The following is a 70431-nucleotide window of genomic DNA, read 5'->3' as shown; positions in this document are numbered from 1 at the left end:
ATTTACTACTTCCCGGCAGCTGCACACCCCACCTCTCTCCTCCCTTCCTGTCTGTTATTTACTACTTCCCTGCAGCTGCACACCCCACCTCTCTCCTCCCTACCTGTCTGTTATTTACTACTTCCCTGCAGCTGCACACCCCACCTCTCTCCTCCCTACCTGTCTATTATTTACTACTTCCCAGCAGCAGCACACCCCACTTCTCTCTTTCCTACCTGTCTGTTATTTACTACTTCCCTGCAGCTGCACACCCCACCTCTCTCCTCCCTACCTGTCTGTTATTTACTACTTCCCGGCAGCTGCACACCCCACCTCTCTCCTCCCTACCTGTCTGTTATTTACTACTTCCCGGCAGCTGCACACCCCACCTCTCTCCTCCCTACCTGTCTGTTATTTACTACTTCCCGGCAGCTGCACACCCCACCTCTCTCCTCCCTTCCTGTCTGTTATTTACTACTTCCCGGCAGCTGCACACCCCTCCTCTCTCCTCCCTACCTGTCTGTTATTTACTACTTCCCGGCAGCTGCACACCCCACTTCTCTCCTCCCTACCTGTCTGTTATTTACTACTTCCCGGCAGCTGCACACCCCACCTCTCTCCTCCCTTCCTGTCTGTTATTTACTACTTCCCGGCAGCTGCACACCCCTCCTCTCTCCTCCCTACCTGTCTGTTATTTACTACTTCCCGGCAGCTGCACACCCCTCCTCTCTCCTCCCTACCTGTCTGTTATTTACTACTTCCCTGCAGCTGCACACCCCACTTCTCTCTTTCCTACCTGTCTGTTATTTACTACTTCCCTGCAGCTGCACACCCCACCTCTCTCCTCCCTACCTGTCTGTTATTTACTACTTCCTGGCAGCTGCACACCCCACCTCTCTCCTCCCTACCTGTCTGTTATTTACTACTTCCCGGCAGCTGCACACCCCACCTCTCTCCTCCCTAACTGTCTGTTATTTACTACTTCCCGGCAGCTGCACACCCCACCTCTCTCCTCCCTACCTGTCTGTTATTTACTACTTCCCGGCAGCTGCACACCCCACCTCTCTCCTCCCTACCTGTCTGTTATTTACTACTTCCCGGCAGCTGCACACCCCACCTCTCTCCTCCCTACCTATCTGCTATTTACCTCTTCCCTGCAGCTTCATACCCCACCTCTCCTCTTCCTCCTTCTTTGCTATTTTCACATTACAATATGTTTAATATTGATTTTTTTTAACTTTTACAGGGAAGAACTACAATATTTTGCACAATGTCATAAATTTGCAAAATAAATTGCAGCATCAACTGATAAATCATTTACTGACCTTTCTTACTCATTGCTTCGAAGTTGATCTGGAATGAATAAACAAGCAGAAATGGATAAGATGTAGCTTTATATAATTCTGATTATTTACAGATAGTACCAATATATACAGTGTATACATGGTGGAGACACCTTCTTAAAGGGTTGTTCGAAAAAAAAACCAAATTGATAGGGGATAACTTGCTGATTCTTGGGGGTCTGACAAATGGTACCCTCTATGATCCCAAAATTGGGGCTCTGGAACTTTGCAGCCCCATCCAGAATAGACAGAGGTGCACATACTCAGCCTCCACTCCATTCATTGTCTTTGTGATGGCCAGAACAAGCCAAGTGCTACGCTTTGCAGTCCCATAGACAATGAGTGGAGCATGCACAGGATGGAGCGGCACTGTCCCGTTCTCAGGGTTCCTGAGCTCTGATCTTGGTTTCGCTGTGGCTCCATGTTATTCCCTATCCGTAACTTGTTTATTTGGGAATGATCCTTTAAAGGGACGTCGTACCTGAACATTTCTGCTTTTTAAATGCAGCCGCCCTGAAGATCATCTGATCGCTATAGCATTATATAGGGGTGACACAAATGAATATGCTGCAATGTTATATATAGTTGTGCCAACTTCCAGGAGAACTTTCAGCTCCGGCTAATAGAGGGGATCTTCAGTGGTGGACTCTCCCCTATGAAATCTATATGGTCTAAGTATATGGACAGATAGAACAATCCCTTAAAGAAGGACATATATGTATCAAAGCCTCTGGTTCAATGGAGTCTTGTAGTCTTCTTACCTGCAGTGGCCATCCGGAGGATGCCTGGACCATGCAAGCCAGGAGAATGAAAGATATCCTTCTGTTCGTTCTTTTGGGGACCATCCTGCAGGGACTGTGATGACTTCTCTGTACTTCATGCAATATTTCAGTATTGCTCTAAACCTATTTTCCAGCCTCCAGACATAACCTTTATAGTCCCATCCTGAGATGTCACCGACCAATCAGTTATCAGGATGAGGATGACATGATGCAAAGTTTAATGGCCCCTGGCTCTCAGTGAGTAGCTTCACTGGATAAAGACGCTGAGATGATGGGTGAGGTAGTAATTATATCTGAATCCATTCATTTCCCGACTGCTGAACAAATTGCAATTTTGCAAAGTGTTGATAATGGTAACCTAGAGGCGAGGCTCAGGCACGGGTTTTATTATTGATCTGCATTGGGCAGCAACACGCATGAAAAATAAACTGAATTACATCTGGATTTACAGATTCGCGGCATAGCCCTTATAGAAATCTGAGGGTGCTGAATTACAGCTCAGAGGTTGCATGAGGAGTTATAATAGATTCATATGCCTAATGCTCAATGCCCGCATACTGCATCTTACTCCAATATAGGTCCACATGGAGGAATCAAAGCATATTTGCACCAGTTTTGTTACTGTTACTCCCCTGTCCCGCACCAGACCCTGCTCCCTTCTTCTATGGCCACCTCCCTTTGCTGTTGTCCACGCCAGGTTTCTCAGCTAACCCAGCAAACTCCACTGACTCCATCACCCTAGGCCTTTTATAGCAGAGCTAAGGTGTTTAGGTATTAAGTAGTATTGTCCACAGTTGTCCTAAGTTGATCAGAGGATTTCATCTACCTCACTTGCTGAGCTCCAGTCAGGTATCAGTCATCATCTCAGCTTCTCCAGACCACCTTGCTTTATCCAGCGTTATATTAGCAAGCTAAGTCCAACTTACTAGGTGTTGCCTACATCTACCTCTCAGCACGCAAGTTACAAACTCCTTTCAATAGTTCTCAGTCCTGTTCACACCTGGCTTCTGCAATCTAGAGAATACATCTCTTCAAGCAGGTCTCTAAACTGCATTTACTACTCTGATACATCACCACTATTAACTATTGCCCTGCTGGAAGAAAACATTTTGCATTGCTTCTCTGTCACACTGCTGCTGTTATCCATTGCCCTGCTGGAAGATACCAGATTGCATTTATATTTCATTGCTGTTTAACCATTGCACTGCTGGAAGATACCAAACTGCATTTATACTTCTATTACATTTCTGCTGTTAACCATTGCGCTGCTGGTAGATACCACACTGCATCTATAGTTCTACTACATTTCTGCTGTTAACCATTGCCCTACTGGTAGATACCACACTGCATTTATACTTCTATTACATTAGTGCTGTTAACCATTGCCCTGTCAGAAGATACTAGACTGCATTCCTGGGATTAACTACTTTCCTGCCTGAAAATACCAGTTTCCGGTATCCACAGAGCTGGCTGTTTAATCAATGTTACCTGCTCGACTTGTTTGTCTATCGTCCTGCATACCCTGCTGACCAAGTCCGCAATGATCCTTGCGTTCTACGTCAAGATTGGCTCCACTGCACCGACGCTTACAGTCCGTGCTGTTCACCCAAGCCTACGACTTATAGAATCCACCTCATGAGGTGAGCCTATAGTAATTTTCTTTTGCTGCACATTTTTCTTCTTTTTTTTTTAAGATTTCACATGCCACATATTGTTGCATTTTACATAGGAAAAGGCTCCTTAGTGGTTTAGGTTTATGCCTTGCAAATTTTTCAAGGGAAAAAGGAAATTAATATGACAAAAAAGTAATAGATAATAGACAGATAATAGATAGATAGCATGAGAGAGGGAGAGAAAAGATAAATATATATATAAAGAGGGAGAAAAATGAGGAAGAGAAAGAGATATATAGATATGAGATAGAAAATAGATAAATAGATAATAGATAGATAATAGAAAGATATATAGATAATAGATAGATAATAGATAGATAGATGATAGATAATAGATAGATAATATATAGATGATAGATAATAAATAGATAATAGATAGATGATAGATAATAGATAACTAATAGATCGATAATAGATAGATAATAGATAGATGATAGATAATAGATAGATAATAGATGATAGATACATAATAGATAGATAATAGATAGATAGATAGATAATAGATAGATAATAGATAGATAATAGATAGATAATAGATGATAGATACATAATAGATAGATAATAGATAGATGATAGATAGATAATAGATAGATAGATAATAGATAGATAATAGATAGATAGATGATAGATGATAGATAGATAATAGATAGATAGATAATAGATAGATAATAGATAGATAATAGATAGATAGTATAGATGAGTGAATCAATTTGACGCAAATAGAAATCATGTGGAAATTTTGAAAATTTGCAGGACCAAGCGAATTTGTTACAATTTGTCCTTTGATACATGCAAATCACCAAAACAACCTGGTGCCATTTTGAACCGTGTAGAAGATTGCAAATACCAAGGAAGACTCATGTGACCTCAGTTGTGGCCGGTCGGGCTTCCCCATAATACCTTGCAGCTTTCACATCACATGGTATAGGACAGCCATTCAGGATGGACTATCATAGTCCGTATAAAAACAGAGGCAGGGAATGCAGCAGCCATACTGGGTTGACTCTGGACAGTGAGATGACGTTAGAGCTCATAGCTCAGAAATAGAGATTGGGAGAGAAAGCCATAAAACACTGAAGAAACGGCTCAGATAGTGTGTGACAGCACAGCAGAGGAGAACAGCGACCATCCGTTTACCCATAGCTATGTATGTGGCCATCACTTTGACATTACTAAGGCTGTATTTGCATTAAAAGATTATGGCAGGTGGAACAAATCCTATTATGGGGTTACTTATCACATTAGTTATGGAGCTGTGCAGGGAGGCGACAATTACCAGGGCAGCAGCAGGTGCAGCACTCCTCACCTATGAGGCTGGACTGCACTATGGAGCCTTTTCCAATGTAAAATGGAATAATATGAGGCATGTGACCAAATCTTAAGAAAAGAAGAAAAATGTGCAGCAACTCAAATCATTCAACTATTAGAAAATCTGGAATAGTGAACTGATTGGATCATGCCAACCATGATCAAGGTATTGAAGCAGTATATACAATACTAAGGGTGCTTTCACATTGCGTTCTGTGTCCCCATCGGGGCATACGTCCTAAAAGTCCCCGCAAACTGGGGTCCGAACGTATGCATTGACGGGGGCAATAGACCGCAATGGTGACGGCAGAGCAAATGCGTACTCTACCGTGCACTTTTTTGGGGAGTGTACGCCCACAGGAGGCAGACACTCAGACATAAGCTGTTGTGTCTGAGTGTCCGCCTCCTGTTGGAGGCACGGCAGAGCGCGCGTTCGCTCTGCCGTCACCATTGCGGTCTATTGCCCCCGTCATTGCATACGTCCGGAACCCATTTTGCGGGGAATTTTAGGACGTATGCCCCGACGGAGACACAGAACGCAATGTGAAAGCACCCTTAATCTAGCAATTTACTAAAGGATCAAATTCAGTTTATTATTGATGCCATCAGATTCATATTAAGTCACAATTATCTTTACTTTTATGATGATTTTTTTTAATTCAAAGGGAAGGTACCGTAATGGGCACCACGTTTGCCCCCAGTTACACTAACTTATTTATGACCCACTAGGAAAATGATATCATCCAGCTGGACCTGGTGCTCTGGCGCAGATATATCGATGACAACATTTTGATTTGGGATAGATCTGAAATGGACCCGATTAACTGGACCTGATTGATAATGTATTGTAATCACTGGCATTTGCATGTTATATTTTAATTGACTTTCACCTTTACTTGATGCACAGCCAAAAATGGAACAAAAAAATACTTGCTGTTTTGTTGGTTTCCGATGCGGTTGTGTTTTTTTTCTGTGATTATTAGAACGACTGTAACAGAAGTATCAATCACTACATCCGCAACAGCTCAAATTATTAAATGATTCCATTACACAAGCTTGTACAGCGAATCCCAGAATGTCAGCAATGCTGCTTGTGCTTGTATCGCCTCCTTCAAAAAAAAAATAAAAAATGAAAATTTGGTCAAAAACTTTTTATCTATCCCAAAATGAAATCCACAAAAACAACTGCTCGTCCCACAAAAAAAAAAACAATCCCTCATGCGCTTCAGGAAATGTTATAGCTGTTTGAATGCAGAAGCTCTAATATTTTTCTTTTCAAAAGATTTTTTTTTTTTTTACTTTGGAAAAGTCACGTCATATATAATGCTGGAAAAACATTGCAAGTATTTCAGTTTTTTTTTTTTTATCCAGTTCACACCCAAAAAATTAAAGTCTTCATAGAGCTCCGTAAAAAGAGAAATAAAAATATGGCGACACAAAAACAAATGATTTTTTTTAAATAAATTGTGTTTTTATAGGGCAAGTACAGCAAAGCATAAAGAATACATACATTTGATATCTCCACAATGGTACTGATCAACAGAATAAAGTTATCATCCAAGGTGACTGCTGAAAAATATATAATGCAAAAAAGAAGGGAAGAATTGAATTGTTTTTTATCCCACCCCCCCTTATACAGGCCTGGCCAGTAAGAGGTTAAACACCTAGTCCTGTAATGCTCATGTAACCAGACTAATGATAGGTTTAGGCAAGGGTTAAACAGACTTTAGACTGGGGGCGACACGGAGACTTTGACTGCGTCACAGGTGATGCGGCCACAGATTGCTGTCTGTCTGCAGCTGCGACCTCAACACGTAAAGCAGGTGGACGGGGTCGTGTTGCAACCGACAAGGTGCAGCGACTGCAACTAGCAAGTCATAAAAAGTGTAAGAAAAACATTGCAAAATTGTTTATATTATGATGTATATATATATATATACAGGGTGGTCCAAAAGTAGGTGGCCATAAAAGAATAACATTTATTTTGATTTATATATAAAATTATATTTACTAACACAAGCATAACATTGACAATTAAATGTTATTCTGAACAATAATACTAAAGCCCTTAAATTTTATCAGCGCAGGAGCTCAAACTGTTTTCCATTACAATTTGCACAGCTTTGAAGTCGCCTCTTTCGCTTCGACAAACTTTTTTGCACAAGTCTCTTTGGGTAATAATTTCTTGAAATGCATCTCTTATGTAATTTTTCAAATCACTGACACTTTTTGTTTTTCGACTATAAACTTTGTCCTTGAGTGCTCCCCAAAAGAAAAAATCCACTGGGGTCAAGTCTGGTGAACGTGCCGGCCAATCAAGTGGGCCTCTTCAGCCAATCCATTTATTAGGAAATGTTTCATCAAGATACTCGGGGACCACTCTTGAATAATGTGGAGGGGCCCCATCTTGTTGGAAATAAAGGTCATTTGAATTAGGCTGTTGCTGTAACTGGGGAACAACTTCTTAAGAATTTCGAGATACTTATCTCCTGTGACTGTTCCATCAAAAAATATTGGTCCTAAAACACCAAAACTTGAAATACCCCCCCAAAAACATTGACACCGGGCTCATTTAGTTGTTGCTCTAATGTTAACCGCATGTTCTCATTATACCAGTAACTACAATTATGTCTGTTAATATGGCCGGAGAATGGGAAAGAAGCTTCATCACGCCACATAATGTTACCGAAAATTACTGGATTTTCTTCCATTTCGTTAAGCATAATCTCACTAAATTGCAGCCGCCTGTCTGGATCATCCTCCAATAAACCATGAATTAGACGTGGACGATAAGCTTTCCACCCAATAGATTTCAGGATTCGCATGATAGAAGCTCGTGAAATCCCCAATTCCACAGAGGCTCTTCTTCTGGGGACTTTTTTGGACTCTGAACAAATGTTTCAGCAAGAAGTTGTTTCTTATCTTCTGTACAGACTGTTTTGGGTCGAGCAGTTTTTGGAGCATTAAGGATTGAGCCAGTGGCATTGAATTTGTCACGAATGTGGTAAATGGTTTGTCTCTTTGGGGCTTGAGTACCAAATGTTTCAACCCAATTTGCTCTAACGGTTTCAGCATTTTGAGATTTCCAATACTCTGTTAAAATCCATTTTCTTTGATCTGTATTTAAATTATTTGCCATTATGTGTTATCTGAATTATCTGAAAAGAAAACACATTTGGGGGAGATCTATCTGTGAAAACTAGATCTGTGAAACTGGCTCAGTTGCCCTTAGCAACCAATCAGATTCCACCTTTCATTTTCCAAAGAGTCTGTGAGGAATGAAATGTGGAATCTGATTGGTTGCTAAGGGCAACTGAGCCAGTTTCACTTTACACCATGTTTGATAAATCTCCCCCTTCATAACCTTATTACACTTTCTGTCCACCTACTTTTGGACAACCCTGTATATAACAAAAAAACAGGAAACAGCACGAAAAGGAGATGTTTAGGTGCAAAAAGCCCCCCAGGTACATACCAGTCCTTTAAATATCCAGCAAAATTATGGAGGCAGCCCACAACAGCTGCAGCCCTCAATTTGGTCGCCTCCCTCACACATACCAAAGCTCGCACATTCAACAGCCAACCAAGGCATACCAGCCTAGCCAAAGAACTGCGAAGGGCCTCCAGGGTTGCTGAGCGTAGATGGAAAAGGTCCCACTCCAATGAGCACTTCATCGCATTCAAACAATCCCTCACTACTTTCAAGTCCACACTTACTGCAGCAAAACAGACACACTTCTCATCTCTCATATCCTCACTGTCACACAACCCTAAACAGCTATTCAACACTTTCAATTCTCTCCTCCATTCCCCAGCGCCTCCTCCCTCTCCTCTCATCTCAGCCAAAGACTTTGCCTCATTCTTCAAGCAGAAGATAGACACCATCAGACAAAGCTTTTGCCTAAAGTCTCTGTGGCGCCCTGCTGCGCAGTGGTGCCACAGAACCCAGAAGGGTTCATGGATGGACTTCTCCACAAGAGGCCCTCACACATTCACACACCTCCACCCTACCACCTCAGACCAGCAGAGGGAGCCTGTTAGGGATATATAAAGGGAGGGTGGAGCAAGGCAGCTCAGTCTAGTTTTTCAGCTTAGTGTTCAGAGAGAGAAGAACACAGCTCAGAGGTGAGCAGAGAGTGTGCTGACGCTCAGAGATCAGTGAAGAAAGCAGCAAGCTGGCTGCGGTGCTTAGGCGAGCCAAGGCCTACAGCACGTGTGGAAGCCTAGTGAGGGCCTTGAGTGGGCCGAAGGCGAGAGGAAAAGGAAGAAGTAATGAGGGGGCAGAGGAGCATACAAGGCTCACCCCAAAATATATACACCGGGTCCGTGCCTACAGGGACTCTTTACACCCAGTAGGAACCACCGGAACCCCTGGAGGACTTCAGGTCCCAGGTTCACCAAACACTGACTAAAGTACCAGGGCTAGGAGTCACAGAGGTCCCAGCATCCAGGGAGAGTGATCTCCAAAGAGAAGGCCCTACCACCAGGTCAGCAGGTGCAGAGAGAGACAGTAACCAAGCTAGGCCAAGCTCCAGGCAGGCCAGAAGCTTAGAGAATAAAGCAACGGATCAGGAGGCCCTACACCCGCTCACTGGGGAGAGTCCAGAAGTGCGCCCTTCACCTGGAGTACCCTGGACCGTGCCTGCAGCATCACCAGTAAAGGTACTGAAGCTTACCCCTGTGTGAGTGTCCGTCTTTCCTCCGGGACCGTTCTGCCGTCTCTCCCCTGCACCACCATCCAGTACATCCCCCACACTGCCCTGAGGCCCGCTCCACCTGTGGAGAGCCGTCTGATCACAAGCTGCCCTAACATCTGCCTCAGAGGACTGTAGCAGCGCTGGTGATCATCACCAGGTACCACAGGTGGCGTCACGAATAATTCCAAAAACCCCAAATAATAGAAGTTTCCCCATTTCACTGACCGCCCTGGGTCACGGACCGGGCCAGCCACCGTGATACCCCCGGCAACCAGAGGCCCGGCTGCTGAGTACCCCACGGCCCTGGGGGCGCATCATCTCCCCAGCCCCTCCTCACATCTACTCAATCCCCCTCCATCCTCTCTGACTAGCTATCGCCCCATATCACTCCTCCCCTACTCCTCAAAACTTCTGGAACAACATGTCCACTTTGAACTGTTCTCCCACCTCTCCCCCTGCTCTCTCTTTGACCGCCTCCAATCTGGCTTCTGACTGCACCATTCTACTGAAACTGCCCTGACTAAAGTCACCAACGAATTACTAACCGCCAAATCCAAGCGACTCTACTCTGTCCTCCTCCTGGACCTGTCATCTGCCTTCGACACAGTGGACCATTCGCTCTTACTACAGATTCTCTCATCTATCGGCATCACAGACTTGGCTCTATCCTGGATCTCCTCATACCTAACAGACAGGACATTCAGCGTCTCCCACTCACGCACCACCTCCTCATCTCGCCCCCTATCTGTCGGTGTCTCCCAAGGCTTAGTCCTAGGACCCCTGCTCTTCTCCATCTACACCTTTGGCTTTGGACAGCTCATAGTCTCACAGCTTTCAGTATCATCTCTATGCTGATGACACACAGATCTACCTCTATAGACCCGATATCTCCTCCTTACTAACCAGAATCCCACAATGTCTGTCCGCTATTTCATCCTTCTTCTCTGCCAGATTTCTAAAACTTAACATGGATAAAACAGAATTCATCATCTTTCCAACATCTCATTAACCCCCCTCACCTGACCTATCTATCAACGTCATTGGCTGTTCACTCTCCCTAGTCCCTCAATCTCTCTCCTTCAAACCACATATCCAAGCCCTTTCCATTTCCTGCCGACTCCAACTCAAAAATATCTCCCGGATACATTCCTTAAACATGAATCTGGAAAAACACTAGTGCACGCCCTCATCATCTCCCGCCTCGACTACTGCAACCTCCTGCTCTGTGGCCCCTCTAACACTCTCGCACCCCTCCAATCCATCCTAAACTCTGCAGCCGACTAATCCACCTGTCCCCCCGCTATTCCCCAGCATCTCCTCTCTGTCAATCTCTTCACTGGCTCCCCATTGCTCAGAGACTCCAGTTCAAAACCCTAACCATGACATACAAAGCCATTCACAACCTGTCTCCTCCATATATCTGTGACCTAGTCTCCCGGTACATACCTGCACGCAGCCTCCGATCCTCACAAGATCTCCTGCTCTACTCCCCTCTTATCTCCTCTTCCCACACTCACATACAAGATTTCTCCCGTGCATCTCCTCTACTCTGGAACTCTCTTCCTCACCACATCAGACTCTCGCCTATCGTGGAAACCTTCAAAAGGAACCTGAAGACCTACGTCTCCCGACAAGCCTACAACCTGCAGTAACCACCGCTCCACCATACCGCTGCACAACCAGCTCTACCCTCACCTACTGTATCCTCACCCATCCCTTGTAGATTGTGAGCCCTCGCGGGCAGGGTCCTCGCTCCTCCTGTACATTTTGTTAAAGATCATTGTAATTGTTTATGTATGTATACCCCTTTTTTCACATGTAAAGCGCCATGGAATAAATGGGGCTATAATAATAAATAATAATAAAGTGATAAAGGTCCACAATTTTGGACTGAAATGTTGCCATAGCCACATGAGTTATTAAAATTTATCACTTTACTCCATTTTGTGTGCTGCCTCCATATTGCTGTATATACAGTACAGACCAAAAGTTTGGACACACCTTATCATTTAAAGATTTTTCTGTATTTTCATGACTATGAAAATTGTACATTCACACTGAAGGCATCAAAACTATGAATGAACACATGTGGAATTATATACTTAACAAAAAAGTGTGAAACAACTGAAAATATGTCTTATATTCTAGGGTCTTCAAAGTAGCCACCTTTTGCTTTGATGACTGCTTTGCACACTCTTGGCATTCTCTTGATGAGCTTCAAGAGGTAGTCACCGGATATGGTCTTCCAACAATCTTGAAGGAGTTCCCAGAGATGCTTAGCACTTGTTGGCCCTTTTGCCTTCACTCTGCGGTCCAGCTCACCCCAAACCATCTCGATTGGGTTCAGGTCTGGTGACTGTGGAGGCCAGATCATCTGGCGTAGCACCCCATCACTCTCCTTCTTGGTCAAATAGCCCTTACACAGCCTGGAGGTGTGTTTGGCATCATTGTCCTGTTGAAAAATAAATGATGGTCCAACTAAACGCAAACCGGATGGAATAGCAAGCCGCTGCAAGATGCTGTGGTAGCCATGCTGGTTCAGTATGCTTTCAATTTTGAATAAATCCCCAACAGTGTCACCAGCAAAGCACCCCCACACCATCACACCTCCTCCTCCATGCTTCACGGTGGGAGCCAGGCATGTAGAGTCCATCCGTTCACCTTTTCTGAATCGCACAAAGACACGGTGGTTTGAGCCAAAGATCTGAAATTTGGACTCATCAGACCAAAGCACAGATTTCCACTGGTCTAATGTCCATTCCTTGTGTTCTTTAGCCCAAACAAGTCTCTTCTGCTTGTTGCCTGTCCTTAGCAGTGGTTTCCTAGCAGCTATTTTACCATGAAGGCCTGCTGCACAAAGTTTCCTCTTAACAGTTGTTGTAGAGATGTGTCTGCTGCTAGAACTCTGTGTGGCATTGACCTGGTCTCTAATCTGAGCTGCTGTTAACCTGCGATTTCTGAGGCTGGTGACTCGGATAAACTTATCCTCAGAAGCAGAGGTGACTCTTGGTCTTCCTTTCCTGGGGCGGTCCTCATGTGAGCCAGTTTCTTTGTAGCGCTTGATGGTTTTCGCAACTGCACAAAAGTTTTCCCAATTTTTTGCACTGACTGACCTTCATTTCTTAAAGTAATGATGGTCACTCGTTTTTCTTTACTTAGCTGCTTTTTTCTTGCCATAATACAAATTCTAACAGTCTATTCAGTAGGACTATCAGCTGTGTATCCACCTGACTTCTGCACAACACAACTGATGGTCCCACCCCCATTTATAAGGCAAAAAATCCCACTTCTTAAACCTGACAGGGCACACCTGTGAAGTGAAAACCATTCCCGGTGACTACCTCTTGAAGCTCATCAAGAGAATGCCAAGAGTGTGCAAAGCAGTCATCAAAGCAAAAGGTGGCTACTTTGAAGAACCTAGAATATAAGACATATTTTCAGTTGTTTCACACTTTTTTGTTAAGTATATAATTCCACATGTGGTAATTCATAGTTTTGATGCCTTCAGTGTGAATGTACAATTTTCATAGTCATGAAAATACAGAAAAATCTTTAAATGATAAGGTGTGTCCAAACTTTTGGTCTGTACTGTATATACATCATAATATAAAAATGAGTCACCACCTCCTCTTTTCCCCAAATTTAAAGAGCAAAAAAATATAAAAATAACATAATTGGTGTTGCCACGTACATAATTGCCCAAACAAATAAAATATATAACTATCTATCCCATACAGCGAAAACTGAAACGAGAAAAAAATCTAAATGTAAGGATTGACATTTTTTTTTAAATTGCAACAATTTCACCAAATATATGCAATAAAAAGCGATCAAAATGTTATATCTGTCCCAAAATGGTATCAATAAAACTAATCTTTGATGTGCAAATAACAAGCCGCCATACAGCTCCATCCATGGAAAAATATCAAAATTACAGATCTCAGAAAATGGAGACACAAACCAAATTTTTATTTGTACAAAGTTATGACATTTTTATAAATTGCAAAAAAAAAAATAAGTATACGTTTGGTATTGCCATCAATCATACTTTTTTCTATTTTTCAGCACTTTATATGGGAAAGTGAAAAGTGTCATTCTAAACGAACAAAAACAAGCCCTCCAAAAAAAAAAAAAAAGTTATGTAAAAGGGGAGGAAACTGCAAACGTGCAGTAAAAAAGTCGCTGAGCAGCTCTGATCTCATACCCCCAATATGCGCTTCACTGACTAATGTGGAATGACTGCTTGGTATGCTGGGAGTTGTAGTTCCACTCAGGCTGGAAAGCCACAGATTGAGATCCCTTAGCTGTGTGAGGCAGGAAGTGATGTGCAGCTGCAGGGAGGTGTCAGGCTCAGGAGGAAGTGCTGCTGCTGGAGCTGTCACTCAGAAGGCACAGCCTGGCACAGCCCTGCACTGTCCTGCACAGCCTGGCACAGCCCTGCACTGTCCTGCACAGCCCTGCACTGTCCTGCACAGCCTGGCACAGCCCTGCACTGTCCTGCACAGCCCTGCACTGTCCTGCACTGTCCTGCACAGCCTGGCACAGCCCTGCACTGTCCTGCACAGCCTGGCACTGCCCTGCACTGTCCTGCACAGCCTGGCACTGCCCTGCACTGTCCTGCACAGCCTGGCACTGCCCTGCACTGTCCTGCACAGCCTGGCACTGTCCTGCACAGCCTGGCACTGCCCTCACTGCTGCTGAACATGGGCAGGAAGGTCACACTGGCCACCTGCTCCCTAAACCAATGGGCTCTGGACTTTGAAGGGAATCTCCATAGGATTTTACAGAGTAAGTGACTGTCAGAACCAGAGGCCAGCACTGCCTGCCTGTCTGCCTGTGTGTGATACAATTGTCTGTATCTATACTATAGTAAATATTTGTTACATTGTGTTACTTTATACGAAAGTTTATCAGTAAACTTTTTATTATAGAAGGAAAATGATACAAGAAAAAAAAACAGAAAGTTTATTAGAAAACTTGTTATTATCAAAGGTACATGATACAAAAAAATCCAGACAGTTTATTAGAAAATCTTTTTATTATAGAAAGAAAATGATACATGAAAAAAAAAAACAGAAAGGTTATTAGAAAACTTTTATAGAAGGAAAATGATACAAAAAAAAAACAACTGCAAAATTGTATTTATTTATAAATATATATACAATTGCAGTAGCTTAGGTATCCATGGTTGCGACCACTGGAAACTAACTGTCACTATATGAGTGGTCGTTACCATGGATACCTAAGCTACTGCAATGGCCTGTGCATGAGGAAATAGACATAGCGAATCAGAAGAACTAATTGGAGGTATTTGCTAATATTATTATTATTACACCTACTGCATATTGGGATAGGATCTTGGAGATGGGAGTAACCCTTTATTTTTTTTAATGGGTAGGAGAAACTTGGAAATAATTATTTTTTTTTTGCAAGAAAAATTGGTTCTACACTGATGCCAAAAAATGAACACACGGACCAAAAATGGATGAAAATCGGGTCCAGCACACTGATGAAAAGCTCCATTTTTTATTTTTTTTTTGCAAAGGTTTTAGGATTATGCTACGGATTTAGGCCCCAATTCACATGTCAGTGCTTTTCTTTATTTGCGGATCCATTCAGTTGCATTGGTGAGTTTGGTCATGTGAAGGTGGATGGAAAATGTACGTAAAAATTGGTATTCCCATCTCCAAGATCCTATCCCAATATGTAGTAGGTGTAATAATAATAATATTCGCAAATTCTTTCAATTAGGAGTGTGGTATAGTTCTCCTGATAAGCTATGTTGCTTACCCCATTTACCCCATGTGCAGGGCATTGCAGTAGCTTAGGTATCTATAACTCTGATTGATTGCTATGGGCAACAGAGACACTGAGGCCTAGGGTGTGTGAAAACGCCTGCCCCGGTGTCTGGCCATTGCTTTACTGGTTCAGTCCCTTTTATATTGATGACATTTATTTTTCTGTTTTTTAGGTATTAAGATTGCAAAAGAGAAGGGAGCGCGGTATCGCCTGGGGCCGGAGCTTGAAATCTGGTGGGTTTTCTTGGTATTTAAAGGGACCCTCCACCCCCGACATTAAATGTGACTATACATTTCTGATGTGCAGTCACTTTTACATAATGTCCCCCATTTTGCTGCCGCTGCCTCCGTCTGTCACATCTGCGCCCTGTTTTCTTCTTTCCCAAAATGGCCGCAGAGGCAAGAGAAGCGCTATGGAGAGTCTGTACACGCCTCCCGGCCTGTCATCTGTCGCGGAAGGGTCACCACACCGTCCTGCTCAATGGAAAAGCGGGGGAGAAACGGGTCAGACTTTCCTCAGAACCCTCCAAGCCTCTGTGGCGGCCATGTTGTCATCGCCCATGTGACAGACAAAGGCAGCAGAATGGAGGACATTAGGTGTAGTGACCACACATCCGAAGTGCATAGTCCTGTTTAATGTGGGCGTGGAGGGAATCTGAGGGAAGTTTGCACTTTGAGCGTTAAATTCAGTCCCTTCAGCTAAATACATAAACCTGTGAGGTTATAGGATGAAGGTTCAGTGTATGGACATATAGCATTGTGTAACCACGGTTACAAAAACCCTTCCAAACAAGACCCTCCATATACCGGGCGCACGCCACGAGACCTGCCGTATACCGGGCGCACGCCACGAGACCTGCCGTATACCGGGAGCACGCCACTAGACCTGCCGTATACCGGGAGCACGCCACTAGACCTGCCGTATACCGGGAGCACGCCACTAGACCTGCCGTACACCGGGCGCACGCCACTAGACCTGCCGTACACCGGGCGCACGCCACTAGACCTGCCGTACACCGGGCGCACGCCACTAGACCTGCCGTACACCGGGCGCACGCCACTAGACCTGCCGTACACCGGGCGCACGCCACTAGACCTGCCGTACACCGGGCGCACGCCACTAGACCTGCTGTACACCGGGCGCACGCCACTAGACCTGCCGTACACCGGGCGCACGGCACTAGACCTGCCGTACACCGGGCGCACGCCACTAGACCTGCCGTACACCGGGCGCACGCCACTAGACCTGCCGTACACCGGGCGCACGCCACTAGACCTGCCGTACACCGGGCGCACGCCACTAGACCTGCCGTACACCGGGCGCACGCCACTAGACCTGCCGTATACCGGTCACACCCCACTAGACCTGCCGTACACCAGGAGCACGCCACTAGACCTGCCGTATACCGGTAGCACCCCACTAGACCTGCCGTATATAGGTCACACCACAAGACCTGCCGTATACCGGGAGCACGCCACTAGGCCTGCCGTATACCGGTCACACCCCACAAGACCTGTCGTATACCGGGCGCACCCCACTAGACCCACGTATACCGGGCGCACCCCACTAGACCCGCCGTATACCGGGCACACCCCACTAGACCCGCCGTATACCGGGCACACCCCACAAGACCTACCGTATACCGGGCACACCCCACAAGACCTACCGTATACCGGGCACACCCCACTAGACCCGCCGTATACCGGGCACACCCTACAAGACCTACCGTATACCGGGCACACCCCACTAGACCCGCCCTATACCGGGCACACCCCACTAGACCCGCCCTATACCGGGCACACCCCACAAGGCCCACCCACCGTATACTGTGAACACCCCACAAGACCCATTGTTTTGGAGTGGAGTAGTTATAAAAGTTTGGCTCTTTTCATTTCGCTCATATCCGTACAGTTGCCCATTCTTTCTGCTTCCAAAACATCTACTTTAGAAACTGACTGTTCACTTGCTGCCTCATATCTCACCCCTGACAGGCACAATTGTAATGAGATAATGGAACTTATTCTCTTCACTTGTTATGGCTGATCTGTGTACATTTGAATGTCTGGCATGTAATACTACATTTCCCCAGTAGAGGTCACTGTGGGAGAAATGTATAGGAATCAACAGCTTCTAGATCTGCAGCAATCGCTTGATCGCTGGCCCAACTTCGTTCTAAAAACTAGGATAAAAAAACTAGGACGGGTAAATCTGTTCACCTGGTACAGCGGCTGACCCCCTTTTATACACCCCTGGGTGCCTGTGGATAATGTATTTAGAATATTCTTTCTTTCCATACAGTGGATATGGCTGCTCGGATCATTTTTTTGAGTCTGATACGATATTGCATTCGTTTCAAGTTCTGGCCAAACTCCTGGAGTCTCCGGTGACCGCTGATATCATCTGCGATGTGGGCATGTGAGTATGAAGGATTTAATGCCGAGGTCAGAAAACCCCATATTTGTATGGTGGATGTTGGTAAGGGGTTAAAACGATAGGTACCTTTTGATGGGCTTGTCCCATAGACAATATTTATCCCCATATGCACAAGATCGGTGATAAACTTGTGATCGCCGAGGGTCCAGCTGCTGAAACGTCCACCCAAACCGGAGAATGAGGTCCCAAAGTCCCCGTCATCAGCTGAGAGGTAGTGAGCATGTGCGACCACTGCCTTATTTACTTTCTATTGGACTGGTCGCACATGCTCACTACTGCTCCATTCACACAGGGGACTGTGGGACCCCCACTCTCAGGATCAATGGGGTCTCAGCGATTAAACCCCTAGAAATTTATTGTACATCTTGTGAATAATGTAAAGTGCCAGTACTAATGGCTCTCCTCACTTAATGCGTCCTAAAATCTTATAGGAGACCGTATACTAATAATTTTGGATAATATACATGGGGGAACGCTGGCTTTATATAAAGCGCTATACGTGTGTAATCTGCATGTCTTATCATGAAGGTTTCCTGTTTATTACAGGCCAGTGATGCACAAAAACGTACGTTATAACTGCAGAGTCATATTCCTCAACAGGTAAAGCGCTTTTTCACTACATGACTGCATATGTCTCATACATATGTCACATGACTGCGTAGGTCTGATACGTGTGTCACATGACTGCGTAGGTCTGATACGTGTGTCACATGACTGTGTAGGTCTGATACGTGTGTCACATGACTGTGTAGGTCTGATACGTGTGTCACATGACTGTGTAGGTCTGATACGTGTGTCACATGACTGTAGGTCTGATACGTGTGTCACATGACTGTGTAGGTCTGATACGTGTGTCACATGACTGTGTAGGTCTGATACGTGTGTCACATGACTGTGTAGGTCTGATACGTGTGTCACATGACTGTGTAGGTCTGATACGTGTGTCACATGTCTGCGTAGGTCTGATACTTGTAGAAAGTACTTTTGGTGCACCTAACAGTCTAATATATCCAGGAACAGTCCCAATTTTCATGCTATGTAACTTGTCTTCCACTCCTTTTCAGTGGGTAGTTCCTCTTCCTTAAAGGAGTTGTTCACTACATTTTGATTGATGCAGTGCAGGCAGGGGCTGCCGGCCGGAAGTGCTTACCTGTGGAGCTTGGCCGTCCATCTGTAGTGGTCGCCGCGGGGTACTGCATATCCGCCTCCCGTTGAATTGAATAGGAGGAGGATGTGCAATACCCCGCGGCGGCCATTACAGATGGACGGCCAAGCTCCGCAGGTAAGCACTACCGACCGACAACCACCGCCTGCACCGATAACAGCTGATCGGCGGGTGTGCCGGGTCCAGGACCCTGGCCGATCATACATTGATGCCCTATCCTATGGATAGGGCATGAATCAAAAAGTAGTGGACAACTCCTTTAACATTCTGCCAGCACTATAGGAGCTGGAACTTCTTTTGCCTCCGTTCCCAGCATTGCTCCTGGCATTGTCTACTGACTTGTTTGCCATGACCTGAAAGCCCTATCTCTCTCTTATACATGTGTGCGGTTTGACTGCCAAGAGAGTAGAATCAGAGAGATAAAGACCTACCGCCTTTTACTGTAGCGGGAAAAAGAACTGCCTCCTCTTCCTGTAGCTGGAAAAAGACCCGCCCCCTCTTCCTGTAGCGGGAGAAAGAGCCGCCCCCTCTTCCTGTAGCGGGAGAAAGAGCCGCCCCCTCTTCCTGTAGCGGGAAAAAGAGCCGCCCCCTCTTCCTGTAGCGGGAGAAAGAGCCGCCCCCTCTTCCTGTAGCGGGAGAAAGAGCCGCCCCCTCTTCCTGTAGCGGGAGAAAGAGCCGCCCCCTCTTCCTGTAGCGGGAGAAAGAGCTGCCCCCTCTTCCTGTAGCGGGAGAAAGAGCCGCCCCCTCTTCCTGTAGCGGGAGAAAGAGCCGCCCCCTCTTCCTGTAGCGGGAGAAAGAGCCGCCCCCTCTTCCTGTAGCGGGAGAAAGAGCCGCCCCCTCTTCCTGTAGCGGGAGAAAGAGCCGCCCCCTCTTCCTGTAGCGGGAGAAAGAGCCGCCCCCTCTTCCTGTAGCGGGAGAAAGAGCCGCCCCCTCTTCCTGTAGCGGGAGAAAGAGCCGCCCCCTCTTCCTGTAGCGGGAGAAAGAGCCGCCCCTCTTCCTGTAGCGGGAAAAAGAGCCCCCCCTCTTCCTGTAGCGGGAAAAAGAGCCGCCCCCTCTTCCTGTAGCGGGAAAAAGAGCCGCCCCCTCTTCCTGTAGCTGGGAAAAAGAGCCGCCCCCTCTTCCTGTAGCTGGGAAAAAGAGCCGCCCCCTCTTCCTGTAGCGGGAAAAAGAGCCGCCCCCTCTTCCTGTAGCTGGGAAAAAGAGCCGCCCCCTCTTCCTGTAGCTGGGAAAAAGAGCCGCCCCCTCTTCCTGTAGCTGGGAAAAAGAGCCGCCCCCTCTTCCTGTAGCTGGGAAAAAGAGCCGCCCCCTCTTCCTGTAGCTGGGAAAAAGAGCCGCCCCCTCTTCCTGTAGCTGGGAAAAAGAGCCGCCCCCTCTTCCTGTAGCTGGGAAAAAGAGCCGCCCCCTCTTCCTGTAGCGGGAAAAAGAGCTTCTCCCTCTTCCTGTAGCGGGAAAAAGAGCCGCCCCCTCTTCCTGTAGCGAGGAAAAGAGCCGCCCCCTCTTCCTGTAGCTGGGAAAAAGAGCCGCCCCCTCTTCCTGTAGCGGGAAAAAGAGCCGCCCCCTCTTCCTGTAGCGGGAAAAAGAGCCACCCCCAATTCTTGTAGAGAGACAAAGGCTCGATCCAGATGACCGTAACCATTTAATACCCATTATGTATTTTTCTGAGATCACTTTCCACTAAATTGATTGTATGTTTCCAGGAAAATACTTTTAATTCGACCAAAAATGGTGTTGGCTAATGCTGGGAATTACCGGGAGCTGCGCTGGTTCACACCATGGAATAAGTCAAGGTAAAGCCCTACAGCCATGTACATGTTATGAGCCTGATCCATTACATAGGAGCAAATTAATTTTACATTGTGGAGTTGTTCTCACTTTTTGGGCTTGGATTTGCCATAACTTTATGATTGTTGGGGGTCTGACCTATAGGACCCCCTCCGCTCCTGACAATAAAGGGGGCAGCAGTGATGGTGCACTCTCAGCCACCTGGCTGTACAGGGAACTGCAGCGTCGTTCTCAGAATCAGTGGTGGTCCCGGAGGTCCGACCTCAACAATTATAAAGTGATGGCATATCCTAGAGATAAGGTATCACGTTATAGGGTGTGGACTCCCCCGTAAAAAGCCTTTTCTAGTAACTTGCATTGCTTGATGTGATCATAGACTTCATGCGACGTACAACTGGACTCACACCCGTTTCTTGCCTTTTAGAGAAATTGAGGATCACTTTCTTCCCAGAACTATCCAGAAGATCACCGGACAGGTCTGACTCCTATTTTCTTCCGGCCGTCATTATTACACAACTTTTCAAAACTCCTGACTACAGATGGGTGAATCGATTTGTAACTAAACTAATTCTTTACAAATTTTGCCAAAATTTTGCATTCTTTTGTATGTAAGGTTTGGGGTCTTCAGCTGCCCGCAGCTCCCTGGTCCTCTATGAGGGTCTTTCGGTGATGAGGCTTCTTGGGCAATTTAGTATTCGGAAAAGGCCCTGTTCAAAAAAGGAAACCTTTTTTTTTACATATGTTAGTTGTGATATGTCGTCTCATTATCTTGTAGGACACGGTACCATTTGGTGACGCAGTCTTGGCAACCAAAGACACTTGCCTGGGGTCTGAGATCTGTGAAGAGCTGTGGGCACCTAATAGGTAATTGGCCCACAAATAAGAAAGCGCCCCCCATATCAGAGTTTAACCCTTTACCAATGTTTGTGTACGACCTACAGTACAGACCAAGTTTGGACACACCTTCTCATTTAAAGATTTTTCTGTATTTTCATGACTATGAAAATTGTACATTCACACTGAAGGCATCAAAACTATGAATTAACACATTTGGAATTATATACTTAACAAAAATCTGTGAAACAACTGAAAATCTGTCTTATATTCTAGGTTCTTCAAAGTAGCCACCTTTTGCTTTGATGACTGCTTTGCACACTCTTGGCATTCTCTTGATGAGCTTCAAGAGGTAGTCACCGGAAATGGTTTTCACTTCACAGGTGTGCCCTGTCAGGTTTAATAAGTGGGATTTCTTGCCTTATAAATGGGGTTGGGACCATCAGTTGTGTTGTGCAGAAGTCTGATGGATACACAGCTGATAGTCCTACTGAATAGACTGTTAGAATTTGTATTATGGCAAGAAAAAAGCAGCTAAGTAAAGAAAAACGAGTGTCCATCATTACTTTAAGAAATAAAGGTCAGTCAGTCCGAAAAATTGGGCAAACTTTAAAAGTGTCCCCAAGTGCAGTTGCAAAAACCATCAAGCGCTACAAAGAAACTGGCTCACATGAGGACCACCCCAGGAAAGGAAGACCAAGAGTCACCTCTGCTTCTGAGGATAAGTTTATCCGAGTCACCAGCCTCAGAAATCGCAGGTTAACAGCAGCTCAGATTAGAGACCAGGTCAATGCCACACAGAGTTCTAGCAGCAGACACATCTCTACAACAACTGTTAAGAGGAGACTTTGTGCAGCAGGCCTTCATGGTAAAATAGCTGCTAGTAAACCACTGCTAAGGACAGGCAACAAGCAGAAAAGACTTGTTTGGACTAAAGAATACAAGGAATGGACATTAGACCAGTGGAAATCTGTGCTTTGGTCTGATGAGTCCAAATTTGAGATCTTTGGTTCCAACCACCGTGTCTTTGTGCGACGCAGAAAAGGTGAACGGATGGACTCTACATGCCTGGTTCCCACCGTGAAGCATGGAGGAGGAGGTGTGATGGTGTGGGGCGGCTTTGCTGGTGACACTGTTGGGGATTTATTCAAAATTGAAGGCATACTGAACCAGCATGGCTACCACAGCATCTTGCAGCGGCATGCTATTCCATCCGGTTTGCGTTTAGTTGGACCATCATTTATTTTTCAACAGGACAATGACCCCAAACACACCTCCAGGCTATGTAAGGGCTATTTCACCAAGAGGGAGAGTGATGGGGGGCTACGCCAGATGACCTGGCCTCCACAGTCACCAGACCTGACCCCAATCGAGATGGTTTGGGGTGAGCTGGACCGCAGAGTGAAGGCAAAAGGGCCAACAAGTGCTAAGCATCTCTGGGAATTCCTTCAAGATTGTTGGAAGACCATTTCCGGTGACTACCTCTTGAAGCTCATCAAGAGAATGCCAAGAGTGTGCAAAGCAGTCAGCAAAGCAAAAGGTGGCTACTGTGAAGAACCTAGAATATAAGACATATTTTCAGTTGTTTCACACTCTTTTGTTAAGGATATAATTCCACATGTGTTAATTCATAGTTTTGATGCCTTCAGTATGAATGTACAATTTTCATAGTCATGAAAATACAGAAAAATCTTTAAATGAGAAGGTGTGTCCAAACTTTTGGTCTGTACTGTACGTCAGGTGCAGGTATATGGAGCGGAGTCAATATCTGAGCCCGATCCATACACAGCAGATGATGGCTGTGTTATACAGCCAGTACCTGCTTCTAACATAGTCAACCTTTGCTACCTCTGGTCGCTTCTGTTTAACCATTTAAATACCGCTATCAATCTTTGACAGCGACACATAGGACAAATAGTACAGGTGGCGCCATATTGACGCCACTTCGCCCATCAGCTCATAACACGATCACGGGGTGCCGATGAAAATGTTATATTTGGTATTGCTGCATTCTATTAAAATGTAAAATTAATTCATTAAGCTCCTACAATAAACGCCACAAAGAGAGAAAAAAAAATCCAGACACCAGAATTTGGCATTTTTTGGGTCGAAAAAATGTGAACAAACATTCAAAATGGTACCAACAAAAAAAAAATCAGCTCATAATACAAAAAAGAGGCCTATAAATAGAAAAATAAAAAATGTACTCATAAAAAGGCGATGCAAACCTCAATTATTTATTATTATTATTATTTTTTTTTTTTAGAAATTTCTGAATTCTCTTTTAGCCACGAACATAACAAAAAAAAACAACCTATGTAAGTTATATAGTACTACAGAAATATTGCTATAATTTTACAGACCTGGAAAAATCATGTTTCTGGGTAATTTTTACCGTACAATAAACGTCGTAAAAACGAAAACCTGAAAAACAACGGCGGAATGGCATTTTTTTTTTTTCACCATCTTTCCACACTTGAAATTTTTTGTCCCGGTACATTATTATGGTGTCATTCAAAAACTAAAACTTGACCTGCAGATAAAACAATTATAGTTCTTGATAGCAGGGGAGGAAAAGAAAAATCCCAAAGGCACAAAAAAGTAAAAATTGTCCCTCAATGAACGGGTTACAAAGGGGTCCCTCATTATGGTGCTGAGTTCGGACATTTCTTTTCCCCATCCCCAGCCACGAACCTCGGTTCAGTTCCCCTCCCTACGTCCAATGATAATGCCGTTCTTCTGGAGAGAGAAGTCCTGCCTAATCGGGAATAGGACCGATCATGGATGGACCTCCTGTCTCCAGTGGCCCCACAGCTGCCCCAGGCCATCATGGTGTACGGACCCTTGTCTTCGTAACTATATAGCAATTAGACTCGTCCATCTTTCTTTTTTTCTGCAGTCCTCACATTGACATGGGCCTGGACGGTGTGGAGATATTCACTAATGGCTCAGGGAGTCACCATGAATTGAGGAAAGCCTACCTGAGAGTAGATCTGGTCAAGTCCACAACTACAAAGGTGGGCACCTCCCCGATCAGCTGCTCCGTATGTACCGAACAGTGGAGGTCGGAGCTCTCCCACATGAAGCCACAATTCTCCAGGTGGCATTTCCTGAAGAAGGAGATTTAGTTGCATTAGTCTTCACGCCTGCGCAGTGCTGGTACCATTGACCTTCTATGGAGTATGATCTCATTTCTTTGTGTTACAGAATGGCGGTATTTACCTTCTCTCCAATCTACGGGGCTGCGACAGCGACCGACTCTACTATGACGGCTGCTCGATGATCTCCATCAATGGAGACATCGTAGCTCAAGGCTCACAGTTTTCTCTTGAAAGTGTGGTAAGATATATAGAATATTTAATATAGGGTATTTTTTATGGAGATTTAAAGGGTATCTCTAATCTGATGCCAGATGTAACGACACAATCAGGAGGGCAGGCGGTAGGTCGGCCGAGCCGGTGTTGTGATAGTGTAGGAGCGTTGAATAGTTGACTAGGTATCGGGACCAGTCGGGGTTATTTTTGGTAGGAGACACCTTCTTAAGAGACAATAAACCTATAACCTACTGAGGTGGTCTCTTCTTTGAGACCCTCATCTTATTTCCCAGAGCAGCTTCAAAGACTGTCTCTTGCTATGGAGGACCCAACATGTCCTTGCATTACTGGAAGCATGTAATGCCTCATTTCCCCTGTGGGGGTGCTGCAGTGAAAAGGATCATTTGTCATCAGATTATAGGTGATTGCAGCGGACCCTTCTAATAAAAAAGTGGACAAATATGACTTATATATGACATATACCACAAACAAATTATTCATATGCACCTTGATGCCATTTTCATGCAACTCAAAGCCATTTTTTTTTTTTTGCAGGAGTTTAAAGGGGTTTTCCAATCCCTGAATATTACTAAAAAAAAAAAAAAACATGCAGCAGGCTCTGAAATATAAAAAAAATCCCAAACTCGCCTTACTGATCACTGCCAAGCTTCTTCTAATGCTGCACAAGTTCCCTGCTGGTCTCTGTGGCTCCTCTCCTGTCTGGGATGGGCATGTGACTGCTGCAGTCACTGCTGAGGCTCTTGATTGGCTGCAGTGGTCACATACCGATCCTGACCCTGGAAGAAGCTCATAAATTGCTGGGTGACCTGGGCATTAGGAGAGGAGCGTTCGAGATCGTGAAGGTGAATATCAGCCAGATGTAAAAATAATAGAAAGGTGGAAAACCCTTTAAAGAGGTTGTCCACTGCTTTTACATTGATGCCCTATCCTAGTAGTGGACAACCCCTTTAAATATTTAATTTAGGATAAGATATATTAAAATTGACCTAGTGGGGGTCTGGCTCCCAGGAATGGGTGGGTGGTCCGACTCCCTGCCCCCCGAGCTTCAGTACGTATAGCTATACGGCGCTGTGCTTGAGCAAAAATTGCCACAGCCCTATCATTTTGTTTACCAAGATCCGTCCGGTGATTTGGACCCAAACCAATCAATTATTAATGGCCGGTCCTAAGGACAGAGCATCATTATGAATCTCCTGAGCGTCCACACTGCGACAAATCTGCAGCCATGTTCTTATGTGCTACACGCAGATTTGGCAACAGTACAAACGATAGCCGGCACTCACATCTTCTTAGAAGAATTGCTTTATTGATCCAGTAGCATAAAAGGAATAAAAAACGGTTGAACACAACAGCACAAAAATTAAAAAGGCAGAAAAGAAATATCTGCTGCGCTCGCAGGCAACAGGTTTCAGACCTGCACGATCCTTTGTCAGGCTCGATAAAGGACCATGCAGGTCTGAAACCTGTTGCCTGCGAGCGCAGCAGATATTTCTTTTCTGCCTTTTTAATTTTTGTGCTGTTGTGTTCAACCGTTTTTTATTCCTTTTATGCTACTGGATCAATAAAGCAATTCTTTTAAGAAGATGTGAGTGCCGGCTATCGTTTGGACCGTTGCTGTTACCGGAGTATTTTGCCGTGCACCCGGATAGGTGAGCTGATTGCTCCTTTTTCACACACAGATTTTGATGCAGATCTCGCCTTCCGCTTTGCAAAGGGTGAAAATCTGCGAGAGTATCGACATGCTGCAAATCAGACAATCCTCAGCTTTCGTTGATTTCCATGTGAAGGTTTTCTAAAACCCAATCCGCATATAATCTGCTGTAAATTGCTGCAGATTTTTGTTGCAGAATCGGCTCAGAATATCTGCCGCGTTTCCTCCACCTGTGATTTTACTTTGGCTTTCGATGCAAAATAAAACCCTGCGGCACGATGCAAAATGTGAACCGTTTCTTATCATTTTGTTCTTGATCCCACAGGAAGTTCTCACGGCCACTTTAGACTTGGAAGACGTCCGCAGTTACAGAGCTCATACATCGTCTCGCTGCATTTCTGTAAGGGACTTTTGCCTCAAATCTCATGTTAATCAAAACGTCACCAATTTTTATCTTGGAGTCCAGGAGTTAAATGTTAATATCTCAATCTATAATATATATTTTTACTGTAACACGTGCAGATTTCATATGCTCTATAATTTGCTCCATAGTTTTAGTTGAGCCCCATTCACTTGTATAAGCATGAGCTGCAGTACCAGACACAACCTATAGACAAAAGTGTCGCTGTTTCTGAGCCAAGTAAGCCAACCTTTGTTGTATTGTGTAGGCGAGCAGAGTGTCCCCTTTTCACAGAATACATGTGGACTTCTCACTGTCCTCCTTTGATGATGTATGTACCCTCACTTCTGAGCCAATCCAATGGAAGTACCACACCCCCGCGGAAGAAATAAGGTATGGGAAACTGAGCCATTAGAGTAGAGGTGACATTTTGCAATTTTTATTAATTCACAATTATGCTTGTGATTTCAGCCTTGGACCTGCGTGCTGGCTCTGGGACTATTTACGACGCAGTAAACAGGTAGAGTATATATGGAGGTGCAGTCCGGAGCCCCCCTATATCTGCAGCCTGGAGTCCCCCTATATCGGCAGCCCGGAGCTCCCCTATATCGGCAGCCCGGAGCCCCCCTATATCGGCAGCCCGGAGTCCCCCTATATCGGCAGCCCGGAGCCCCCCTATATCGGCAGCCCGGAGCCCCCCTATATCGGCAGCCCGGAGCCCCCCTATATCGGCAGCCCGGAGCCCCCCTATATCGGCAGCCCGGAGCCCCCCTATATCGGCAGCCCGGAGCCCCCCTATAGCGGCAGTCCAGATGAGATTACTGCTGGGATGTGACCTGACACCCTTCCCTTTATTCCATATTCAGTCCTCTACATGTAATGGATTCAGAGACCACCCTTTGACTTCTCTTGCTTTTCAGGGGGGCTTCCTGCTTCCTCTCAGCGGTGGGGTGGACAGCTCGGCAGTGGCCTGCATTGTGTTCTCCATGTGCCGTCTCATCTGTCAGGCCGTGGCAGCCGGCAGTAAGTCACACGTGGAATATTTTATGACACAACGTTCAATGATTTTTCTCTAATCTTTTACACAATTCTGATATTTATTTGTAAGATGAAGAAGTTCTGTCCGACGCGCGTCAGGTGGTCGGTGACGCGATGTACGAGCCCCGGACGCCCCAGGATCTGTGCGGCCGCCTCCTCACCACCTGCTACATGGCCACCGAGAACTCTTCTCGAGAAACACGGGAGCGAGCCGGGATGTTGTCCCAACAAATAGGCAGGTACTCCTGGGCTTACCGAGACCTCCCCCTGACCAGCAGACCACATTAAAGGGGTATACTACTCTAGAATATCCCTTTATGACCCCACCTGATACTGAGAATAAAAGGAGCCTCTCCTTCTCAGGTTTCCCTACGCACTGGGTGTTTCCGCTAATGATGTAGTTTCCTACATCCGCAAAAAAGCAGTAAAGGGAGTCCAGTGCTCAATCAGTGCAGAGGCCCCTCTATTCTCATTTTCTATGGGGGTCCCACTAATCACAAGGTATTTAAAGGAGTATTTCCATCTTCAAAATCAAATCCTATCCCAATATGTTGTAATAATCTTAAAAAATGCCTCCAATTAGAAATGTAGTATAGTTCTTCTGATTGACTGTGTCACTTATCCCATATGCAGTAGCTTAGGTATCTATGGTTACGACCACTAGCAACTAAATAACAAACTAACTGTCACTATATGAGTGGTTGTAATCATAGATACCTAAGCTACTGCATATGGGATAAGCGACATAGCAAATCAGAAGAACTATACTAAATTTCTAATTGGATTTATTTGCTAGTATTATTATTATTACACCTACTACATATTGGGATAGGATCTTGGAGATGGGATAACCCCTTTAATGCTGCAAGGTATCTTGGGTGTAGCCAAGAAAATAGCAGTAGGGGGCCGGTTTTGCCATCAGCGGAGCTCCCCTATAACTTTTCAGTCTTTATGATTACTTTCGATGCTTTTATGTCTTCAGTTACCACCTGACCCCGAACATTGATGCGGCTGTCAAAGCCATGATCGGGGTATTCACTATGGTGACCGGCAAAGTTCCTCAGTTCCGTGTCCACGGCGGGAGCGGCCCGGAGAATCTGGCACTGCAGAACGTTCAGGTAGTGGGCAGAACAATTAATAGTCACCTGATCACTTACTTCCGGTCTCGGTTACACCCCGTGCTGTCCCGTCTCTCTCCAGGCTCGGATCCGGATGGTGGTCGCCTACTTATTCGCTCAGCTCGGTCTTTGGACGCGAGGTTTGCCCGGCGGTCTGCTGGTTCTCGGCTCGGCCAATGTCGATGAAAGGTGTGACGCACAACTTACGTCTAGTGAATCATAACTGTGGGGGCCCCAACAATCCCGGCATAATACACTGTATTGCTTCTCTCCAGCAGTGTATTACACCTATTATTGACTCACTGACCGGCCTCCTAGTAGATCCTTTGTCTAATCGCTTAGATGCCTTTGTCGCTACTGGTCAGAGAATTAGAGGGGGTTTAACGGCCGGGATTGGAGTTATCTCTGATCCTTGCCTTTTGCAGTAGAGCATCAGCTGGGACTCAGATTATAGAAATGATGACTGTTTTCATCCAGAAATAGCGCCTCTCTTGTCCGTGTGGCTGTGTCCGGTACTGCAGTTGCAGACCCTTCCCTTAAAGGGAGTTTATTTACTACCAGTTGATGCCAATAGAACAGTGTGGCATATGACAGCTCATTAACCTTTTATTAAAAAGGACATTAATCCGACCAAAATCCGACCATTATTTCACTTCTGCTTTGAAATTTAGAGGGGGTTCTGGGTTTTAAAAATCCAAAAAATAATAATTAAAAAATGAACAAAATGTCTTATTAAACGTTAAAATCTCTTTGTTTTTACATTTTTCTTTCCTCTGATCTATCAGCGGCAGCAGTGTGAATGTTTTTGCGTTTTTTTCCGGTGGCTGCCATGTTTTACATGAACTTCCTGCCATGTGATCTCCACTTCCTGCCGAGTGGAAATCACATGACTGGAAGTGTTTACATATAAAGCTGCTGGTGATACAATGGCAGCCACAGAGGAACATTGTTGCTGCAAATAGGAGAGAAAATGCCACAATGTCGTATTCCTAAATCTCGTTACTTAAAATATGAGGTAAATCCTTTTAAGACTGGGGGACTCTTCAAAATATTGGGGTTTGCATCAGCGACTGGTCTCTCCTCAAGGTGACACGTAGTCGGAGGATCCCTAATTCCTTTTGTCCTGTAAGAATAGGTCAGGGAATGGGGCAAGCTTGTGTGACCCCTACCATGTTAAAGTCGGGGAGCCCATTAAACTTTTTCAAACTTTTTCAAACTGTGTTATTGTAACCCTCCTGCCATTCCCACCTTCTGCAGCCTCCGGGGATACCTCACGAAGTACGACTGCTCGAGTGCTGATATAAACCCCATCGGTGGGATCAGTAAGACGGATCTGAGGGGCTTCATCCAGTATTGTATAGACAGTTTCCAGCTTACTGCGCTGACGAGGTAGGTAGTCAGTCGTGTCTCTGCCTCTGGCCGTCAGTCGTGTCTCTGCCTCTGGCCGTCAGTCGTGTCTCTGCCTCTGGCCGTCAGTCGTGTCATCACCTCTGGCCGTCAGTCGTGTCATCGCCTCTGGCCGTCAGTCGTGTCTCTGCCTCTGGCCGCCGGTCATGTCTCCTCCTCTGGTCGCCAGTCGTGTCTCCTCCTCTGGTCGCCAGTCGTGTCTCCTCCTCTGGTCGCCAGTCGTGTCTCCTCCTCTGGTCGCCAGTCGTGTCTCCTCCTCTGGTCGCCAGTCGTGTCTCCTCCTCTGGTCGCCAGTCGTGTCTCCGCCTCTGGTCGCCGGTCGTGTTATCGCCTCTGGCCGTCGGTCGTGTCTCCGCCTCTGGCCGTCAGTCGTGTCTCCGCCTCTGGCCGTCGGTCGTGTCTCCGCCTCTGGCCGTCGGTCGTGTCTCCGCCTCTGGCCGTCGGTCGTGTCTCCGCCTCTGGCCGTCGGTCGTGTCTCCGCCTCTGGCCGTCAGTCGTGTCATCGCCTCTGGCCGTCGGTCGTGTCTCCGCCTCTGGTTGCCAGTCGTGTCATCGGCTTTGGCCACCAGTCATGCCTCCGCCTCTGGTTGCCAGTCGTGTCTCCGCCTCTGGCCGTCAGTCGTGTCTCCGCCTCTGGCCGTCGGTCGTGTCTCCGCCTCTGGCCGTCGGTCGTGTCTCCGCCTCTGGCCGTCGGTCGTGTCTCCGCCTCTGGCCGTCGGTCGTGTCTCCGCCTCTGGCCGTCGGTCGTGTCTCCGCCTCTGGCCGTCGGTCGTGTCTCCGCCTCTGGCCGTCGGTCGTGTCTCCGCCTCTGGCCGTCGGTCGTGTCTCCGCCTCTGGCCGTCGGTCGTGTCTCCGCCTCTGGCCGTCGGTCGTGTCTCCGCCTCTGGCCGTCGGTCGTGTCTCCGCCTCTGGCCGTCGGTCGTGTCTCCGCCTCTGGCCGTCGGTCGTGTCTCCGCCTCTGGCCGTCGGTCGTGTCATCGCCTCTGGCCGTCGGTCGTGTCTCCGCCTCTGGCCGTCGGTCGTGTCTCCGCCTCTGGCCGTCGGTCGTGTCTCCGCCTCTGGCCGTCGGTCGTGTCTCCGCCTCTGGCCGTCGGTCGTGTCATCGCCTCTGGCCGTCGGTCGTGTCTCCGCCTCTGGCCGTCGGTCGTGTCTCCGCCTCTGGCCGTCGGTCGTGTCTCCGCCTCTGGCCGTCGGTCGTGTCATCGCCTCTGGCCGTCGGTCGTGTCTCCGCCTCTGGTTGCCAGTCGTGTCATCGGCTTTGGCCACCAGTCATGCCTCCGCCTCTGGTTGCCAGTCTTGTCTCCGCCTCTGGCCGTCAGTCGTGTCTCCGCCTCTGGCCGTCAGTCGTGTCTCCGCCTCTGGCCGTCAGTCGTGTCTCCGCCTCTGGCCGTCAGTCGTGTCTCCGCCTCTGGCCGCCAGTCGTGTCTCCGCCTCTGGCCGCCAGTCGTGTCTCCGCCTCTGGTCGCCAGTCGTGTCTCCGCCTCTGGCTGTCAGTCGTGTCTCCGCCTCTGGTTGCCAGTCGTGTCATCGGCTTTGGCCACCAGTCATGCCTCCGCCTCTGGCCGTCAACCATGATTGCATTCATCTAGTCGGTGCTCTTCATCTATTTCAGCATTTTGTCTGCACCACCCACTGCAGAACTGGAGCCCCTTACAGATGGACAGGTGTCCCAGACCGATGAGGTAACAGTCCAAACTCCCACGGGGGTGTAGTGCTGGGGCTCAGCAGTGACAGCCATTGCCTATAGTGCCGGTGTCCAGGGTCCAATACTTGGGATTTGCATGGGACTTCTTACCATGCTATTTTTCTAGGCTAAAACAAAATATAACTTACTTGTGCTTAGTTCAGTTGACTGGGTGCTCGATTCCCTGGTGGCCACTCCAGGTCCCGGCAGCTTCACCTCCGGTCCTTGCACGCATGGTCTTCAGAGCTGTGTGTGAAAGAGGCTGGCCGACTACTCATCTCAACGGCTGAGCCAGCCCCCTCCTCTGTCTATGTATCAACCATGAAGGGTGTTGGCTTAGTTATTGAAAAAGCCAGCCCCCTCCACACCCTGCTCTGATGATGTGGAAGCACAGGGAAAGCTGTTCTGTGTAGTGCACAAGACCGGAGGTGACGCTGCAGGGCTGTTCAGCGAAAAGCCAAATTCATAGATCTATTTATTTATTTACCTCTGTCGATACTGGTGCTGTATTAAAAGGGGGCAGACTGACAGCTCTGACATTGAAGGGGGCTGGCTCATCTAATGACATGATCCCGTTAGCCAGCCCCCTCCACAAACAAATCCCCTGATGCGCTGAAAAGCTGTCCGGTATCGAGCACAAGTTGGAAGTCCAACTGCCTGGGCTGTGGAATGGGGCGGGCTACCCTAGGGCCGGGGCGGGCTACCCTAGGGCCGGGGCGGGCTACCCTAGGGCCGGGGCGGGCTACCCTAGGGCCGGGGCGGGCTACCCTAGGGCCGGGGTTCCCTTTAACAACTGACCTATGTTACCACGTTATACAGTATCCATTATTATTTCAAGCTGATTTATGTTTATTCTCATATATATAATATACACACACACATATATATATATATATATGAATAAAATATGTAAATGATATTCTGTCTTGTGCCCCCTGCAGGATGATATGGGAATGACATATGACGAGCTGTCTGTGTATGGGAGACTGCGGAAAGTTGTGAAGACCGGACCCTACAGCATGTTCTGTAAACTGCTGCTCCTGTGGAAGGAGATGTCTCCAAGAAAAGTAAGTAACGTGAATATCATGCTGCGGTGGAACTACAACTCCCAGCATGGTCACACTTGCAATATGGAGTCAGATTATGGCCTCACTCCATGTGAGCGATGAGAGTATTGTGATCCTAGAGAGGTGGGACAGGAGCTGAGTGACCGCGCTCCACATAGCGGCGCCCGAGACCTCCGGCAGGGATGATGACATGGTGATGGTCACCCTGAGTTTTCAGAAGTTACACTGGAATAATTTTTATTAGTCCGATTCAAATAACAAAATGAAATCACTTTGCAAATTATCCTCCCGTTTTGTGTATGCAGCTCCGATGCAGACCTCAGTGCTCAGGTTTCTCTGATCTTCTGGACTGAACGGATCACGGACTGAACACCTTCACTGTGTGATTCTCCTCAGGTGGCTGAGAAGGTGAAGCATTTCTTTCGCATGTACTCCATTAATAGACACAAGATGACCACGCTGACCCCGGCCTACCACGCCGAGAGCTACAGCCCGGACGACAACCGCTATGACCTGCGACCGTTCCTGTACAACACAGCGTGGAGCTGGCAGTTCTGTCGTATCGATGAGCAGGTATCACTGTGACATGACTAGTATCCATCTATTATATCTATCTATTATCTATCTATCTATCTATCTATTATCTATCATCTATCTATTATCTATCTATTATCCATCATCTATCTATTATCCATCATCTATCTATTATCTATCATCTATCTATCATCTATCTATCTATTATCTATCTATCTATTATCTATCATCTATCTATTATCCATCATCTATCTATTATCTATCATCTATCTATTATCTATTATCTATCATCTATCTATCATCTATCTATTATCCATCATCTATCTATTATCTATCTATCTATTATCCATCATCTATCTATTATCCATCATCTATCTATTATCCATCATCTATCTATTATCCATCATCTATCTATTATCCATCATCTATTTATTATCTATTATCTATCTATCTATTATCTATCTATCTATTATCCATCATCTATCTATTATCTATTATCTATCTATCTATTATCCATCATCTATCTATTATCCATCATCTATCTATTATCCATCATCTATCTATTATCCATCATCTATCTATCATCTATCTATTATCTATCATCTATCTATTATCTATCATCTATCTATTATCTATCATCTATCTATTATCTATCATCTATCTATTATCTATCATCTATCTATTATCTATCATCTATCTATCTATTATCTATCATCTATTATCTATCTATTATCTATCATCTATCTATCTATTATCTATCATCTATCTATTATCTATATATATATTATCTATCTATTATCTATCATCTATCTATTATCTACAGCTGTGCTCAAAAGTTTACATACCCCGGCAGAATTTTTCCTTTCTTGGTCTTGTTTCAGAGAATATGAATGATAACAAAATAAACCTTTTCTCCACTCATGGTTATTGGTTGGGTGAAGCCATTTATTGTCAAACTACTGAAACATCCAAATGACCCTGATCAAAAGTTCACATACCCTGGTGATTTTGGCCTGATTACATGCACAGAATTTGACACAAATGGGTTTGAATGGCTACTAAAGGTAACATCCTCACCTGTGACCTGTTTGCTTGTAATCAGTGTGTGTGCATAAAAGCTGAGAGAGTTTCTGGGATCCAGACAGACTCTTGCATCTTTCATCCAGCTACTGACGTTTCTGGATTGTGAGTCATGGGGAAAGCAAAAGAATTGTCAACGGATCTACGAACTGTATAACACAGGAAAGGGATACAAAAAAATATCCAAGGAATTGATAATGCCAGTCAGCAGCGTTCAAACTGTGATTAACAAATGGAAAATCAGGGGCTCAGTAATAACCAAACCACGGTCAGGTAGACCAACAAAAATTTTGGCCACAACTGCCAGGAAAATTGTTCGGGATGCAAAGAAAAACCCACAAATAACATCAGCTGAAATTCAGGACTCTGAAAACTAGCGGTGTGGCTGTTTCAAGATGCACAATAAGGAGGCACTTGAAGAAAACTGGGCTGCATGGTCGAGTCGCCAGAAGAAAGCCATAACTGCGCAAATGCCACAAAGTATCTCACCTACAATACGCCAAACAGCACAGAGACAAGCCTCAAAACCTCTGGAACAAGGTAATTTGGAGTGGTGAGACCAAAATTTTACTTTTTGGCCACAACCGTAAACGTTACATTTGGAGAGAGGTCAACAAGGCCTATGATGAAAGGAACACCATTCCTACAGTAAAGCACGGAGGTGGATCGCTGATGTTTTGGGGATGTTTGAGCTACAAAGGCACAGGAAACTTGGTAAAAGTTGAAGGAAAGATGAATGCAGCACGTTATCAGCTAATACTGGAGGCAAATTTGCACTCATCAGCCTGGAAGCTGCGCATGGGACGTACTTGGACGTTCCAACATGACAACGATCCAAAACGCAAGGCCACGTCGACCTGTCATTGGCTACAGCAGAACAAAGTGAAGGTTGTGGAGTGGCCATCTCAGTCTCCTGACCTCAATATCATTGAGCCACTCTGGGGAGATCTCAAGCTCGCAGTTCATGCTAGACAGCCCAGGAATTTACAGGAACTGGAGGCTTTTTGCCAAGAAGAATGGGCAGCTTTACCATCTGAGAAAATAAAGAACCTCATCCACAACTACCACAAAAGACTTCAAGCTGTCATTGATGTTAGAGGGGGCTCACAGTCTACAGGGGATGGGTGAGGATACAGTAGGTGAGGGTAGAGGTGGTTGTGCAGCGGTGTGGTGGAGTGCTTGTTACTGCAGGGGTATGTAAACTTTTGAGCAAAACTGTATCTATCATTTATTATCTATCTATAATCTATCCTTTTACATCTAGTCTTTCTTTTTTTCTTTCTTTCATTCTCTCTTTCTCCCTTTTTACTTTTTCTTTCTCTCTTTCTCCTTCTTTTTCTATCTCTTTCACTTTCTTTCTCTCTGTCCCTCTTTCTTTTTCTTTCTTCTCTCTCTTTCCCCCCTCTCTTTCCCTCCTTCGTTCTTTCTTTTTTCTTTCTTTCTTTTATTTCTTTCTCTTTATTTCTCCTTCTTTCTTTAATTAATTATTTCTTTCTTTCTTTTTTCTCTTTCTTGCTCCCTTTCGTTCCCTCCTTTCCCTTCTTTCTTCCTTCCTCTCTTTCCCTTCTTTCTCTCTTTCCCTCATTCGTGCTCTTTCTTTTTTCTTCTTTCTTTTATTTCTCTTTCTCTCTTTCTTCTTTCTTCCTCTTCCTTTCTCTTTCTTTCCCCCTCTCTCTATCTCCTCCGCGCACTTTCTTTCTTCTTCTCTCTCCCTCTTTCCCTCCTTCATGCTCTCTTTTTTCTTTTTCTCTTTATCTTTTTCCGTCCTTATTACTTTTATTGATTTCTCTTTTTTCTTCTTTTTCCCTCTTTCTTTCTTTCCCCGTCTCTCTCTCTCTCCTTCTTTCTCTCTCCTCCTTTTTTCCTTTTTTTTTCAGTCTTTCTTTCCCCTTCTTTTTCCCTCTTTCTCTTTTTTCTTTCCTATCACTCTCTCATATTCTTTGTCTCTCTTCCTCTCTCACTCTCTTCTTCTCACTTTGTCATTCAGTATTTTTCTCTCTCTCCCTTTCAATCTTTCTCTTTCACTCTGTTTTTCTGTCTTCTTCTTCTCTACCTTTCTCTACCTCTGTCTCTGTGTTTTTCTCTCTCTCTCTCCTTTTCATTTGCTTTTTCTCCCTCTTTCTTTATCTTTTTTTGTTCTCTTTCTTCATTTTTCCCTGTCTCCCTCCTCTTCTTCTCTCTCTTTCTCTCTTGTCCTTTGTTTCTCTTCTTTTCTGTCTATCTCTTCTTTTCTCTATCTCTTTTGTCTTCTGTTTCTCTTCTTTTCTGTCTCCCTCCTCTTCTTCTCTCTCTTGTCCTCTGTTCTCTTCTTTTCTGTCTCCCTCCTCTTCTTCTCTCTCTTTCTCTCTTGTCCTCTTTGTTTCTCTTCTTTTCTGTCTCCCTCCTCTTCTTCTCTCTCTCTTTTGTCCTCTGTTTCTCTTCTTTTCTGTCTCCCTCCTGTTCTTCTCTCTCTTTCTCTCTTGTCCTCTGTTCTCTTCTTTTCTGTCTCCCTCCTCTTCTTCTCTCTTTCTCTTTTGTCCTCTGTTTCTCTTCTTTTCTGTCTCCCTCCTCTTCTTCTCTCTCTTTCTCTCTTGTCCTCTGTTTCTCTTCTTTTCTGTCTCCCTCCTCTTCTTCTCTCTTTCTCTTTTGTCCTCTGTTTCTCTTCTTTTCTGTCTCCCTCCTCTTCTTCTCTCTTTCTCTTTTGTCCTCTGTTTCTCTTCTTTTCTGTCTCCCTCCTGTTCTTCTCTCTCTTGTCCTTTGTTTCTCTTCTTTTCTGTCTCCCTCCTCTTCTTCTCTCTCTTGTCCTCTGTTTCTCTTCTTTTCTGTCTCCCTCCTCTTCTTCTCTCTCTTGTCCTTTTTGTTTCTCTTCTTTTCTGTCTCCCTCCTCTTCTTCTCTCTTTCTCTTTTGTCCTCTGTTTCTCTTCTTTTCTGTCTCCCTACTCTTCTTCTCTCTTTCTCTTTTGTCCTCTGTTTCTCTTCTTTTCTGTCTCCCTCCTCTTCTTCTCTCTCTTTCTCTCTTGTCCTCTGTTTCTCTTCTTTTCTGTCTCCCTCCTCTTCTTCTCTCTCTTTCTCTCTTGTCCTCTTTGTTTCTCTTCTTTTCTGTCTCCCTCCTCTTCTTCTCTCTTTCTCTTTTGTCTTCTGTTTCTCTTCTTTTCTGTCTCCCTCCTGTTCTTCTCTCTCTTGTCCTTTGTTTCTCTTCTTTTCTGTCTCCCTCCTCTTCTTCTCTCTCTTGTCCTCTGTTTCTCTTCTTTTCTGTCTCCCTCCTCTTCTTCTCTCTCTTTCTCTCTTGTCCTCTTTGTTTCTCTTCTTTTCTGTCTCCCTCCTCTTCTTCTCTCTCTTGTCCTCTGTTTCTCTTCTTTTCTGTCTCCCTCCTCTTCTTCTCTCTCTTTCTCTCTTGTCCTTTTTGTTTCTCTTCTTTTCTGTCTCCCTCCTCTTCTTCTCTCTCTTGTCCTCTGTTTCTCTTCTTTTCTGTCTATCTCTTCTTTTCTGTCTCCCTCCTCTTCTTCTCTCTCTTTCTCTCTTGTCCTCTGTTTCTCTTCTTTTCTGTCTCCCTCCTCTTCTCTCTTTCTCTTTTGTCCTCTGTTTCTCTTCTTTTCTGTATCCCTCCTCTTCTTCTCTCTCGTCCTTTGTTTCTCTTCTTTTCTGTCTATCTCTTCTTTTCTGTCTCCCTCCTCTTCTTCTCTCTATCTCTTTTGTCTTCTGTTTCTCTTCTTTTCTGTCTCCCTCCTCTTCTTCTCGCTCTTTCTCTCTTGTCCTCTTTGTTTCTCTTCTTTTCTGTCTCCCTCCTCTTCTTCTCTCTCTTGTCCTCTGTTTCTCTTCTTTTCTGTCTCCCTCCTCTTCTTCTCTCTTTCTCTCTTGTCCTCTGTTTCTCTTCTTTTCTGTCTCCCTCCTCTTCTTCTCTCTCTTTCTCTCTTGTCCTCTTTGTTTCTCTTCTTTTCTGTCTCCCTCCTCTTCTTCTCTCTCTTGTCCTCTGTTTCTCTTCTTTTCTATCTCTTCTTTTCTGTCTCCCTCCTCTTCTTCTCTCTCTTTCTCTCTTGTCCTCTGTTTCTCTTCTTTTCTGTCTCCCTCCTCTTCTTCTCTCTCTTTCTCTCTTGTCCTCTTTGTTTCTCTTCTTTTCTGTCTCCCTCCTCTTCTTCTCTCTCTTGTCCTCTGTTTCTCTTCTTTTCTGTCTATCTCTTCTTTTCTGTCTCCCTCCTCTTCTTCTCTCTTTCTCTTTTGTCCTCTGTTTCTCTTCTTTTCTGTCTCCCTCCTCTTCTTCTCTCTCTTTCTCTCTTGTCCTTTGTTTCTCTTCTTTTCTGTCTCTCTTCTTTTCTGTCTCCCTCCTCTTCTTCTCTCTTTCTCTTTTGTCTTCTGTTTCTCTTCTTTTCTGTCTCCCTCCTGTTCTTCTCTCTCTTTCTCTCTTGTCCTCTGTTCTCTTCTTTTCTGTCTCCCTCCTCTTCTTCTCTCTCTTTCTCTCTTGTCCTCTTTGTTTCTCTTCTTTTCTGTCTCCCTCCTCTTCTTCTCTCTCTTGTCCTCTGTTTCTCTTCTTTTCTGTCTCCCTCCTCTTCTTCTCTCTTTCTCTTTTGTCCTCTGTTTCTCTTCTTTTCTGTCTCCCTCCTCTTCTTCTCTCTCTTTCTCTCTTGTCCTCTGTTTCTCTTCTTTTCTGTCTCCCTCCTCTTCTCTCTTTCTCTTTTGTCTTCTGTTTCTCTTCTTTTCTGTCTCCCTCCTCTTCTTCTCTCTCTTTCTCTCTTGTCCTCTGTTCTCTTCTTTTCTGTCTCCCTCCTCTTCTTCTCTCTCTTGTCCTCTTTGTTTCTCTTCTTTTCTGTCTCCCTCCTGTTCTTCTCTCTCTTTCTCTCTTGTCCTCTTTGTTTCTCTTCTTTTCTGTCTCCCTCCTCTTCTTCTCTCTCTTGTCCTCTGTTTCTCTTCTTTTCTGTCTCCCTCCTCTTCTTCTCTCTCTTTCTCTCTTGTCCTTTGTTTCTCTTCTTTTCTGTCTCCCTCCTCTTCTTCTCTCTCTTTCTCTCTTGTCCTTTGTTTCTCTTCTTTTCTGTCTATCTCTTCTTTTCTGTCTCCCTCCTCTTCTTCTCTCTCTTTCTCTCTTGTCCTTTGTTTCTCTTCTTTTCTGTCTATCTCTTCTTTTCTGTCTCCCTCCTCTTCTTCTCTCTTTCTCTCTTGTCCTCTTTGTTTCTCTTCTTTTCTGTCTCCCTCTTCTTCTCTCTCTTGTCCTCTGTTTCTCTTCTTTTCTGTCTATCTCTTCTTTTCTGTCTCCCTCCTCTTCTTCTCTCTCTCTCTCTTGTCCTCTGTTTCTCTTCTTTTCTGTCTCCCTCTTCTTCTTCTCTCTTTCTCTTTTGTCCTCTGTTTCTCTTCTTTTCTGTCTCCCTCCTCTTCTTCTCTCTCTTTCTCTCTTGTCCTTTGTTTCTCTTCTTTTCTGTCTATCTCTTCTTTTCTGTCTCCCTCCTCTTCTTCTCTCTCTCTCTCTTGTCCTCTGTTTCTCTTCTTTTCTGTCTCCCTCTTCTTCTTCTCTCTTTCTCTTTTGTCTTCTGTTTCTCTTCTTTTCTGTCTCCCTCCTCTTCTTCTCTCTCTTTCTCTCTTGTCCTCTTTGTTTCTCTTCTTTTCTGTCTCCCTCCTCTTCTTCTCTCTCTTGTCCTCTGTTTCTCTTCTTTTCTGTCTCCCTCCTCTTCTTCTCTCTTGTCCTCTTTGTTTCTCTTCTTTTCTGTCTCCCTCTTCTTCTCTCTCTTGTCCTCTGTTTCTCTTCTTTTCTGTCTATCTCTTCTTTTCTGTCTCCCTCCTCTTCTTCTCTCTCTCTCTCTTGTCCTCTGTTTCTCTTCTTTTCTGTCTCCCTCCTCTTCTTCTCTCTTTCTCTTTTGTCCTCTGTTTCTCTTCTTTTCTGTCTCCCTCCTCTTCTTCTCTCTCTTTCTCTCTTGTCCTCTGTTTCTCTTCTTTTCTGTCTCCCTCCTCTTCTTCTCTCTCTTTCTCTCTTGTCCTCTTTGTTTCTCTTCTTTTCTGTCTCCCTCCTCTTCTTCTCTCTCTTGTCCTCTGTTTCTCTTCTTTTCTGTCTATCTCTTCTTTTCTGTCTCCCTCCTCTTCTTCTCTCTATCTCTTTTGTCTTCTGTTTCTCTTCTTTTCTGTCTCCCTCCTCTTCTTCTCTCTCTTTCTCTCTTGTCCTCTTTGTTTCTCTTCTTTTCTGTCTCCCTCCTCTTCTTCTCTCTCTTTCTCTCTTGTCCTCTTTGTTTCTCTTCTTTTCTGTCTCCCTCCTCTTCTTCTCTCTCTTGTCCTCTGTTTCTCTTCTTTTCTGTCTCCCTCCTCTTCTTCTCTCTTTCTCTCTTGTCCTCTGTTTCTCTTCTTTTCTGTCTCCCTCCTCTTCTCTCTCTTTCTCTCTTGTCCTCTGTTTCTCTTCTTTTCTGTCTCCCTCCTCTTCTTCTCTCTCTTTCTCTCTTGTCCTCTTTGTTTCTCTTCTTTTCTGTCTCCCTCCTCTTCTTCTCTCTCTTGTCCTGTTTCTCTTCTTTTCTGTCTATCTCTTCTTTTCTGTCTCCCTCCTCTTCTTCTCTCTTTCTCTTTTGTCCTGTTTCTCTTCTTTTCTGTCTCCCTCCTCTTCTTCTCTCTCTTTCTCTCTTGTCCTTTGTTTCTCTTCTTTTCTGTCTCTCTTCTTTTCTGTCTCCCTCCTCTTCTTCTCTCTTTCTCTTTTGTCTTCTGTTTCTCTTCTTTTCTGTCTCCCTCCTGTTCTTCTCTCTCTTTCTCTCTTGTCCTCTGTTCTCTTCTTTTCTGTCTCCCTCCTCTTCTTCTCTCTCTTTCTCTCTTGTCCTCTTTGTTTCTCTTCTTTTCTGTCTCCCTCCTCTTCTTCTCTCTCTTGTCCTCTGTTTCTCTTCTTTTCTGTCTCCCTCCTCTTCTTTTCTCTCTCTTTTGTCCTCTGTTTCTCTTCTTTTCTGTCTCCCTCCTCTTCTTCTCTCTTTCTCTTTTGTCCTCTGTTTCTCTTCTTTTCTGTCTCCCTCCTCTTCTTCTCTCTTTCTCTTTTATCCTCTGTTTCTCTTCTTTTCTGTCTCCCTCCTCTTCTTCTCTCTCTCTTTTGTCCTCTGTTTCTCTTCTTTTCTGTCTCCCTCCTCTTCTTCTCTCTCTTTCTCTCTTGTCCTCTGTTCTCTTCTTTTCTGTCTCCCTCCTCTTCTTCTCTCTCTTTCTCTCTTGTCCTCTTTGTTTCTCTTCTTTTCTGTCTCCCTCCTCTTCTTCTCTCTCTTGTCCTCTGTTCTCTTCTTTTCTGTCTCCCTCCTCTTCTTCTCTCTCTTTCTCTCTTGTCCTCTTTGTTTCTCTTCTTTTCTGTCTCCCTCCTCTTCTTCTCTCTCTTGTCCTCTGTTTCTCTTCTTTTCTGTCTCCCTCCTCTTCTTCTCTCTCTTTCTCTCTTGTCCTCTTTGTTTCTCTTCTTTTCTGTCTCCCTCCTCTTCTTCTCTCTCTTTCTCTCTTGTCCTCTTTGTTTCTCTTCTTTTCTGTCTCCCTCCTCTTCTTCTCTCTCTTGTCCTCTGTTTCTCTTCTTTTCTGTCTCCCTCCTCTTCTTCTCTCTCTTTCTCTTTTGTCTTCTGTTTCTCTTCTTTTCTGTCTCCCTCCTCTTCTTCTCTCTCTTTCTCTCTTGTCCTCTGTTCTCTTCTTTTCTGTCTCCCTCCTCTTCTTCTCTCTCTTTCTCTCTTGTCCTCTTTGTTTCTCTTCTTTTCTGTCTCCCTCCTCTTCTTCTCTCTCTTGTCCTCTGTTTCTCTTCTTTTCTGTCTCCCTCCTCTTCTTTTCTCTCTCTTTTGTCCTCTGTTTCTCTTCTTTTCTGTCTCCCTCCTCTTCTTCTCTCTTTCTCTTTTGTCCTCTGTTTCTCTTCTTTTCTGTCTCCCTCCTCTTCTTCTCTCTTTCTCTTTTATCCTCTGTTTCTCTTCTTTTCTGTCTCCCTCCTCTTCTTCTCTCTCTCTTTTGTCCTCTGTTTCTCTTCTTTTCTGTCTCCCTCCTCTTCTTCTCTCTCTTTCTCTCTTGTCCTCTGTTTCTCTTCTTTTCTGTCTCCCTCCTCTTCTTCTCTCTTTCTCTTTTGTCTTCTGTTTCTCTTCTTTTCTGTCTCCCTCCTCTTCTTCTCTCTCTTTCTCTCTTGTCCTCTGTTCTCTTCTTTTCTGTCTCCCTCCTCTTCTTCTCTCTCTTTCTCTCTTGTCCTCTTTGTTTCTCTTCTTTTCTGTCTCCCTCCTCTTCTTCTCTCTCTTGTCCTCTGTTTCTCTTCTTTTCTGTCTCCCTCCTCTTCTTCTCTCTCTTTCTCTCTTGTCCTCTTTGTTTCTCTTCTTTTCTGTCTCCCTCCTCTTCTTCTCTCTCTTTCTCTCTTGTCCTCTTTGTTTCTCTTCTTTTCTGTCTCCCTCCTCTTCTTCTCTCTCTTGTCCTCTGTTTCTCTTCTTTTCTGTCTATCTCTTCTTTTCTGTCTCCCTCCTCTTCTTCTCTCTCTTTCTCTCTTGTCCTCTTTGTTTCTCTTCTTTTCTGTCTCTCTCCTCTTCCCTCTCTTGTTGACCTCTGTACATATTCAGCAGCAGAGTCTTTTCCCCTTGATTCCTTTTTATTTACACACGGATCTTTGTTGTGTTCCACTCCAGGTTTCCAATCTGGAGGACTTTCAGAAGGGGGCGCTGTGTGAAGAAGTAGATTGAGAGTCGCCTTCTCTTGCCATTTCTACATGTCCTGCGTCTTTAATTGTTGCAATTTTCTTAATTCAGTAGAATAAATATAAATAAGATTATTTCATGGATTTTAATCCATCGCATTAAATGATTTAAAGGTTTTTTTTTTTACACAAGTTGTGAGTTGTTTCATTCAGTAATGAGAATTTGCTGGAAGGGTGGAAACGTATGAAAAATTTCAACTTGCCCTGGTGACTTTTTTTTTAAAGCTCCCCCTAGTGGTGGCTGCACGAAACAAAAAACGTTAACATTTACCTGGTAACACTTGTCTAAAAAAACCGTTCTTTTCGCCAGTAGCTGTTGGTTACAAGGATTTCATTTTTTTTTAATTGGACAATTTTAACAATGGATGTGACGTTTAAAAGGGAGCATGGTCTCTGTCCAAAAATGTGGTAATGCCCAATCCCACCACAGGAGGGCAGTATAATAAGCAAAGGTAACATAACAGTATTTGGCGCTCCCACAGACAATGGATGAAAGTGCTCGACCTCTGCTCCATTCGACAGGACCCCTCTTCAGCTTGGTGGGGGAACCAGTGTTGAAATTCTCAGCGGTCGGGAATTTATCCCCCTTTCCTTTTCAAAGAATATGGAAACCTCTGGGAACAATATTTTTTTTTTTACTTAAATGCATAGATTTTGAACTAAAAATTTTTGCAATGATAATTTTTTCACCATTTGTCTCCCTGCACATCGTTGGCTGCAGAACGAGGTAACGGAGACCGCCATTAGTGAGCTCGTTCTGATACAGTGGTGACTGGTCATACATCATCTGAGAGGAGCTCAGAAAAAGACATATAATAGAGTGACCAACACTGTATCAGAACGAGCTCGCTGATGGATCTCTCAGTTACCTCCTTCTGCAGCCAGAGATGTGCAGGGAAAGAGAGTCCAGAAAAGTTAAATGGTGCAATATTATTTTAACGAAACCCAGTTTTCATTTTCAGTCCCAAATATATGTACGTAGGTAAAAAAAAAAAAACGCCAAAGATGTCTAAACTCTTTAGGGAGCTACATCGAATGTAAGGAAAGCAATGCCAAACGAGTACCAAGGAAAAGCAAGCAGGTGTGGGCTCAGGGTAGAACTTTCCACTGTTGGACCCCCACCGATATGGAAATGGGGGCCTGGCAGTGTGCGGTCTGATTTCGGTGGCTGTTGAGCATGTGCACCCCCCATGTCTCCACCTGGGATTGCGCATGCTCGTGGCTCCATTCTGCAGTGGGACCCTCAGCGTTCAGCAAGTTATAGCCTATCCTATGGATGGGGTCTTATCACACCGGCCCTCGGCACGCACAGCAATATTTGGTTACCCACTAGTGACTTAAAGGGGACCTGTCACCGGATCAAAAATGGCAGTTTTTGCTCTTATTGTATCCTCATTGCTCCCCAGTTACTGCCGTACAGTCCTAGAGATAAGGGCCTTTTTATTTAGAGCTAATTTTCCCAGGTATTTACAAGGGGGCGGGGCTCACAGGATCCTCTGGGGCGTGTCTTTAGCTAATTACCAGTGAGCCACGCCCCCTTAGTAAAAAAAAAAAATTGGACTAAATGAAAAAGTCCAAAATCCATGGAACTTCCTGATTTACAAAAAAAAAAAAAAACGGAAAATTCCGGAGCGGCGGGAATAAAATGAGAGCAATGATTGGACGCTTCTGATTTGTTACAGGGGCTCTTTAAATAAAGTCATTTTACTGTAAAGGAAAATATTGCAGGATACGATACGAGCGATCAAATGACAGTGAGGGGGGGGGAGTAAAAACAATAAAAAAAAAAGATAAAATATAAAAACCGTCCCCCTCTTCCCAAATAAATAAAAAAATATATAAAAAATATATTAGTTATTGTTGCGTCATTAATAGTCTGATCCGTCCAGGTATAAGGAAGTGTGACCCGCACAGAAAACACTGAAACAAAAAATAAAAAGTCAAAATTGCTGTTTTTTTGGTTCCCCGCCCCCCAACTCCCTGTAGTGCAATATAAAGGGCTCAAAATGTAAAAACTAGACGTCAACTGAGAAGTAATAAAGTTTGTAAAAAATCCATCAATAAAAAGAATTAAAAATAAATAAATAAATAGTAAAGTCTGGCGACCCAACAAACTTTTTTTTTTTTTTAAATTTTAGAATTTTTTTTCTACTAAAATTAAAAAAAAAAAAAAAGGAACAAAAAAAAAAATACACAAGTTTTGTATCGTGGTCATCGCACTGATCCGGGGAGTCATTTAATGTACAATGTTGTAAAAACAAAAAAATGGTGGAATTTGTTTTCTCACCGTGAATTTTTCCCCTTTTCTTCCAAATCAAATCGTGTCATTCAAACGATTCGTCCCACTAAAAAAAAAAATAAAAAAAACTTTATGGCTCCTGGGAGAAAAAAAAACTAAAGCGCAAAACTATAAATTGGCCGCATCGGAGGACTTCTGGCGAACACTCCTTGTAGAACTTTACAAGAACTTTAGTAAAGGGACAGTAGTTTTTTTTTTTAGTAATGTATTGTTTCTTTTTTTTTTCTTTTCAATAAAGCTTAGCAAATTCAAACCAACAATCCTCTGGGAAATGTAGTCCCGAGGACGCTATAATTCGGGAAGCTCAGAGGCGCCGTGAGGAGAGCTTTGACTACAGCCCCCGGCATGCACCGCGCCGGTCTCATGTCCCGTGTTGCTGACAGGCTGGATGTTCACTCGGGGGTTAGTTTTTAGTTTTAAAGATCAGTGACAGTCGGGCGGTCGGGATGGAGTCGGAGCCTCTCCTGGCGTCGGTGGAGAGGAGCTGGTGCGTAGATCCGGACTTCAGCGCCCAGGAGAGGCTGCTCCGGAGCGGCTCCTACTCCTCCACCGCATCCTCGGCAGGGGGGGCCCCGGGGCGAGGAGAGGCGAGGGGCCCCGGCCTGGAGGAGCCCAATGGTGAGCCTATCTGGTCATACCGCCCGCGGTCATGTTCTGTCACGTGACCTCCCATAGTAAGAAGTCCACCTCTGGATCTGATCCGCGCCCCTGCAACTTTTTCACCGACCACTTTTTTTTTTTTATTTTAACCTCTTCCTGTCTTGCTAACTTTCTTTATTGGTACCATGTTGGGGGGTCGCAGCATTTTTATTTTTACTTTTTTTGGGGAGGGGTGCGGAGACTGAAAATAGTTTTTTTTTCTTTCTTAAACACTAATAATAATAATAATAATAATAATAATAATAATAATAATAATAATATTTACTGTTTATAAGCCTGACAGTAATATAATAGTAAAGTTCTGTTTTCATAGACTGGACTTTCTCAAATTCGATCCTTTATTAATTTATTTTTGGATTTTGGAAAAAAAAAAAAAAAAAAAGGGATTGCTGTGAACTTTTTCTTTAAATATTATTAAAAACTTTATTACATTCCACTTTGTATATATTTTTTTAGTTCTCTTTGGGGACTTGGCACCTGTATATTACGGTACTGCAGTAATATATACAGGATACAATATGTTTACAACAACATTCACAAAAAAAGAAGTGTAGACTTGCTCCTAAAATTGGGAAAAAAAAAGGCCAAAAACTAAAAAGGAGCCGTCTGACTCCACTCCTCTGCCCTCACTCCCCATTGGGGCTTCCCCTAATACTCGGCGTCTCCTCCTCTTGCTCTTATTCTCTGCCCCGACCTTCACACAATCCTAATCTTTCCTGATTGTTGTATTCTGCTTGTATCTCCTGGGGTCCATGTATCTCTGACCCTGGGGGGCTGACCCTACCCCTGCGGAGGTGATAGCGGGGAGAGGAGGTGATAGCGGGGAGCTAAGGGTGCGTCTCCACTGCAGAAAGGGTTCAGACAATCGCATAGATAACAATTCCTCGTTTCATGTATGTGAGGTGATTCTGGCGATTGCGGCCGTTGTGGGATTTTCTTTTGATGTTCCCCGATGCTCCAGATTCTCATATATAATGTTTGATGCGACCGGTTATAACTCCTATCATTGAGGCCGGTAATGATGGGAGTCGTTGTCTTGTGAGGTTACACCCAACTTTATTCCTCGTAACGTGACGAGCGACTCACCAGGCGGCCATATAACAAGACCGGACAAGTCACCAGCCCTGCGGCTACGACAGATCCCACACCCATGTAATGCTCTGCAGACCACCCTGGACCCCCATCCAGCTCTGTTGTCCAGCTGTTGTCAGCCGCTTCACGTTCGGCGCTCTGTTGTCCAGCTGTTGTCAGCCGCTTCACGTTCGGCGCTCTGTTGTCCAGCTGTTGTCAGCCGCTTCACGTTCGGCGCTCTGTTGTCCAGCTGTTGTCAGCTGCTTCACGTTCGGAGGTGCGCTACATTGTTTCCGGTGCCGATCGCTACAATGTATCAGTCTGGATTCCAGGAAGTCTCCGGATGGAGCTGCTGGATAAAATTGTAGCTCTACTGTAAAGAAGGGGCCCGAACCACTTACCGGAGGGGCCACATTGTAGTAGATTAAAACTGAAGCCCCCTGTGTGCCCATCTGGAGCATTATAATTCCCAATGGCCCCCCCTTGTAAAGTGGTAACAATTATTACCCCCCCCCACCCCAAAAAAAAACCCCGAATAATTCTCCCCAGAGTTACTACTTTAAAAGTAACAGGAAAAAAAAAACGCCGCACAACACGGGGCCTCGAGCTTCACATTGGGGTCCCCCTGCTGTAAAGCATTAAGATCTGTATAGTTAGTTTTCTCCTCTAGATGTAAAGCAGCAAATTCTAATTCTTAGATCTTAGAAAACTGTTTCATCACTACAACAAACCGAGCGCTGCTCCGAGCTGGAGGAATAACAAAAACATTCTGCTCCTGTTTCTCCAGGGAACGAAGATGAAAACCTCTATGTGAATCAGGCTGTTGTGTTCATTGAAGACGCCATCCAGGTAAGAGCGAGGCCGAGCACAGAACGTATGTAACGGTGACTGCATCAGCAGAATAGTGAGTGCAGCTCTGGAGTATAATACAGGAGGTAATTCAGGATCAGTAATGTAATGTATGTACACAGTGACTGCACCAGCAGAATAGTGAGTGCAGCTCTGAAGTATAATACAGGAGGTAATTCAGGATCAGTAATGTATGTACACAGTGACTGCACCAGCAGAATAGTGAGTGCAGCTCTGGAGTATAATACAGGATGTAACTCAGGATCAGTAATGTAATGTATGTACACAGTGACTGCACCAGCAGAATAGTGAGTGCAGCTCTGGAGTATAATACAGGAGGTAATTCAGGATCAGTAATGTATGTACACAGTGACTGCACCAGCAGAATAGTGAGTGCAGCTCTGGAGTATAATACAGGATGTAACTCAGGATCAGTAATGTAATGTATGTACACAGTGACTGCACCAGCAGAATGGTGAGTGCAGCTCTGGAGTATAATACAGGATGTAACTCAGGATCAGTATGTAATGTATGTACACAGTGACTGCACCAGCAGAATAGTGAGTGCAGCTCTGGAGTATAATACAGGATGTAACTCAGGATCAGTAATGTAATGTATGTACACAGTGACTGCACCAGCAGAATAGTGAGTGCAGCTCTCGAGTATAATACAGGATGTAACTCAGGATCAGTAATGTAATGTATGTACACAGTGACTGCACCAGCAGAATAGTGAGTGCAGCTCTGGAGTATAATACAGGATGTAACTCAGGATCTGTAATGTAATATATGTACACAGTGACTCCACCAGCAGAATAGTGAGTGCAGCTCTGGAGTATAATACAGGAGGTAACTCAGGATCAGTAATGTAATGTACGTACACAGTGACTGCACTAGCAGAATAGTGAGTGCAGCTCTGGAGTATAATACAGGATGTAACTCAGGATCAGTAATGTAATGTATGTACACAGTGACTGCACCAGCAGAATAGTGAGTGCAGCTCTGGAGTATAATACAGGATGTAACTCAGGATGAGTAATGTAATGTATGTACACAGTGACTGCACCAGCAGAATAGTGAGTGCAGCTCTGGAGGATAATATATACCCGGTGAATGTTGTCGTTGATCTGGTCATTATTAGAATCTATCGGGTAGAAATGAATCTTCTGTTTTTTCCGTTCTCTTCGGCTTCTGGACTCGTCCATGGTTTTGCATGTGACGGTCCGTGTGATATAGTTCGGGCTTCGCCTCGGGTGGTCTGTGCAGCACAATCTTCCAGCAGAGAACACTTGTGACTGCAGACAGATGAGGACGGGGTCTGTTCCCGTCTTTCCCACAGTTATTGTACAATGAGCTTTTCTTGTGGATGGATTCTGCTCTGATGAGCTGACAGTGTTGTCCGTCTATAATAAATCTGAGATGGAAAATCAAGCAATTTTGAAAATATGTTCTCTTTCCGTTTTGTGTATGCAGCTCTCGTGCAGCCTAATGCTTCTCCATGGTTACAGCCTACAAACCTCACTTTAGTCTGACCCCTTTTTGTGTTTTCAGTATCGCTCCATAGACCATCGGGTCGACCAGAACTCCCTGCAGTTATATCGATGGTATTACTCCGACCTGTGCCAATGGTAAGCGTACATGGTACATAACGCTGTGGAAGTGGAAACCGTCAGCAAGTGGGGTATTAGCTTGACCACTTTGCAGGAGCCCGAAGACGTGAGTTCGTGTTGACATCAGTAGGCAAAAGGAAAGATCAATGATGGGAAAAATATACTTCACAGGGGATTTCACTCTATTGTTTTCTGTTATCAGCCATTAGTGGCTGGCCAGAATCTGACTGTTTCTGTCTCCATGGGCGGGTGTGATGGGTGGTCCAGACATAACCGCTCTGTGGGCACAGGCTTTGCTGGGTCTGCTGACCTTGGCCGTCGTCTTCTTTTCCTGTAGGATTCTGAATGTGACGATCTTTGTGAATCTGGCGTTGGCCTTCGTGGAGACACCGTCGTCCCTGACACTGACGTCCGATGTCCGATATCGCAAAGCTGCCTGGGAGCCTCCGTGCGGCCTCACCGAGAGCGTGGAGCTCCTCACCTTCCTGCTGTTTATAGCAGATCTCTCTGTGAAGGTCAGAGCCCAAAAACTGATGGAGAGCCCCCCCACTGCGGTTACAACAAGGGGCTGGGAGGGCGAGATCCATGGGGAAGAGGTCCTGGGCCCTTGCCTTCTTTTCTCCTAGGGTCGAGGTCCCCGGCCACCTTCCTTTCCCTTTCACCTGGGGGGTGAGGTCCCCGGCCACCTTCCTTTCCCTTTCACCTGGGGGTGAGGTCCCCGGCCACCTTCCTTTCCCTTTCACCTGGGGGGTGAGGTCCCCGGCCACCTTCCTTTCCCTTTCACCTGGGGGGTGAGGTCCCCGGCCACCTTCCTTTCCCTTTCACCTGGGGGGTGAGGTCCCCGGCCACCTTCCTTTCCCTTTCACCTGGGGGGTGAGGTCCCCGGCCACCTTCCTTTCCCTTTCACCTGGGGGGTGAGGTCCCCGGCCACCTTCCTTTCCCTTTCACCTGGGGGGTGAGGTCCCCGGCCCACTGAAGTCTGGATATAATGGCCGGTGACCGTAAATGCTGTGATATAATATTGAGACTCCGGGGACGTCGTGTAACATTGTTTCTTTCCTCCTCAGAGTTATTTGATCGGATGGACGGAGTTCACCAAGAACAAGTGGCTTCTCGGCTACATCCTGGCGCTCGCCGTGTCCCTGGCGGACTGGACGGTGTCCCTGTGCTTCCTGTGCCGGGAGGTAACGTGTCCGCGTGGTGGAGCCGGGGTCTTGGGTGCGGCACCAAGAACAGATGGAGCGTAATCCTTAAAGGGACATTAAGTTATAAAAGGAAATGGAGAAAATATTAGTATCATGTTCTGCTCGTCCTTCATCCAAAATGATGCGTGACCCAAATGTGCCCCGGGAGGTGATCATTGTTCCTCTCCTTTCCTCCAGGACTTCTGAGCTTTAGGTTTGGAGAAGGAGCAGGACTTCGGCCGGTCTGTCTGCAATGAAACAAAGAGTTAACTCCTGACCCCCTTAGTTTGGCCACTGACCCTCTAGTTGGTCCTCACAACACTGATTTTTTTTTTCTTTTTTTAAGGGGGTGCGAATCCGGAGGCTCCTCCGACCGTTCTTTCTTCTCCAGAACTCGTCTCTAATGAAAAAGACTCTAAAATGCATCAAGAGGACGCTGCCGGAGATGGGCAGGTAGGACGGCGCCCGGAGGGATCGGGGGGGATGTATCCGGGCCCCTGGTCTGCAGAAGAGACTGGCAGGACCCGATCCAGAAGCCAGGTCAGTAATCTGTGGCCACCGGACCCCAGAGCACCTCCTTCCTGCCCGCATCTGCGGCCCCTCCTATTAGCCGGCGTGACCTCATCATTGCGGAGCGACGCTTACATGACATTGCACCAGGCTGACTAATAAAAAGACGGATGGCGGCAGGAAGGAGGAGAAGGTGCTCTGGGGTCCTTCCAGTGGCCACAGGCTACTGACATGGCCGCTGCACAGGGCCCTGCAATCTTTGGTTTTCTGCGGCCTGGTGACGGCTGCGCTTTCTTCTCGAGTTTCTAGCTGATTGCACAGTTGGAAGAAGCGCAGCGCCTGAGGGTGGTGGGTGTAGTGTGCAGCGCCTGAGGGTGGTGGGTGTAGTGTGCAGCGCCTGAGGGTGGTGGGTGTAGTGTGCAGCGCCTGAGGGTGGTGGATGTTGTGTGCAGCGGCTGAGGGTGGGTGGTGGGTGTAGTGTGCAGCGGCTGAGGGTGGGTGGTGGGTGTAGTGTGCAGCGCCTGAGGGTGGGTGGTGGGTGTAGTGTGCAGCGCCTGAGGGTGGGTGGTGGGTGTAGTGTGCAGCGCCTGAGGGTGGGTGGTGGGTGTAGTGTGCAGCGCCTGAGGGTGGGTGGTGGGTGTAGTGTGCAGCGCCTGAGGGTGGGTGGTGGGTGTAGTGTGCAGCGCCTGAGGGTGGGTGGTGGGTGTAGTGTGCAGCGCCTGAGGGTGGGTGGTGGGTGTAGTGTGCAGCGCCTGAGGGTGGGTGGTGGGTGTAGTGTGCAGCGCCTGAGGGTGGGTGGTGGGTGTAGTGTGCAGCGCCTGAGGGTGGGTGGTGGGTGTAGTGTGCAGCGCCTGAGGGTGGGTGGTGGGTGTAGTGTGCAGCGCCTGAGGGTGGGTGGTGGGTGTAGTGTGCAGCGCCTGAGGGTGGGTGGTGGGTGTAGTGTGTCGCGCCTGAGGGTGGGTGGTGGGTGTAGTGTGCAGCGCCTGAGGGTGGGTGGTGGGTGTAGTGTGCAGCACATAGACGTATAGGCGCTGTGTACACAAACGTGAAGGTAATGTTGGAGTCCACACCCTGCGCAAAGTGACTTTATTTTTTATGTTGGATGCATTGATACTTTTAAGTGTTTCAAAAGTCTGCAAACCCTGAGGACTTGTGGGGTTGTGCCTGATCCGTGGTTCTCTGCCCGCAGTGTGATGCTGCTCCTGGCGCTGCACCTCTGCCTCTTCACCATGTTCGGCATGCTGCTGTTCGCTCACTCCAAGGTAACTACATCACTCTTCTCGGTCATCAGTATGAGATGTGGGGGTCTGACACCCGCCATCGCCCCCGATCGGCGGTGGGCAGGAGTAATCTGCAGAGCTCAGCACACCATGTAGTGGCCGTTCTCGGGACTGCAGCAGTTATAAAATAAAGACAAAAAAAATCGCCCGATGCTCCGTCATCCCTCGACAATCTGTTTTCTTTTCTGCAGTGATGACCTCACACACATCCATGTGACGACTGCAGCCAATCACTGGCCTCGGCAGTTTTGTGCCGTACACGCTAGTGATTGGCTGCAGCGTTAGGGGACGTCATCGCTCCTGGAAGTTAATGTATCCAGGTCGTGAGCTCCTGTTGCATTTTAACATGTAAATGTGGCTCCCGGCTTCTCCTCTGAACTTGCTCTTGTTTCCGTGTAGGTTGACCACTCTCTGCTTTCCTCTGTTGTCAGGACTAGGCTCTCCTGTATGTAAGCACCTGTTCTTCTGTCTTGTGACTGTCAGCTCTTGGGTTCGCTCTTCCTTCTCCTTGACTGTAACAGTAATGATCTAGATACAATGTGTCACTCTTTTCTTTTCATCCGTCTATTTTTGCCGCCAGGATTCTAAGGTTGACGTCGAGTGGTCGCGATATTTTCGCAATCTGCCGGATTCGCTGACCTCCCTGCTGGTGCTGCTGACCACTGCTAACAATCCCGATGGTGAGTTACATGATGAGGTTAAACTGAACTGCAAGTTCCGGATGAGACCGCACCAACGCTGTGTAACGTGGTCGTATCACGTCTCTGTCCTGCGAGTCCACGCCTCGTCCAATACATGACAATCTCCTGCTGGCTTTAGAAGCTGCTGATTGACATTGTGCTGTTATTTAGTCTGTCATCTACTGGTGCACCCAGATCCTTCTCTACCAGCGCCTCTCCTAGTTTTACTCCCCCCTCCCCACCCTATAACGACATTGAACCTCATCTGACAAGTGGATGCCCGAACACTGTTTGTCCAAGTCTGCTTGTAACTTATGAACATTGTCTGCACTATACTTGACTTAGTTGATTTCATCAGTTAAAGACCTGTCACTTGCTGTAAAAAATTGCCTAAATACCTTGTAAATAATCCCCGATTTTCACTGATTCTGCCGCTCTTTTCCTTTTTGTGCTGCATCGCTCCATTGCAGAGATATCCACATTTGTTGCTGTTGGAGCTCAGTATGTGAAATCTCTGCTTGTAGCACAACTTGGCTTTTTTTCATAGTCTTCTCTGAGGGCGTCCGCTGTCACTCCTCCCTCCCAGATGCGGCCAATCACAGCTCTGCATCTAATCTAGGAGTCTGTTAGTCCCAAACATTGGCTGAGCTGTGATTGGCAGCATCTGGGGTGGGGAAGGGACAGCACACGCTCCCAGAGAAGACTCTGAAGAGAAATGCCTAGTGATGAGCGAGCTTGTTCTGTTAACCCTTTTGGTGAGCATGCTCGGGTGCTCGCCGATTATCTGCGCCGTGCTTGAATGCTATGTTTTGATCATGATTTGCGACTGTTTGGCAGCTTTAATACATGTGAGGAATGCCTAACAAACAGGCATTCCTCACATGTATTAAAGCTGTCAAACAGTCGCAAATCATTGCACACGGAGTGACTCAAACATAACATTCGAGCATGCCAAAGATACTTCGAAAACCCTCGAGCATGCTCCTAAATCTCGAGTAAATCTCCTTCTATGACAGAATCACTGACTGGGTGGATCAGGGAAATGCTGTAGATATAGTATATCTTGACTTCAGCAAAGCATTTGACAAAGTATCTCACACTATCCTTATTGAAAAAATGACCAAGTATGCAATGGACCAGGCAACTGTTAGGTGGATTCATAACTGGCTTAGTGATCGGACTCAAAGGGTGGTTGTAAATGGCTTCACATCCAGCTGGATGAATGTCTCAAGTGGGGTACCACAGGGCTCTGTCCTGGGACCTGTATTGTTCAACATCTTTATCAATGATTTAGATGAAGGAATTGAGGGTAAACTGATTAAATTTGCTGATGACACAAAGCTAGGAGGGATAGCTAATACTAGAGAAGAGAGAGAGAGGATTCAAAAAGACCTAAATAAACTGGAGCAGTGGGCAGCAACCAACAGAATGGTCTTTAACAGGGAAAAATGCAAAGTACTACATCTGGGCAATAAAAATGAAAAAAGCATATACAGAATGGGAGGAATAGAGCTAAGCAACAGTACATGTGAAAAAGACTTAGGTATACTAATAGATCATAGACTGAACATGAGTCAACAGTGTGATGCAGCAGCAAAAAAGGCAAATACAATTCTGGGATGTATTAACAGAAGCATACAGTCTAGATCACGTGAAGTCATTATCGGTCTTTACTCCTCTTTGGTCAGACCTCATCTGGAATACTGTGTACAGTTTTGGGCACCACATTTTAAAAAAGACATAGACAAACTGGAGCAAGTTCAGAGAAGAGCGACCAGAATGGTGACTGGTCTGCAAACCATGTCCTATGAGGAACGGTTGCAGGATTTGGGAATGTTTAGCTTGCAAAAAAGAAGACTGAGAGGAGACTTAATAGCTGTCTACAAATATCAGAAGGGCTGTCACATTGTAGAAGGATCATCTTTATTCTCATTTGCACAAGGAAAGACTAGAAGCAATGGGATGAAACTAAATGGGAGGAGACACAGATTAGATATTAGAAAAACCTTTTGACAGTGAGGGTGATCAATGAGTGGAACAGGCGGCCACGAGAGGTGGTGAGTTCTTCTTCAATGGAAGTCTTCAAACAGAGGCTGGACAGACATCTGTCTGAGATGATCTAGTGAATCCTGCTTTGAGCAGGGGGTTGGACCAGATGACCCAGGAGGTCCCTTCCAACTCTACCATTCTATGATTCTATCACTAGAAATGCCGAATTGCGCTACAAGCAGAGATTTCACATGCTGTGCTCCAGAAAAAAAAACAAATGTGAATATCTCTGCAATGGAGCAACGCAGCTGAAAATGGAAAAGAGCGGCAGAATCAGTGGAGCTCAGAGATTTTATTTTTACTAAGTATTTCACAATAATTTTTGAGCAAGTAACGGGTCCTCCTTAAACATCCTTTAACAATAGCACTTTCAAGTGTACAGTCTTGCATTTTTAGATGTCAATAAACTGTTAAACGAGTGATTTCCAAAGTCTCCATACACATTAAATTAAATTTGGCCACATTTTCTGATTTCAGCGGGACGAAACGACTATCTGATGTGTAGAGTTTTTTGTTTTTTTTTTCCCCCCACTGTTGCCCCCCCTTCACCAACAGATAATGTTGGGGCAGATTGGCCATTTCCAATTCTTATCTATTTATTTTTAGGGAGATGAGCAGCCGCCGGAGATGTCTGATGGGGACTTTCTCCCTTCTGCCTTTTGAAAACACATGAGCCGAGTGCTCGTTTGTATGGAGGAGTCGGGAGATATCAACCCAACAAGTGTTCAGCTGAGCGATATCTTGTGTTTTTGGGTTTTTTGCCCAGCTGAAGAGCTGCTGCTATACTGACTCAGGGGATGGCATTATAATTTACGTGGAATCCAACTGGAAAGGACCTGGGGGAGGAGTCTTGTAAGAACGACCTCTATTACCTGCTCTGAGCCAAATGACGTTGCTGAGAACGCTCCTCCTGATACTGATTGGCCACTGACTGACAGGCCACACCCACAGAGCTTCTCTCTTGTCCTTTCCAGTTAGATGCTCAGTATACTGTATCTACGTCCTGAACCCTCACCGATCACTCAAATCCTAGGGCTAAAGCACTCGGCTTATGCAGAAGTGCGCACACAGAAAGGTATGGGCGCAAGTACATGACTGTGTGCACGCCTCAGCCCTGGGGATTCAGCAATCTGTGGGGGATATTGGGTACCAGACTCCCACCTTTTTCAACAAGTCTTCTAAAGGGGCTTTAATATATTGCGGGGGGGGGGGAGATTGTTACACTTTGTTTTAAATAAAAAAAAAAAAAACTTTTCTAAGGATTAAGAAAAATAAAAAGTTTTAAAAGTTTGCAAAAAGTTTTAAATAAAACTTTTCTCCATTTCTTAGTTATCCAGTCATTTCTAGATTCTCTGAAATGCTGTAAAAAGAAAAGTACAAGTGCCGAGGGAGGAAATAAATAAAGATGTAACTGGTCACTAAGGAGTTAACAGACAAGTCGAGATACATTCACTTAATAACCTGATGTTGTCCTGACTTTGTCCCCTGATAGTGATGATTCCGGCGTATTCCTACAACCGGGCGTACTCCCTCTTCTTCATCATATTCACAGTGATAGGTAGGTGACTTGTGGGGGCGCATCCTGATCCCCCTGTACCTGTCAGTGAGGCCCGAGGTCCCCGGCCGGTAACACTACTCCATTACTCACTGTCCTTTGTTCTGCAGGAAGTCTGATCTTGATGAACTTGCTGACGGCCGTCATCTACAACCAGTTCCGCGGCTATTTAATGGTACGTTTAATGGTTGTACAGTTAGAGGGAATGTCCACGATTAGAAAGCAAATAAAAACACAATTTGCTGCTTTTTCGGTTGCCGCAACCATCCCCCCCCCCCCCCCCAAAAAAAAAAAACAATAAAAAAAATTAAAAACTATCAAAATGACATCTATACCCCCAAAAATGATACCATCGACATTGTCTAAAATGTAAAGTGCTGTGGAATAATGTTGGCGCTATAGAAAAAAAATAAAATAAAATATTCTTATTATAAATGTATCGCCAAGCCCTAAACCAGCTCCATCAATGGAAACCTAAATTTATGAGTCACGGAAAATGGCAAAACAAACTTTAATTTTTATTTTTTTCTTACAGAGTTCTGCACTTTTTTTTAAGTCGTAAAATATAGGATAAATAAAAAAAAAAAGACTACAAACTTGTTGCCTCCGTAAATCGCAGCGAGCGGGAGAATCGTGTTGTTACCGGGTGGGTGACGAGGACACATTTGCTTTTTTTTTTTTTTCCCCTTTATTTGGTTCTTTCCTGCAGAAATCGGTGCAGGCGTCGCTGCTGAGGAGGAGACTGGGAATTCGAGCGGCTTTTGAAGTCCTCTCCTTCTACCGGGAGGTGACAACCCGCACTCGCGACCAGGCGTAAGTGTGATGATGATGATGATATTTAGTAATTATTGTAATATTTATTAAATCTTATTTTTTTGCTGGCACAGTGCCGCGGGTGTTATTTCGGCAGAGTGTTTATGGCGTTGATCACGTGGGAAAAATAGGACCTTTTATTAGTTTGGACTTTTACAGACGCAGCGAATGTATTTATTTTATTTAAAGGTGGTAACTTTTGGGCCTCTCCACTCTGTGTAACCCCTCACATGCCGCAGTTGATATTAATCATGGAGTCTAAGCGGTTGATCTGCCGCAGTTGGAGCGATGGCCCTATAACTCCTGGGCACATTTTGCCACCGATTTTTGGACAATGTTACTTGGGGGTTAAAGTAATTTTTGTGTCTGTTGGAGGTTGTTGGGTCCGTGCACAGCGCCGTTATTTGGGCACCTGCGGCCGTGTTCAGTCCTTTCCTCTCTCCCAGGGCCTGTGTGGACTGCGAGACCTTCACTAAAGTCCTACTGAAAGTCAAGCTGGACGCCTACTGCAAGATGGCGATCATAGAGGTGGCTGAATATTTTTATTTATTTTATTTATTTTTTTATGGAATTGTTATTATACTTCTTGTTTTTTATTTTTTTGCAGCAAGCGAAATGCTGCCCCGGCGGCGTCATCTCTGCGGAGCTCTTCCAGAAGCTGTTTGATGAGCTGGATAAGGATCCGGTCAGACAGGTAACGTGGGCATCTCTCGGCTTCTGGTCCATAGTCACCGGCGGAGGACGCCTATAGCGGTGCCAGACTGCGGAATAGCCGATTTGTGGGGGCCGGTTATCGTCCCTTATCTGAGGTCTCCTGCAGATTTGGGCATCCTTTTGGGGCCGACGACCAACCTGAAGTACTGCACTGCTGGGGGTCTGACCTCTTGGCCCGCAAAAAATCTTAAAATTGGGGCACACCCTATTAATTTCGATGGGACTGTCAGAGACAGAGGCGCTTGCTGTCGACAGTGCTGGGAACGGAGGGGGACATGCTTAATCGCCTCTCCTTTCCAACATATTTCGGAGCGAGGCATTGGTGGGGTCCCGGCGGTCAGACCTCCAGTGATGAGCAAATTATCCCCATCTAACTTTGTGTACTTCGGTCCTTTGTTTTCACAGCACCCCCCGCAGCCCTCGTATCAGTCCAGGTTCCTTCAGATTTTGCAGATCGTCGGCAGCCATCGCTATTTTGACTACCTGGGGAACATGGTGGCTCTGGCTAATCTCCTCTCAATCTGTGTAAGTGATGAGTGCTGCATTGTATTGTATTTCACATTTACACCCCAGAAAACTAAATCCCGAGCCGATGAGGCTCTCTGCTGTGTACAGTGCATTGTGAAAGTATTTGGCCCCCTTGAACTTTTCTACCTTTTGCCACATTTCTGGCTTCAAACATTAAAGATATAAAATTCTAATTTTTTTGGGGGGAAGAATCAACAACAAGTGGGACACAATCGTGAAATTTATTGGATATTTTAAACTTTTTTAACAAACTAAAAGCTGAAAAGTGGGGCGTGCAATATTATTCGGCCCCTTTACTTTCAGTGCAGAAGTTCAGTGCGGATCTCTGAAGGATCCAATGTTCTCCTAAATGACTGGTAATGATACATAGGATCCACCTGTGTGTAATCAAGTCTCCGTATAAATGCACCTGCTCTGTGATCGTCTCAGGGGTCTCTGCTCTGTGATAGTCTCAGGGGTCTCTGCTCTGTGATAGTCTCAGGGTTCTGTTTCAAGTGCAGAGAGCGTCATGAAGACCAAGGAACACACCAGGCAGCGCCGAGATACTGTTGTGGCGAAGTTTAAAGCCGGATTTGGATACAGAAAGATTTCCCAAGTTTTAAACATCTCAAGGAGCACTGTGCAAGCGATCATATTGAAATGGAAGGAGTATCAGACCACTGCAAATCTACCAAGATCCGGCCGTCCCTCTAAACTTTCATCTCGAACAAGGAGAAGACTGATCAGAGATGCAGCCAAAAGGCAAATGATCACTCTGGATGAACTGCAGAGATCTACAGCTGAGGTGGGAGAGTCTGTCCATAGGACAACAATCAGTCGTACACTGCACAAATCTGGCCTTTATGGAAGAGTGGAAGGAAGAAAGCCATTTCTCAAAGATATCCATAAAAAAGTCTCGTTTGAAGTTTGCCACAAGCCACCTGGGAGACACACCAAACATGTGGAATAAGGTGCTCTGGTCAGATGAAAGCAAAATCAAACTGTTTGGTCACAATGCAAAACGATATGTTTGGCGTAAAAGCAACACAGCTCATCACCCTCAAAACACCATCCCCACTGTCAAACATGGTGGTGGCAGCATCATGGTTTGGGCCTGCTTTTCTTCAGCAGGGACAAGGAAGATGGTTAAAATTGATGGGAAGATGGACGGATCCAAATACAGGACCATTCTGGAAGAAAACCTGTTGGAGTCTGCAAAAGACCTGAGACTGGGACGGAGATTTATCTTCCAACAAGACAATGATCCCAAACATAAAGCAAAATCTACAATGGAATGGTTCAAAAATAAACGTATCCAGGTGTTAGAATGGCCAAGTCAAAGTCCAGACCTGAATCCAATCGAGAATCTGTGGAAAGAGCTGAAAACTGCTGCTCACAAACGCCCTCCATCCAACCTCAATGAGCTCCAGCTGTTTTGCAAGGAAGAATGGGCAAGAATTTCCGCCTCTCGATGTGCAAAACTGATAGAGACATACCCCAAGCGACTTGCAGCTGTAATCGCAGCTAAAGGTGGCGCTACCGAGTATTAACTCAAGGGGGCCGAATAATATTGCACGCCCCACTTTTCAGTTTTTAATTTGTTAAAAAAGTTTAAAATATCCAATAAATTTCGTTCCACTTCACGATTGTGTCCCACTTGTTGATTCTTCCCAAAAAAATTAGAATTTTATATCTTTATGTTTGAAGCCAGAAATGTGGCAAAAGGTAGAAAAGTTCAAGGGGGCCAAATACTTTCACAATGCACTGTAATTGAGCGGTGGTCCCGAGTGAAGGACCTACCCTCCCCCGATGTCCATGTACCCTAATAATCCAGGATGTGTCCTAGTACCAACACCTCTAAAGGGGATTTTACGTGACTGCGATATTGATGTCGTCGTTTGGATAAGTCCATAATATGTGGTTGATCGGAGTCTAACACGTCATCAGCCATTAGAGGGCGCTGCTGCTGCTGCTGTAAGCACAGGACTTTCTTCATTACCAGAAACTGCTCCATACACTTTGTAGTGGCAGAGTCTGGTACTGCAGCTCGGGTGATTCAGAATTGGATCCGTCCGTCACGTTGCGCCTCCTGAATCTTCACCGGTCCTGAATAACTTCTTGACTGCTTTTCTGGTCTTTGCCATCTTGACAGGCTGTGCTGATGATCGATGCGGAGAAATCCGGGAGCGATCGGGATGACTTCTTCTTAGGTGTGAGTACCTTTCCTGTAGACTTTTGTATGCAGAGGCTGCTGGAAGTAAAGGAATCCTATTAAATGTTTCTAGAATTATTTGCAGGACAAAAACCGCTTCTTCATCCTTTTACGATGTCCTACAAATGGCGCGGAGAGTTTCTTCTGGGGGGAAACCGTCTTCGGTGCCGTTTGTAGGATGGATGCCGACTTTTGGCCGCAGAGGCTGCTGGAAGTAAAGGGATCGCTCACTTCTCTCTCGCCTTTTCTACAGGCCATAAACTGCTTCTTCATCCTCTACTACGTCTTGGAAATGGCCCTGAAGATCTTCTCCCTGGGGATTAAGAACTATGTCTCCTACACAAGCAACATATTTGATGGAGTCCTCACCTTCATTCTCCTGGTAAAGGACCGGAAACATTCATTATTCTGTCACTTTAAAGGGGTTTTCCAGTCTTGCGGCCGTATTCTACCTGACTGTGACCGGTCCGCTTGAGCTCCTTGTCCTCGTCTTGCAGGTTTTGGAGATCGCTACCTTTTCATTATACAAGTTCCCACATCCCGGCTGGTAAGTATCGAGGGATATATGGATCGTGTAGGGAAAGCCTCATGCGGCCGCTGCTTTTTGGGCTCAGAAACTGCAGTCAGATGTGATTTTGCTGTGATCCCTTTAAGCCATGTAATAGAGGGGGAGTCGGGGGCGCCCCACTTACTTTTTTTTTTTTTTTTTTGGTTGCAGGAAGCCGGACATGCAGGGGCTGCTGTCCCTATGGGAAATGCTCCGTCTTGTCAACATGTTTATAGTCTTCAGATTTCTGCGAATCATCCCAAATATGAAGGTGGGTGAGACGCCTACGTGGCGAGCCGGCGATACCCCGCTTGGTACGGAATCAAGCGATCACTCCCTTTAAGACGCTCATAAGTGACATCACTCTGACGTAATAGTTTGTCGGGGTATTATTGTGTTGAATGCACGGGTGCTGCCATTATCCCACCGGAGGACGGCGGTAACGCGGAGTCGTGCGCCTGTCACCTCTGCCCAGATCAAAGATGTCTCCGATCCAGGCAGTGAGCGCTCTCATCGAGACTGCACTGTGTAAGGCAGGTAGCCGGGATCACCAGCCCTACCATCAGCCGCCACTAGGGGGAGCTCAAGAGCTTATTGCATGCTGTTCCAAACGCATCTCAATGATAAAACTGTATGCAATGAGCCCGCCAGCTCCCCCTAGTGGCCGCTGAAAGCAGAATTTTTAGCTTTTTCTATACATTGATTGAATTTATTTATTTTTTTTTTAAGTCTGAAGTAACATTATTCTCCTTTACTTGTAGGTTATGGCACTGGTTGCCGGCACTGTGCTGGATCTAGTAAAGAATTTACGGGCATTTGCTGGCATACTGGTGGTAAGGATCATTTTATTTGGAGTTTCTTGGTCCCAAATGTACTTCAATGCAGTGTTCATAGACATCCATAGTTATATAAACCATGCATGCCTGCAGCCACCAGTAGGGGGAGCTCCCTGTATACAGAGATACTTAAAAATATAATAAGTTCAATATTTTTAAGTATCCCTGTATACAGGGAGCACCCCCCTAGTGGTGGCTGTAGATAGAATCTTATCCTGTATCTCTATATACAGGGAGCTCCCCCTAGTGGTGGCTGCAGACACATGGTAAGATTCTATCTCTGTATACAGGGAGCTCCCCCTAGTGGTGGCTGCAGACAGGATCTGATCATGTATATCTGTATACAGGGAGCTCCCCCTAGTGGTGGCTGCAGACAGAATCTTATCATGTATCTCTGTATACAGGGAGCTCCCCCTAGTGGTGGCTGCAGACAGGATCTTATCATGTATCTCTGTATACAGGGAGCTCCCCCTAGTGGTGACTGCAGACAGGATCTTATCCTGTATGTCTGTATACAGGGAGCTCCCCCTAGTGGTGGCTGCAGACAGGATCTGATCATGTATATCTGTATACAGGGAGCTCCCCCTAGTGGTGGCTGCAGACAGAATCTTATCATGTATCTCTGTATACAGGGAGTTCCCCCCCTAGTGCTGGCTGCAGACATGATCTTATCCTGTATGTCTGTATACAGGGAGCTCCCCCTAGTGGTGGCTGCAGACAGGATCTTATCATGTATCTCTGTATACAGGGAGCTCCCCCTAGTGGTGACTGCAGACAGGATCTTATCATGTATCTCTGTATACAGGGAGCTCCCCCTAGTGGTGGCTGCAGACAGGATCTTATCATGTATCTCTGTATACAGGGAGCTCCCCTAGTAGTGGCTGCAGACAGGATCTTATCATGTATGTCTGTATACAGAGAGCTCCCCCTAGTGGTGGCTGCAGACAGGATCTTATCCTGTATGTCTGTATACTGGGAGCTCCCCCTAGTGGTGGCTGCAGACAGGATCTTATCATGTATCTCTGTATACAGGGAGCTCCCCCTAGTGGTGACTGCAGACAGGATCTGATCATGTATATCTGTATACAGGGAGCTCCCCCTAGTGGTGGCTGCAGACAGGATCTTATCATGTATGTCTGTATACAGGGAGCTCCCCCTAGTGGTGGCTGCAGACAGGATCTTATCCTGTATGTCTGGATACAGGGAGCTCCCCCTAGTGATGGCTGCAGACAGGATCTTATCCTGTATGTCTGTATACAGAGAGCTCCCCCTAGTGGTGACTGCAGACAGGATCTTATCATGTATCTCTGTATACAGGGAGTTCCCCCCCTAGTGCTGGCTGCAGACATGATCTTATCCTGTATGTCTGTATACAGGGAGCTCCCCTAGTAGTGGCTGCAGACAGGATCTTATCATGTATGTCTGTATACAGAGAGCTCCCCCTAGTGGTGACTGCAGACAGGATCTTATCCTGTATGTCTGCATACAGGGAGCTCCCCCTAGTGGTGGCTGCAGACAGAATCTTATCCTGTATGTCTGTATACAGAGAGCTCCCCCTAGTGGTGGCTGCAGACAGGATCTTATCATGTATCTCTGTATACAGGGAGCTCCCCCTAGTGGTGGCTGCAGACAGGATCTTATCATGTATCTCTGTATACAGGGAGCTCCCCCTAGTGGTGACTGCAGACAGAATCTTATCATGTATCTCTGTATACAGGGAGCTCCCCCTAGTGGTGGCTGCAGACAGAATCTGATGTCGGTTTTTCTCTATTTTAGGTGGTGTACTACGTCTTCGCCATCATCGGTATTGACCTGTTTAAAGGCGTCATTCCTAATCCTAGAAATGTAAGGTATGTGGTGGTGCGAGCGTCAGAGTATGATCATGTGATAATGGAGTCTTAGAGGGATGGTCCTGTCTCATAGACTGAGGGGATATCTTGTATTGTGTTGGGGGATATCTTGTATTGTGTTGGGGGATATCTTGTATTGTGTTGGGGGATATCTTGTATTGTGTTGGGGGGGGATATTATATTGTGTTGGGGGATAGATTGGGAGGGCATACCATTGCTTTCTGATTTTTGGCTCGCGGATGAGTGTATCAGGGTTGGGGGTCCACAGTGTGTTCGGGTCATCAGCGCCACGTGGTCCGTTTTGCTGATTCTGGCCGTTAATCTTCCTTCTTTCTATACTTTCAGCTCGTCTGGTGAAGACCCCGGGAACGAGACGTTGCAGTGCGGGTCCTTCGAGCAGCTGGAGTATTGGCCCAATAACTTTGATGACTTTGCGGTGAGTCCTGCGTCTCCTCGTGGCGGTGGCTGCGTGTCGCCAGGATGACGCCATTTTACATCTTCCCTTTGTGTGCGGCAGGCGGCCCTGGTGACCTTGTGGGACGTGATGGTGGTGAATAACTGGCAGGTGTTCCTGGAGGCGTACGCGCGATACGCCAGTCCGTGAGTGATGCGCCCATAAAATAACAGGGAACGATGGCTAGATAGCGCCACTCTTGTCTGGTGGCAGGGTGTGGGATTGCAGCTAGTCTTTCAGTACCGGCCCAGACTGTAATTTAAAAGTGGAGCTGTTTATATATAATGGCATTGTGTTGTTCCTCTTGTTCCTCCTGGAAATGGAAGTTCTGTGGGGCCGCCCCATAGATGACACTGGGGTAATTTTGTCGCGTCTCTTTATTCCCAGATGGTCGAAGTTGTACTTCGTGGCCTGGTGGCTCGTCTCGTCAGTGGTTTGGGTGAATCTGTTTGTAGCCCTGATTCTTGAGGTAAGAAAGACCCTGCAGGAGCGAGAGCAGAGGCGGTCACCCCCCACCAGGTCTTGTTATACCCACCTTAAACACCAGCCCTGGCCCATAGGAGCTCCTCAGACTGCACCAGCAATACCGCTGGTGGTAGGGGACCTGGCGATCACATGATCACTGGATGCCCCCCTTCTCTCCGGCTGGATCTCGGATCAGATGTGCCAGGACGGGGGGGCTCCTATAGAGTCTGGATTTGCAATTAAAAAAAACAATTTTTTTTTTTTTTTTTTTTTTTTTTACTTTAAATGTATTAAAAAAAGCGCAAAAAGTATTAAAAAAAAAAAAAGCACAAAAAGTATTAAAAAAAAGCACAAAAAGTATTAAAAACTGTACGAAAAAAAATTACAGAATTCCAAATCTATTAAAAATGTACCAAAGTTTTTAATTGTGCAAAAAAGGCATAGAAAAACCAAGAATTGTACAAGAAAAACAAAGTACAAAAAAGTTTAAAGAAACTTCATAAAAAGTATGTTTAAAAAGAAAACAAAACAAAAAAACACTGAAAAGGTTAAATTGTACAAACACAGAGTTTCTTGGGTGAACATTATGGTATCCATAACTGAAGTGTGAATCACAGTCTAAGAAACCTAAAACGCCAAACGAGTTTCTCCCCTGTATTGGTGTCCCCCCAAAAAATGTATATAAAATAAGTTCTGATACTTTGAGAAAGTTCCAAAAAATGTGATCACAAGTGGGGGGGGGGGGGATTTTTTTTTAGGCTGCTGAAATGCAGAAATACAATAATGAGTGGGGTGGGGAAAGCGTATCACTGGGGGCCGCAGTGCTCTGCACCTTCTTCTCTGCGTCACCACTTACTTTTGCTACTTATTAGTATTTGTTTCTAAATTTATATATATATATTTTTTGTCTTTTATATTTTAGAACTTTATCCATAAGTGGGATCGCAGTTACCGGCACTCGGCGGCGCTGTCTCCGTCCGTGGAATATCACATGACGGTTCAGCTCATGTTCAGGTAACGCTGGGGCGAGTCGCTCTCTGCTTCGTGGTGGCGCATCTGACTATGGGGCCGCTGTCAGCGTATAGACCCGACTGGGGCCCCAGCTTCTGTGCACCTTAGGGCCCATTGGAAAAAGAGGAGTACTGCATGATTTACTTGTGTTTTTGCGGTGACACTTTATACGAGCCATTGGCCGTGCGTCCTTAAAAAAAAAAAAAAAAAAAAAAAAACATTAAAGTACCAAAAAAGAGTCTAAAATAAATTGTAAAAAAAATGTACAAAAAAAGTATAAATTTATAAAAGTGTAAAAAAAAAAAAAAACAAACAAAAAAACAAAAGAAAATTACAAAAGTATAACCATACCAAGAGTAAAAGTAGTTTTCTTTTTTTAATATATTTTTTCTACTTTATTTGTAGTCCAGATTCTATACTTTTTAAACTTTTTTGCTTTTTCTTTACTTTTTTGTAGTGTTCTGATTTGTACAGATAGTATCCTTTTTTGTTTGTGTATTTAATACTTTTGCAAAAAAAAATCAAAACTAAGAAATAAAGCACAAAAAAAGTACTGCCAAAAGAAAGGTCTCTTGTGAATTGTGGCCTATGGTGACATTAAAGTTCGCCCCCAGGGGCCCGTGATTCCCCCCTTCCCTTTCTGTTGGAGCGACGCTCTGGCGATCGGCTGATCACAAACTGTTCCTCTTGTTGCAACTATAATCTGCAGCGAGTGTCCAGCTTCCTTTTAGCGCCTCCAAAGGTGAAAAGAAGTATTACACTAGTGCAGACTGAAACCAATAGGACTGGAAAGTCCTCCAGAACAGCGGACACCCCAGGCGGCGCGAAATCTGATTTTTGTTTATTTTTTTCCCCCCACAGGGAAGACTTAGAGGAGCCGACGGACGAGGAGCTGCTGGAGCGGCTGCATCACCACCCTCACCTTCACCTCTCCAGATGACGCTCGCTGCGCGCAGGTCCCTTTAAATAAGTGGATCAGGAGCAGGACAACCAGGGAATGAATCACTCGGAGCTGCCAATCCGAACCTGAGATTCCCCCATAATACAGCGCCCCCCGAGATGCCCCGTCGCGGTCCTCCGACCGCAGCGCTGATTCCGGGGCGGATATTTTTTATTACTTCTGTTACAATTGATTTTAGATTTCTGTGAACTGAATTTTTGGCCTTTGCGTATGAAGGGGCCCGGTAACACATGGCTGCTTTCCTCCAGAAACAGCGCCACTCCAGTCTACAGGTTGTGTGTGGTATTGCAGTTCAGAGCCAATTAACTTCAGTTGAGTTGCAATACCAGACACCACCTGTAGACAGGGGTGGCGCTGGTTTTCAAAAAAAAAAAATTATATATATATATATATATATATATATATATATATATATATATATATATATATATATATATATATATATATATATATATATATATATATATATATATATATATATATATATATATATATATATTTTTTAATAATTATCTTGGACAATCCCTTTAACTGGTACCCTGCTGTGCCCAGCACAGGGTCTGAGGAAACAGACACAGGGCCTTGGAGTATTGGGGTCATTTTTATGCCCCATCAGGCTGGCAGGAAGTTATGATTGGCAGTGCCCCCTATTGTGACGCTAAAAAGCTGCATATTTTTTGTATGAGTCGTACTCACAGAAATTATAAGTATGTATATAATATATTTTTTTGTTTAATTCTATGCTAAAAATATATTTTCAGTTGGGTTTAATTAAATATTTTGTACTGTTTTGTACTGTTTTGGATTTTACAGGCTTTTTTTTTTTTTTCCCTAACACTTTGCTTGACTGCAGAATGAGTTAGCTGAGAATCCATCAGTGAGCTCAGTCTGACCGGAGCATTTCTTACTTTTCTGTCTTTTTTCTGATCTACGACCACAGACCACATCAAAGTTCAAAGCTCAGGAAAAAAAAAAAAAGTTGCAAACTTTCCCATCATAAGGAGCTCACTGAAGGGATCTCGGTAAACTCTTTCTCTAACCAGTAGTGTGCAAAGAACCTGTAAAAACTAAACGGTGCAATATGTTTAATGAAGTGCAAAAATAGATGCATTTTGGACCAAAAATTAAGAGGGGGGGCCCTTAAAGTGACCATGCCCTTTTAAATGTAGAAGGTGGCTCTCTACATCTTCACACTTCTGAGATTCCTGACACGAATGATCTAAACTTTCTACAGAGGAATCAGAAGATGCATTTCCCTCTTTTGAGGAGTTTAGAAAATCCACAAGTGTCCAAACTCCGCTGACCATCGATTTCCGGTGACCTCAGAATAGGAAAATAGTTGTGCTTTATTCCAAAACACCTCGGAAAAAATTCACTTTAATGGCGCAATCCCACACGCGACCTGTAGACAGGGGTAGTGCTATATATATATATATATATATATATATATATATATATATATATATATATATATATATATATATATATATATATATATATATATATATATATATATATATATATATATATATATATATATATATATATATATTTTGTGTGTGTGTTTTTATCAGCTTGGTTTGCAGATGATGTATGACCAGTGACCTGTCAGATCCTCCAGATTTTGTATCTTCGGTATTATTTCCTCCCATAATTAATCTGATTTTCCTAAAGAAGTAAAATAAACATTAGGAACCTTCTGTGGGGTGGATTATGCCCAGGGCCGGGCCTGAAGGAGCGGCGCCCAAAAATAGGATTTAAAGAACCCCCAACAAGAAAATAGTTTCCCCCCCCTCAGGCCATGCAGGAGGCTTGGTTTGGGCAGAAGTGTTCCTTTAAATATATATACTTTTAGTTTTTTTTTTATTTATTTTTTTTTAGCCCTTCCAATGATTTCAGGATGTCTTGGAGGCTAAATACCGAGCATTTGGCGGCTGTCGGGGGTCTTAAAGACCATTTTTTAAATGACATAAGTAATAAACATTTTCCAGAGTTTTTCCCGACACGGTGACGTTACTCTACGCCTTCACGTGGCAGTCAGAAAGTGTTTGTGTTCCCTACACTGCCCCCACAGGGGAAAAGAAGCATTACATGGAGTCCAATGAGATCCATCAGCTGGCTGTGTAATGTATGGACTTGCTGGGTCCTCCAGAGGGGAGGACTTGCTGCCCCCCCCCCCCCCCCCGGGGACTCCATTTGGTATTTTTGCATTGGGGCGAGGAGAAGCTTCACATTTGAGGGACAAGTATATAGGAGAGGAGTTGGTGGCCGGTGACCCCGCTATCACACGGTGTCTATAGAGGCGGCCGGAGGACACGTGCACGCAGCTGGGACTCTCATTACTCCATGTAGGTCTCCAGTGACCTATGAGCACCTGTCGGGGGCGGCTCATCTTCCCCCGCCGGGGCGACTCATCTTCCCCCGCCGGGGCGGCTCATCTTCCCCCGCCGGGGCGGCTCATCTCCCCCCGCCGGGGCGGCTGCCTTCACCTGTTCAGTGTCTCCAGCTGCCTTGGTCGTTACACCTCCATTGAAGCAATTGATACTTAACCGCAATACCACACACGTCCTGTGAACAGTGGTGGCGCT

At 45.4% G+C, this 70431-nt stretch overlaps 3 protein-coding genes across 4 annotated transcripts in view; 2 read left to right on the top strand and 1 right to left on the bottom strand.

Moving 5' to 3' along the window:
* LOC141173628 (embryonic protein UVS.2-like) overlaps window positions 1-1317 on the bottom strand; it is a 12291-nt gene extending 10974 nt beyond the window's left edge. Inside the window, exon 1 of the mRNA XM_073657930.1 lies at window positions 1305-1317. Coding sequence (XP_073514031.1) covers window positions 1305-1317 — 13 coding nt within the window. The remainder of the gene's footprint in view (window positions 1-1304) is intronic.
* A 12798-nt stretch (window positions 1318-14115) lies between these two features.
* Window positions 14116-43858, top strand: NADSYN1 (NAD synthetase 1). 2 transcript variants are annotated; one of them, XM_073658832.1, is made up of 21 exons: window positions 14116-14570; window positions 15754-15814; window positions 17880-17996; window positions 18561-18614; window positions 20877-20966; window positions 21386-21437; window positions 21737-21825; window positions 24695-24812; window positions 25003-25134; window positions 27107-27181; window positions 27450-27574; window positions 27653-27701; window positions 28102-28204; window positions 28290-28458; window positions 29202-29337; window positions 29420-29526; window positions 30595-30726; window positions 32357-32426; window positions 33370-33495; window positions 33892-34068; window positions 43659-43858. In XM_073658832.1, exons 1-21 carry the CDS (start codon window positions 14486-14488, stop codon window positions 43710-43712), a joined length of 2121 nt encoding a protein of 706 aa, XP_073514933.1. In that variant the 5' UTR covers window positions 14116-14485; the 3' UTR covers window positions 43713-43858. The 2 variants fall into 2 exon arrangements, with proteins under 2 accessions (XP_073514933.1, XP_073514934.1); XM_073658833.1 differs by lacking the exon at window positions 43659-43858 and having other exon boundaries at window positions 33801-33918.
* Window positions 43859-46350: 2492 nt separating this feature from the next.
* TPCN2 (two pore segment channel 2) lies at window positions 46351-69543 on the top strand. The gene is made up of 25 exons (XM_073658831.1): window positions 46351-46643; window positions 48544-48605; window positions 50157-50233; window positions 50553-50730; window positions 51283-51399; window positions 51746-51852; window positions 53099-53171; window positions 53770-53869; window positions 57411-57476; window positions 57584-57648; window positions 58183-58286; window positions 58733-58814; window positions 58894-58980; window positions 59406-59525; window positions 61660-61719; window positions 61973-62101; window positions 62217-62266; window positions 62438-62537; window positions 63028-63099; window positions 64879-64952; window positions 65298-65388; window positions 65470-65552; window positions 65794-65875; window positions 66794-66885; window positions 67744-69543. The coding sequence occupies exons 1-25, from the start codon at window positions 46472-46474 to the stop codon at window positions 67820-67822; spliced, it is 2322 nt and encodes a 773-aa protein (XP_073514932.1). The 5' UTR covers window positions 46351-46471; the 3' UTR covers window positions 67823-69543.
* The last annotated feature ends 888 nt before the right edge of the window (window positions 69544-70431 follow it).

The sequence above is a fragment of the Phyllobates terribilis genome, unplaced genomic scaffold (assembly GCF_046119375.1).
Source record: "Phyllobates terribilis strain yellow unplaced genomic scaffold, ASM4611937v1 Scaffold_13__5_contigs__length_258822181, whole genome shotgun sequence".
Taxonomy (NCBI): Eukaryota; Metazoa; Chordata; class Amphibia; order Anura; family Dendrobatidae; genus Phyllobates; species Phyllobates terribilis.
The sequence above is the reverse complement of the archived record's forward strand: the minus strand, read 5'-3'. Positions and strand labels throughout refer to the sequence as shown.

Bases quoted from the DNA above. Each gene is read 5' to 3' on its own strand.
- TPCN2 (XM_073658831.1), top strand. From the start codon at position 46,472: ATGGAGTCGGAGCCTCTCCTGGCGTCGGTGGAGAGGAGCTGGTGCGTA. The intron at 53,172-53,769 runs GTAACTACATCA...TTTTGCCGCCAG, and splicing joins TGCTGTTCGCTCACTCCAAG to GATTCTAAGGTTGACGTCGA. The intron at 58,981-59,405 runs GTAACGTGGGCA...TTGTTTTCACAG, and splicing joins ATAAGGATCCGGTCAGACAG to CACCCCCCGCAGCCCTCGTA.
- NADSYN1 (XM_073658832.1), top strand. From the start codon at position 14,486: ATGGGCAGGAAGGTCACACTGGCCACCTGCTCCCTAAACCAATGGGCT. The intron at 20,967-21,385 runs GTAAAGCCCTAC...CTTGCCTTTTAG, and splicing joins ACACCATGGAATAAGTCAAG to AGAAATTGAGGATCACTTTC. The intron at 27,575-27,652 runs GTATGGGAAACT...TTGTGATTTCAG, and splicing joins ACCCCCGCGGAAGAAATAAG to CCTTGGACCTGCGTGCTGGC.